The sequence below is a fragment of the Triplophysa dalaica genome, chromosome 10 (assembly GCF_015846415.1).
Source record: "Triplophysa dalaica isolate WHDGS20190420 chromosome 10, ASM1584641v1, whole genome shotgun sequence".
In the NCBI taxonomy this organism is placed as follows: Eukaryota; Metazoa; Chordata; class Actinopteri; order Cypriniformes; family Nemacheilidae; genus Triplophysa; species Triplophysa dalaica.
In genome coordinates, this window is record NC_079551.1 from 13573023 (window position 1) to 13644225 (window position 71203).

The window sequence follows — 71203 nt, forward strand, 5'->3', positions numbered from 1 at the left end:
GCTCCGGCCTCTGGCGGACGGCGGCAACCCCCCCGCTCCCACTTGGACGAAAGCCACCCCACCTCGACCCAGGGGCGCGGCAGCAAAGGTCGCCGTTCCACCGAAGTTTTGACGGTGGCCGCACTGTGCACTTCCGTTTCCCCAGAGCCACCGCTTCGGGCAGCCACTGGCGGACGCCCTTCGTCCGCGCTGCCCGAACTCTACGGCACCGCGAGGCCACTCGGCGGCGAGGAATCTCCGACAGCATGTCTCTCCTTCCTCCCGGGTTTCGGCACCAATGTAACAAGATTCAAGTATGGAAGGAAGGAGTCGGGAACCGGCAAACATTTAAACATTTAATAAAGTAATATAACAGCCGGCGGCCCCTCACGGACGACCGCCGGCGAACAAAACATAATATAAATACAAACATAACATAAGTTCGGGCCCGGTCCTCTCTCTTCGACGGTCCGGTCGCTCGTTCCTTTTATGCTCCCATCTCCTACGTAATTCGAGCCCGGTGTGCGCACAGCTGGCGCTTATTCACAATTACTCACCGGACTCGAACCACGGTCTCGCCCCGCCTACTCTACTACAACGGCAAGTTTTATCTACAAAGTAATATTAAAAATAAACACTTTATTTGAAATCAAATGAATATTCCAATTTTAACTAACACTTAACCTAAATATAACTTAATGATACTTTTTATTTAAATTAAAATGTAAAATTATCTTTCAAATGATGGCATGCAAATAACTGAATTGTTTGAGGAATAAATGTGAATTTATTTTGGTTTATTTTCATATTAAATTTGAATTGTGTTAACAGTGTGTTTTGTAAACAAGATAAATGTAATGGTAGTAACTCTGGTTGTGTTTTGTTATCCTGTAAAGTAAGTGAAGGCCTACGTTTCCATATTAGCAAATAAAATGCTTTTTAAATGAAGTTGTAGAAACTGAAACTTTGTTGAAGAAACCACATGCTGTTTTCTCAGTCCAGTCAAAGCTCTGCGGATGTGTTGTCATTGAGGTCAGTGAATTGTGGTTTATTCTGCTCGCTGGGTGTAAAGCTAATGCAAAAGCGGGTATCTGTAAGAGGTGTTACATTTGCCCACAAATTAACTTTGTAATGAGTAAACACATGTGTGAAAGATCACAGAGAAGCTCAAATGAATTCATTTGACAGAAATAAAGAGTTTCTGATCAAATAAAAGCAAGCACGCAAGTTGAGCATAAGCGTGATTTAGTTTATTTTCATTAATATGAAACAAATTGTGTGATATTGACTGTGTGTGATAGAGATCATCTCGGCATATGGACAAATCTGTGAAAAATTTACCACTGAGCAACAGGAAAGCTCAATATGCTCAAACACGCAACATATGACATGATTCAGTTTGTGTTTCCCCTGTTAGTTTGTATTGCATTTCCTGTTCCTATTTCATGTTGTAGTCTTTTGTAGTTCTTTTGTTCATTGGTTCTTGTTAAATATTTCTCCCTTGTGTTTCTTGTTATTTTATTAGTTCTCAGTGTATTTAAACCCCAGTGTGTTCCCAGTGTTTGCTTTGGACTTGTTACTTCCGTGTTTCTTTTAGTGATGGTGAAATGAGGCTTTCCAAAAAACTGTATCAAAATGGTTCTCATTACCGCCCTCTTGTGGTAAACGGGTGGCATATGGATTTGTGTCACTTAACCTCAATAAAAACAAAGATGTGTCAGTGTAGGCCTAGGCTGTATATACTGTAGGAATAGCTGATATGACTAAATAAAAAAATAAAAAAATGGGACAAAACACCATTTTTATAAATGTGCTTCGATCTTCATGTAGTTATTAAAATAAACTTTTGTCTTAGTCCTGTTAGTTCGTAAGCGAGGCTCATGTAGACATACATGACAAAATTAAAATAAAAGTTTTGTGACGAGATTGTGAACTGGGGACTTTTATTTTGGTAACAATCTAAAGATTTCTATTAAGGAACAGGATGTGTTCAACAGTGAACACTGTTGGCTGTTTCTTATATATATATATATATACCGGTACATTGTTTTTCACTGAGAGATGCTTTAATACAAACTTCGAAGCCTCTAGTTTCATCACTAGTTTCTTTCTTCTTTTATAACTTACTACTTTGTATAATAAAAGTTAACTGCATGTGGATCCGCTGGCTCACCTGCCTTTTCGTTACATTCAGAGGGCTGCATATACACAACATTTATTCTTCATATTTCTAAACTTTATTAGTAACACAGAATATAAATGTGGCTAAATAAACTGATGCTTTTAAAAACACAATCAAAGATCTGAACTGTAGATGTGTTATTAATTTAAACTATAATTGCATGAGATATTCTTTTATAAGGTAAAAAAACATATAGTATACTATTGTAAATTTTAAGCACATTTACAAACAGCAGATTAACTGAAGCTTCAAGGTATTTGATTCAGAAGTGTGTAAAATTCAGTCAAGAAGTGAAAACACCATAGGGCCCTATGGCTTGTCGAAAACAAGACTTTTGTGGTGAAACAATGACATTTGTTCTGATTGTGTAAATGTTGGTCATTTTTTCTTTCAGTACATGCATGTTCTGCTTTGCTGGTATGGTTAAGATCTGAAACAAATGAATGTGGTTAATTCTGCTCTGCTTGCCCGAGACGTTGTGTGTTTTATGTATCTTAGTGTTGTGTGTGGAAAATGTGGTATCATCTCATATACACGAAGGAAGTTCCTAATGAGAACAAAAGCGTGTGAGAGATTATAGTAAAGCTCAGAAAAGAGATTATGATAAAAAACTATACGTGTTTATCAGGATGATTTTCTCTATTCTGTTCCTGTTTGTGTTGCATGGTAAGTAAAGAAATTATTTTTATTTAAAAAAAAAAAATGTGTAAACAGTATTTAATATAACAGTAGGATTTAGTATTGAAGTTTTGCACGCTTTTTTAAAAGATAATTGGCCATAAAGGAAGCTGTTGTTTTTAAGTGTGCTATATTATTTTATCCAGTTTAAGCCTATTTTTACTGGTAGAAAATGTATTGTCTGTCTTATAATTTTTTTATACATTTTATATTTTTTAATATTCGTATTAAACATTTTAACCGTCAGATATTAAATATTTGTTTTTCACTTGATTTGTAATTACAGTAAATTAGTTTAATTTTGGATTGACCTCAGTTTTGTATTTTTGTGTATCTGTTTTTCAGGTGTGTTTGGTGTTGATCCAGATGAAGTGATGTCAGTGTCAGTGATGGAGGGAGATTCTGTCATTTTACACACTGATCTTACTGAAATACAGAGACACGATTACATAGTGTGGATGTTTGGACCTCAAGGGAGTCGTATAGCTGAGATGTATAAGAATCGCATTGATTTATATGACAGTAATGACACACTTCGAGACAGACTGAATCTGGACAGTAAGACTGAATCTTTTTCCATCACAGACATCAGAATCACAGACTCTGGACTTTACAAACTACAGATCATGAGTGACAAAGGAACTTCATACAAGAGATATAATGTTACTGTCTTTGGTGAGTTTAACATCACTCACACTGTTTATTCTGATGTATGCGTTTTACAAGGTATAAGATTATTTTCATTCAAATATAATCACACATATACACATATATTTTCATTCACCATTTTTTTAAACAAAACATTGTTTTAAAGGACATAAATTGTGTTATATAATGTCTGATTATATTTGTTAGGTCATATGTGTTAACACCACCCTCTTTTTTATGGTCACAGACACTAAATCTGTTTATATCATCACACGCAACATTCTGATTTACAACATCTGTCACAGATTGTTATAATTTGTGTTAACAGTCATACTGTAAAAAATATTTCTGTTTTCTTTGCATATTTTTCATGTAAATACGGTCAAAACCGTATAAAATTATGAGAAAATGGGAAATTATGTAATTTTCTGCTGCTAAAATCAGCAGATTCTGTAGCCATCTTTAAGAATCAGCTGAAAACACATCTCTGACTTCTATCTCTTTTCTACTCTTTCTTAAAAAAAGTACACAGCTCTGTATACTGTGGTAGGCTTTATGAGTCCTGTTTTATTGCACTTATGCTTTTTGTTGTCCTTATGATGTTCCAATGCTTCACCTCATTTGTAAGTTGAACGCGTATGCTAAATGACTTAATGTAATGTAAATGTAATTTTACAGGAAACAAATATTTTAAGGTTAATTTCTGGCGCTCCAGCTCCATATTTTTTCTTACAGTTTATTTTTGAAAGTACCCTCAAAAAAGTTACAATTATGCACATTTACAAGAAAACAGGGAAAACATGTCTTTTACAGGAAAAAAAGTGTTATTTTGCAGGGAATAGGTGTTATCTTACAGTTTATTTCTGGCACCCACAGGATATTTTTATAAAATAAATTCTTATAATATTTAGTAGTGTATGCAAATGCATGTGAAAAATGCTTTATACCATTGTATACAGAGTGGTGAAGACATGAGAAGTGTAGATTTTTCCACACTAAAAAGTTAAACTAAACTATCCATTATTACATTATTACTATCCATTAACTATCCATTGTTTTCCAGCTCGTATGCCTGTTCCTGTCATCATCAGAAACAAAACCACCACAAACCACACTCAACAGCTCAACATCACTGAGATCTGTGAGTCATGCTCAATATGTTGATGTATGTTACTGCAGTGACTTTTATTTTGGTTCATTTGTGTAACAGTGTTGTATTTCTTCTCAGACTCTCCCTGTTGTAGTTTAACTGAAACTGTGATCCGATTGGTCATCTCTGCTGTGGTGGGCGTGGCTGCTCTGACTCTACTGCTTTATGAACTTAAGCTGTTTATAAATTAAACAGGAGGAGAAGAGGACACCAGGGGGCGATAGTGGATTAAAAAACCTTCTTACACCATGCAGACAAAGCTTTTTCAATGCTTTATATGTTGTTGTGTAATTTGTAACTCACAGAAATACAAATAAAGTTGAATGTCATAAGAAAGATCTGATAACATGAAGATTATATTTACGCTATAAATTCGGTCTCACGGTGAGCTTCACATCTACAGCTGCATTGAATCTCATTATGATGCTGAAGAGCTTCTGACCTGCACTCTTAAAAATGTGCTTCACAGGCTTCTTTGATTCCATAGAAGATCCTTTTGGTCCATAAAGAACCTTTAACAACTGAAGAACCTTTCTGTTTCATAAAAGGTTCTTTGCGGCGAAGAAAAGGTGCTTCAGATTATAAAAAGGTGAGAAGGAGATTGTTCCTTGTGAACCTTTGACTGAATGATTCTTTGTTGAACCAAAAATGGTTCTTCTTTTGCATTGCTGTGAAGAAGCTTTGAAGCTTTTTTTTTTTTAAGACTGTGAGGTCAGATGTTCACCTAGTTGTTTGCAGTGCTTTTAAAAGAAGAGAACATCGTCTGTGATTTAAAGCCTTTGTCTAATCTAAATGTACAGGAGTGAATCACATTGAGAGGAACATTATCTACCATGAGATCACTTTAACATGTCTATCTGTTGTACGTAGTCAACAGCAGATGCTTTTAACCAGTACTGGAACAATGGCCTATAAAAATCCTTGTTTAAGAGCTTTGCTGAGGATCACAGTTATAAATCATGATGGTTTAAGAACTGACATTGAAAAGTTTGACAGAAGTAGTTTCTGTCTATTTGAAGTGTGTTTGTGAATGTGTGTTTATGTGAACGCACACACTTCTGTGCAATATGGGAAATTTCTTCTCAAAACCACAAATTAACCTTTTGAAGAGAACACAAGTGTGGGAAAGATGAACACAAACATTGATGATCTTGATAAACCCTTTTTCTATAGATGTGCATATAAGTTTCCGAATTATTTTCTTTCATGTGGGATCTTTGTTCCTCCTGTCTAGTGAGTTATGAATACATTTCATTTACTGGTTGGACTGAATGGAATTGTGAAATTGATGATTCATGAGTGTTTGGTGTTGATGGAGATGAAGTGAAGTCAGTGTCAGTGATGGAGGGACATCTGTTACTCTACACACTGAGGTCAATGATATAAAGGGAGAGATACAGACAACGCAGACGCTTTATTTCTTGATAGCTGTTCGTGTAGGGCAATTCCATGAAAATGTCAACCTAACCACAATTTGTTTTAACTTAAGTAACATCACAGATTTTAACGTTTGATGGTTTAAATACCCATGTGAGATCTCTCTTCAAATTTATAAAGCATTTGTTTAATTTTTAGTGCCTGACTCTTCATCGTCAGGTTAGTGCCATTTTCAGGATTGTCACATCCATAACGTTACATATTGCTCCTAAAGGGACACATGAAAATGAATATAAAGTAACCATTTTATGTTCTATAAAGAAGCATCCCTTCTCCATTCATTGGGTATTATTGCTTCAAGATTGTACATTTTATTTTACAGAAATCCTAAAAAGTCTGTCGTCTCCCAAAAAACGTGTCCTTTTTTTGTCACATGTTTATTTCCCTTTTTACATTTTTTTTTCACAGACTGACATTTTTTGATGTTTAGACTCATTAAAATATAAACAGATCAATATATTTGTAACAAATTCATCCTGTGAGCATTTTCTTATGTGAACCCTGTTTCAAGAGCTTTGTTGATGGGTTCATTACCTATGCATGACGTTTCTCTTCTTGTGTTGCTTTCAGAAATCAGATCATTGCTCATCTGCATATTTTAATAAAAACTGCCTTGTGTTATCAAACAGACAAAGGCAAATGAAGCCTAGATCTGCTTTGCATCACTTTCACATGGTGTAAGGTTGAAATGGCTCAGTGTGCCGGTCACTTTATAATATTTGTACATTTGGCGTATGCTTTTATCGCTTTGATCTCTCTTCAAATTTGTAAATCATTTGTTTTATTTTTACTTCATGACTTTTCATACAGATGGACAATCACAATGGATCTCTCATGATCACAAACATCAAAACGAAACACTCTGGACTTTATAAAATTTTTATCAGGGACAGGATCTTTTACACCAGTTTTAATGTTTTCTGTCTATGGTGAGTGTTTTGTTCAGGAAATAAAGCTTAGAATCGGGGTGATTGTGAAATTAATGTTTTCCAGCTCGTCTGTCTGTTCCTGTCATCTTCAAAAACTCTTCTCAATGTTCTTCATCCTTAGAAATATCTTCAGTGTCAAAATGTGTGTTGTTGTTTTCAGTGATGAATGTGACACATTCATGATAAGAGACATTATAAGAACATGCAAGAATACAAAGAGATCATCCATGGACTTAATTGAAACAAAACGATCCGATTGGTCATCTCTGCTGTGGGCGTGACTGCTCTGACTGAATTGCTTTAGGATCTTATGACACCAGGGGGCAGTAGTGTTCAGAAACTGTAAACACACAGCATAGACTTTAAGCTTTTCCAGTTCTTTTATATGTTGTTGTGTAATTTTTCTGACACTTAATATGACAAATAAAGTTGAAAAGCTTTTTGGATATGTTATTATTGAGAAAGATCTGATAACTTGAAGATGATGTTTAAGCAATAGTGTGAATGAAGTCTTTCTCATGGTGACATCATGATGCTGAAGAGCTTCTGATCTGAGGTCAGGTGTTCACCTGGTTGCTGTTTCTTATGTGGTGCTGGTAAAAGAACAGCAGATCATCTATAATTTATAGCTTCTTAAGTCAAAGTGGAAGTGCACATTGAGAGGAACATTATTCACCCTGAACCAACTTTATCATGAGCATCTGTTGTAAACACCCATTAACAGGTGCTTTGAACACAAGTGATTAATAGTTACAGCAAAATGCCCAGGAGAAACCCTGTTTCAAGAGCTTCCTTTCAAGGTTCATTACTGATGCATGACGTTTCTCTCCTTGTGTGGCTTTCAGAACTGAGATCATTGCTCCTCTGCATATTTTAATAAAAACCTTGTCGAGACAAGTGTCACCAGCTTGTTCCGCTTCAGATGGACTTTGTGCCTGTGCCCTTTATCTTTATTTATGTCATTTGAATATGCACTATAGTAAATGTGGAAAAACTGATGTTTCGTTTGCTGTCAATTAAACAAAGGTTGCACGGATGCTGTTCAATGGTCTGTTGAAACCCATTATGTTAGTAGCCTGCAGCTGTTGCTGAGAGACTGAAGAAAACGTCAACATAAGCAGTGATGTGTAACATCTCACGGGTGCTTTTACTTTATTACAATATACCAGTTACCATAGTTATACTGACGGTAAACAAAGTTGGGGAAATTGAAGTGGGTGCTAAAATTTAATGAACCATGGGAGGTTAAAAGTATATTCTGTAAACCAGAGCTCACTTTCTTGCCACATCAAAGCTGTTTTACATTTTTTCGTTTCACTTTCTATTCTTTTCACAGCAGATTGAAAGGGCTTTATATTTGTAGAAACAAAAGGTGAATAAATAAATAAAAGTGTTATTTTGAGGTGAGCTTTGTACGGGATGTGGTTTGTATAGACAAAAGACATATGGATTAAAGACAAAGGAAGGATGTTAAAGGGATAGCCTACTTCACCCAAAAAGGAAAATGTCGTCATCATTTACTCACCTTCGAGTTGTTCCAAATCTATATACATTTCTTTGATCTAATGAACACAGAGAAAGATATTTGGAAGAATGCTTATAACCAGACAGATTTTTCCCACCGTTGATTACCATAGAAGGATAAAATACAATGGTAGTCAAAATTGCCCCAGATTGGTTTACTGTCCTACATTCTACAAAATGTCTTTTCTGTTCAACAGGGAAAAACATTATAAAGTATTTTTTTCTACTATAGTAGTCAATGGGTGGCAAGATCTGTTCGGTTATAAGCATACTTCCAAATATCTTTCTCTGTGATTATCAGATTTAAAAAAAATAGACAGATTTGGAGCAACTCGACGGTGAGTAAATGATGAAAGTATTTACATTTTTGGGTGAACTATCCCTTTAAGGTGCGTCAAAAAACTAAAGCATTTATCGGTTTATTTTTTTAAATTGTGTTTCCAAGAAGTTGGGTTTTACATAGTTATAAGATGTTCTAAAAAGTGGGTGTGTCAACATGATTTGTTTGATTCAGCCGTAAACCCTGATACTGTCACGGTTTGGGGGAGGTAGAACCCAATTGCAGGCAGACACAGGACGAAACGAGATGGTAGGGGTTAACAGGGATTTTATTAAACAATAAACAAGACTAAACAAACAGGCAAAACAAAAACCCACGATGGGGGAAAACCATACAGGGAAATATATACTTAACAATAAACAAGGACACTGACTTACTAAACTAAAACTAAGAAACTAACACTTGAAACAAACACTAAACTGACACTTACTATACAGGGGAACAGGAACAAGGTAACAAGACTTTATGGACAAACTCTGAAGGGCAGGAACATCAACAGGTAAGACGTAAAGGAACAACTTACAATGCACGAGCAACGAGACAAAGAAACATGAGGACTCTTTATAGGGAAGGTAATTAACACTAACTAGGAAACAGGAGGGTAGGGCAATGACGCGACTTGAGGAGAGTATGGAAGACCGCAAGGGTCAAAAATATCTCTCCTCACATGAAACAGAGGATTCTGTATGATTCCACCTCTAAACCAAGAAATACCTGACAAGGAGAGGTGGAACCATGACAGATACGTCATTTTTCTGACCATTACTGCGCAGACACCAGTTGATGTCAGGGCCCATATCTGGGATATTTTAGCATCATTGTTCTACAGTAGAAGTGAATCATGTCATGTTTTTTCTTTTTTTTACAGTTACAGTGGGGACTTTGGCCTGGGAGAAGTTGGAGATGGCGGAAAAAACACCAGGTGCATTCCCTGATGACCTGTTGCGATAAACTTACGATAAATAACACTTTGTTTCTGCTGATGTAGCAAAATTGAAAACCTGATGATAATTTTTCAGTTTTCGTTTACTGTAAGCATACTGTAACCTAGTATACTTAAGGTCTGAAGTTATCGCCACTTTCTGTGGAAAGGCCCGTCCAAGAGGCCATATGACTGACAGGTAAAGCAACCAATCACGTTTTGTAGAGGGGTGGAAATGTCCCCGCAGTAACAGACCGATATTGTACATTTACGAACGTGTGATGAACTTCGCATACTTTTAAGAATTGAGCGTTTAGTTGATTGTGATGAATTCTTATATCAACCGTTGTTTACAAAACAGCTTACTTCTTAGATCAGAAGGCTTTGTTGTTAACAGGCGGACCTTTGAAGAACGCCACACACATGTCCAACAGAAATCATGTGAAATTCAACCAATCAGATAACGACTTCGAACGTATTGAAGTGTTTCCAGAAAAGTGTTTCATATGCATCAGACGTTCAGCCAGAGGAACATGGACGTGATGTTTGAGGCTGAGACTAACTGTAACCATGTTTTGTGCTCCCATTCCTCCAGATCACAAAGGCCTTACCAGCAGCGATATTTTGGAAAAACAGGTTATCACCACGAGCATGCAATTCAAAAGCAGAAAAAATGGCAAGACACTTGATTTCAATTTCAATTCACATGCAGAAAAGTTCATTGATTTCAATTTCATTTCCTTTATTTCTTATTTTTGTTTTGCATTAGTGCAGACCTCCCCAAGACCTCTTATGTTAGTGTTTTTAACCCACAGATGGAACATAGATGGAGATATGCACTGAGGCCCACACATACATCCTCCTAATGAGACGTGCTGTGGTTTTATTTATTTAGGTCAGTTTAGCGCGTAGAGCGTGTTCTATTGATGTGGTAAAAGTCAGCTTCTATTGTTGAATATGTTTCATAATTGTGCAGAAGATGTTATGCATTCACTGTGTTCAGTATGTGGGTGAAGATATGACTGTTTCCTTAGAGCTGAACCACACGGCCTACATCGGTTAAAATAACATTAGTGTAATCTACAGATGTAAACATCACAACATTCAGTGAATAATGCACACTTTAAGATCACCAATAGTGAGCGACTGACTTAACAAACAATGCGTTTTGTCATGTCGAGTCTTTATGTTTTTATATTCTTTCTATATTAGAAATAGCACGCTTACGTATCTGTTTATTTCTGACCTAAATAAACAGCAGGATGTTTTGTTGATAACCATAAGCAGACTTAAATACTTCCAAGAAATCTTTACTTGGTCTCATTAAATCGTTTAGTCTTGTGAATTTAATGCGCTCTTGTTTTTCTCGTTTTCTCAGGTCATGCTTGTTTGGGCTGTTTGTTTTTAAGGTCATACTCTCGTGTATTTATGTACCTCGTGTTTATAAAACTAGGTTTTCCCACAAATGAGAACTGAGATTCAATTTACAAAGTTAAAAGAATGAACGCTTCACTGTGTATTCAGAGACAGTGCAGACATTCATTTTGTTCGAGAACGATGAGGTTTCTTTATAAAGATAAAGGCCGTGAGAATATCATTCAGACGATTGCAGCTGTGGTCACCATTGTATGAAATAGAACAGAGTAGTATAAAGATAAACTGTGATCCGACAAACATGAGTTTCAACATGAGATTAAATTTGCCTTTGTTTTGCTTTTCGATTCCTTAAATGACAGTTTCTCACAGGAATTTCTTTATAAACATGTTTGGGTTCAGACAGGATTTTGTCTAGACGGTCTAATAAGAGGCCTTTCAGCATCTATTTATAGCACTGGTAAGAAGCACTTGCAGTTTCATTTTTATTTATATTCTTCTTAAATGTTACATATATATTTGAATCTTAAAGATATTTGTGATTTGGTTATAGATGTTTTGTTGTTTGTATTTTGTTCAAGTGTTTGTTTAGGGTAACTAAATTTAAACAGGAAGTTCTGCCTGTGTGTTTCAACTGTGTGTGTTAATTCAATAACTTTGTGGCTGTAAAGTAATCATATGATACCAGACACTTGTATTCATCGGATATTAAAAAATGATTTGCTTATTTGTGGGGTGGAATGGATGGGAATGGGAATACAAGCACAAATGCAAATGATGGGGTTGAACACAATAAGACAAGGTCGAAAATTCTGTAATGATAATTCTTTACATTTCTAAAATCGAAATCTAATAATAAAATGAGGATACAAGGAGAGTCTCTCTCTCTCTCTCTCTCTCTCTCTCTCTCTCTATTCAAAGGAGCTTTATTGGCATGATAAAATAAAATTTACATTGCCAAAGCACAAGATTAAATGTAAACATGCACAAATATAGATTAAGATAAAAAATAAAATAGAATAAAATTAAAAGTCTATAAGTAAAAATATATATATATATACATCTCAATATAAACAGAAAAAGAGTTTTATTCAAAGTTCTCAATGAGGGTGATAGTGTCAGTTTGTGTGTGTTGTCCTGTCAGTGTTGTGTTGTGTTGTGCTGGTTGTTCTTTGGTCGTGGCAGGACTTGACATATCTTGCAGCCAGGTTTGAGCTCTCTCTCTCTCTCTCTCTCTCTCTCTCTCTGGCTCTCTCTCTCTCTCTCTCTCTCTCTCTCTCTCTCTCTCTCTCTCTCTCTCTGGCTCTCTCTCTCTCTCTCTCTCTCTCTCTCTCTGGCTCTCTCTCTATCTCTCACTCGCTCTCTCACTCACTCATCTCTCTCTCACACACACACACAGACACACAAACACAATGAACTAAATTGAAATCTCTTGGCGTTGCGTTGACGTTCATTCCCCACGAAATCAGGAATTATTGTTTATTTCTTTACAGGATTATATATCGCTGCATGACTGTCTGTCTAACACGACGCAAACTATTTTATTTATTTATTTGCCTTTCTTTGTGTTGATTTTTCACGAACTGTGTTTCTCAGTCGCTTCTCTTTTCGGCTGTTTTCGGTTTTCGATCTTACTGTAAGTTGAAGTGAGAACTACTGATTTCGTTTTGTTTTAAGATGTTTTGAATCTTTTCAGTTTTGTTCGTCACCCCAAAAACCAGAAACACCATGTGGCGCAGAATTGTTCTTATAGACGTTTTGAAAATATGATGTATAAACCCGGTTTTTTCGCTCTGTGCTTCTGGCTTGCACTTGGTAAGTAGTTTATTTTAATAAAAAATATTTACAAAATGATTTGCTCCTTGTTGAAATAATGATATGTGTTAGTTTGTGCTGAAACGTACTCTGACTGAGAGTTTGAATGGCTGTGCGCTTTGATTTTCGGAATCGGATGTATTTATAAAGTATAAGAAGAGCATATAAAAAATATTCTAGTATGAAGTATGTTTTCGTTCCTCAGCTGGAACAGCGTGAAACTGGTATAGCTATTCATTAAATGTGTAGCTTGAAGGCACTGTAAAACACTTTTGATAAAAACAATGCCTTAATGTAGATGAATGTGATGGGAAAAAAGCGCCACGTTTTACAATAAACCGGGAACACACCCGGGACGTGCGGTTTATTGTCAAAATTCCGCGCAGATCAACAATAACTGAACTGCTGAATAAGAAATAACGTTACTGTTACTAAAATAACACGTGCCTTCTACCCAATCGTATATTTGTATATATTAGTTTACCTGTACATACCTGTACATTTATGTATAGATCTGCTAGTAAGTAAGTAAAGATGTGTCAGCTTTTACCTTTTTTGTGTTTCAGGTGTGTTTGGTGTTGATGCAGATGAAGTGACGTCAGTGTCAGTGATGGAGGGAGATTCTGTCACTCTTCACACTAATCTAACTCACATACAGACAGATGTACAGATACTCTGGACTTTTAAACTAAACACTCGTTTGGCTGAAATCATTAAAAGGGAACAGATGAACATTTTTTTTGTTAGTGAGGATGTGATATTCAGAGATCATCTACAGATGAACAATCAGACTGGATCTCTAACCATCACAAACATCAAAACTGAACACACTGGACTTTATCAACTACAGATCATCAGTGACAAGATCTCATACACAAGTTTTACTGTTATTGTCCATGGTGAGCAATGTACAATTATTGAAAATGTTCATCTATAGGTTTCTGTAAGTAACGTGTCTTTTCCCATCTGTCATGTCATCCAGCTCGTCTGGCTGTTCCTGTCATCATCAGAGATTCTTCTCAATGTTTTTCATCATCAGAAAGATCTTCAGTGTCAAAATGTGTGTTGTTGTGTTCAGTGATGAATGTGACACATGTGAGTCTCTCCTGGTACAAAGGAAACAGTTTATTGTCCAGCATCAGTGTGTCTGATCTCAACATCAGACTCTCTCTACCTCTGGAGTTGGAATATCAAGACAACAACACATACAGATGTGTGGTGTCCAATCCGGTCAGCAACCAGACTCAACATCTAGACATCAATGAACTCTGTGAGTCATGTTCAGGTAAGAGATTAGTTAAATGAGTGTCTGGTTGGTCAAACTCATCTTTAATGTCTGTTTCCTTGGTTGAAGTCAAACATTGATAAGTTTAATTTTTAAATATGTTCATTACAGCACACATTCAGAATCCATATTTGGTGGGAATCACAGTTTTTCTGGTAATGCTGGTTGTGGCGACTGCAGCTGTGAGTGTAATGTGGTTTCTCTACAACAGGAAAACTAGACACAGAGGTAAGTATTAAGTGTTTTTAATTGTATTAACTTAGTCTTTTGTGCAAGAAAGTGTGGAGTGAAAACTGTGATTATTATTGAAAACAGTTCAGACTCGTGATGAAGAAGAGATTCATTATGCAGAAACAACATTTAGTGCACGCCATATTGAGATTCCGGTAAGAGATTGTGTTGCTGTGTGCATCTGTATATTGCTATTTGAGACCCTGTGGTTTCTGTCAAAGCTTTAGTACATACAAGAAAAAAATGTGCTGCTTGCGCTCCTTTTGTAAGTGCATGATGCTGCATCAGGCGTCAAGCTATCTTAAGATATGTTGATGCTTGCTTAGCGCTTGTGCTGTAGGCTAAATAAATACCTTAGTGAGTTGTGACTACACTCGAACCACACAGATATAACAGAATTTGTGAACTTGTAAAATCTCCGAGAAGAAACAGAATGCAAATTCTGCCAACTAGTTAACCAAAGTTAAAAGAATGAATCGAATTAAATAGAAATTTTGTACAAAATGACACGATTTGTCTGTCTTGTCTCTAGGCTTTTGTTATTTAGTCTGGCTTTAGTCCAAGTGTGTAATGTCTGTGCAGCTCTACAAAGGCAAAACATTTTAACAACGAACACAGTTTGTATTTTTCACGCACTGATTTATAGCAAAGCTAACCCAAACCAATGTAATTACTCGGCATTGAGAGGTAACTTGTTTTAGTCTCATGTGTCTTGTCTCATGTGTCTTGTGTCATGTGTTTTTACAGAAAGCTGATGAACACACAGTGTACTCAAGTGTTTTTTGAGTTGACGTCATCCTCATATCATCTTCATTATGAACCAGACATTTATGTTGATATAACACATATTCAGTCAAAATATAATTAATCCAAAAATTCAATTTTTTACATTATTGTACGTTGTTATGTTTGTATTTATTTATTTCGTAATTAATGTAAACTGTAATTCATGTTTTTTTATAAATAAATGATCCACAAATATAAAATATTGGGATTTTGGAGTTTGATAGCTTCTTCGGCCATTTTACTGTTGTTTTCACGATCTATTGACTTTTTAGTGGTCTTTGTAAAGTAAAGTAAAAAATAATTGGATGACACAAAGGAGAATAAGTAAGAAATATTTTGTTTGGACTTTAAAATTTAAAAAGATGTAAAATATGACTAAACAAGCACTGAGATTAAAATTAAGATTTTTCATAGTGTACGCCTTTACAATTGTCACATTCACCAGCTGGAGTGCCCTCTTAAATCCACTAGAGGGCACTCCCCTCATTCCCCGAACTGTCATTGCACACTACATCTCCCATAACCCTTTGCTGGACTCATTATGTTGAACATCCTCACCTGTTACTTTAAACATGTCACTTCTGTCTACATAAGCCTGCTCTGTTCTTTCATCGTTGCCAAGTCTTGCTTTTTTGTTACATTGCATTTCTAAGCATTCTCAGCTATTGGAGTACTTGTGTTTGACCTTGGATTGTATATTGTTTGTGAATCTCTACTGCCTGCTCTGACCGTTGTATTATTAAAGCTGCATTTAGGTCTTCAACCCTTGAAGTATTAGAGCAATGCGTAACAGTAGTATAGTAACACCTTAATTTTTTTAGCGATTGGATTTTTTGATTCCTGGTTGATGTGGATGTATTTAGATCAAATTCTCATGTATTAATACTCTTCTCAGTTATCTTAAGAATACAGACTACTATAAATTGCAATGCCTAGTCTCCCTTAAAAAACTAAGTTAAATATATTATGCTGTACATGCACACATGGCTTATATTTCAAAATGCCTGTGTTCATGGCCATTCTACCTTGGGAATGACTAGCTGGGATAAGGTCTAGCACATGGACATACATAAGTTTGGTGTTTTCAAAGATCAAAATATGTAAATAGAAGACAATGTTGAACTTATTGAAAACATAAACCTTTATTTGTCTACTACAAACTGTAAAAACTAATTGTGCTATGTAGGACTTAAAGTGGTTCTTTGGCTCGTGATCATAGTGGTACCTCTTTTATCCCTATATAGCACCAATAATTTGAAAACCGAAAGAGGTTCTATAAAAAGTAGGTACAATATGTGCTATATATATCACTTAAATTGGTTCCCCTATGATTACGAGCCAGATTAGTACTTTTAGTGTTTCATAGCACCATTTGTTCATGCCGATAATGTTATTAACTCGTTTTAAGTGTAATCTGAACATGATCTTAAGGCTCACAGGTAGCTAGCATGTCTTCTTACTGTAAAGTAAGCAAATCAAATTAATTAATACAAAATATATTAAAATAAATAAATAATTTAGAAAATAAAAGTGGTGAATTAAGTTACCATGTACTATACGCTTACATATACGTACAGGACTTTTTTTATCTGATAAGTAATGGGAAAAGGAGAAGAACACGTTTGGCAGGTGGAATTGAACTTCTATAACTTCACCAGGCAGTGGTCGCACCACTATTCCAAAAGTGGTGGGGCAAATTTTGATCCTGAAATATGTAATAAAATTGCAGGATGTGCACATGCAAAGTAGATGAAGCGACCTTGAAAAAGGTGATTTTATTGCGATTTAAGCTTAGCAAACCCAAGTTATGGTACAGTTCATGTCAGGTTTAATTATTGTTGGACTGTTTAATTGTGATTTTTGCCAGCGATTTAAAAAATCCTTTTTAAATCCTTTTTGATGTATTCATACCCATCTAATACGAGCCCTGTGCCCGTATGATGGGTCCCAAGGATGTCGTGTAGATGGAAAAAGCAGCGGTCCATGCACTGATCCCTGAGGGACTTCATTGATCTTATGGTGAGAAGTGCACAGCAAGCTGAAGAAAGGAAAAGCAGATCATCAGTTATTTATTGCTCCTAAATTCACAGTCACAGGGGAAGTGCAGATTGAGAGGAAAATTATTCACCATGAGCAAACTTTATCAGGTGCTTTCGTTGAAAACACCCATTAGCAGGTCCTTTGAACGTAAGCGATTTATAATTAGCCTACAGCAAAAAGCCCAGCAAGACGTCTTGTGTTATCAAACAGACAAAGGCAAATGAACCTTAGATCTGCTTTGCATCATTTACGCATTTTTTAATTTGGCAGATGCTTTTATCTTACAGACCATTTCAATCAAACTCATGACCTTTGCATTGACCTTAGGCCCCAGTTACACTGCAGCTCTTGATACGCAATTCTGATTTGTTGCCTATATCTGATTTTTTCGACCGTCCATTTACATGTACTTTCAATTGTGACACAAGTCCGATTTACTTGTTTACACTTGCCAAACGATTTGAAACATTGCGCATGCGATTGTTTTTTGGCGGATGAGGACAAAGAAAGCCATCATATGCTTTGATTGTATCCTCCTCGACCATTGAGAGGAATATCTGGGTGCGAGAGAGATCTCAGGACTGGTCAAACGTCATAAAACTGCGGACAAGTACCAAATTGTCACCATTTTAATTAGGTACATACCACAGAAAATCCGATCTCCCTTTTAAACATGACTGTCACATTGACATCAACCTTATCCGATTTATTTCCAAATATGAATGAGGCCTGAAACTGATCTCGAAATCCGAATGCATTCGTTTTTTTTTCCTGTTTACACTATGGTGGGTCATATCTGATATGTGTCACATTGGAGGAAAAAATTTGGTCACATTTAAATCGCAGTGTAAACGGGGCCCCTAGAGTTGTTTGTGCAATGCTTTGCTTTCACTACACTCTAAAAATATTGGGTTCTTTCAACCCATCATTGGTTAAAAAACACACAAACCCAACATTTGCGTAAAATTACCTTGAGAATGTTTAAATTTGACCCAATAATCGGTTGAAACGAGCCAGCATAGGTTAATTCATATCACAACAGTTAGGTTTGTCCATTCTTGACCCAACGACTGGTTCAAAGAACCCAACATTTGTTAGAGTGTAGGAACATGTGTATAAAGGCTATCAGATCATTTTAAAAATGTTTTTTTTTATTCAGTATCATAGCAAACTTGTATTAAGTACAACTTTTCTCTTTGATATTGTTGTCGTTGAGAGGAAAAACCATGCAAACCACGAAAAATTCCCTTCAGGAATGTTCTCAAACAGTTGTCAAAACGGAACCTAAAAACAAACACTCATTGCTGATATGTTGTATATGAAACAAAGGCTAAAAAAAACGTTGTCCGTTACAGTTGTCACCTGTTAGTTCAGCTTCAGATGGTCATGGTGTGTGTGCGCTTAATCTTTTGTTATGTCAGTTGAATATGCAGTATGTGAAAAAACTGATGTTTGGTTTGTTGTCAAGTGAGAAAGGTTGCACGGATGCTGTTCAGTGGTCTGTTGAACCCCATTATGTTCGTAAACAGCAGCTGATTTAGTTGCTGAGAGATTGAAGAAAATGTAAACATTAGCAGTGATGTGTGACATCTCAAAGGGACTTTTTTTTAATAAACCAAACCATGCTACCAAAGTATAAATTGGTGTGCTGTAGGTAAAAAAAGAGTTGGGGAAATTCAAGTGGGTGCTTAAATATAGTAAACCCTGCGAGGATAAAAGTAAATTCTGTCAACCAGAGCTCACCTGTCAAGTTTCAGTGAGACAACGACAGAGGTCTCAGGTGCAGACAGCGGGTAAGGTAACAAAGAATCTTTAATAAAAGAACAAAACAGCAAACAAAAACCCACAATGGGGAAAAACAGGGCACGACAGAAATAATAAATGAAAGGTACACAGGAACTAGACTAACTATACTTAAACTGACAAATACTTAATACAATACTTGACAAGATGGCAATAGACTAACATAAAACTACACTTACTTTGACTAAGACTAGTGGAAATCTCAAAGGTTCGAATAGGACACCGACATGGAACAAAACGAACTAGCACATGACAGCAGAAACGAGGGCATATACTGTATATACGGGAATCAAAAACAGGATAATTAAGGGAACAGGTGTAGGGGATGAAACACTGATGGGAAGGTAACAAGGAAACGAGATGGCGGGAAACGAAGACGCAGACCGGAGAGAGAGTGTCAAAAACCGATAGGTTCACCATCTCTCCCTCCACACAAAACCTAAGGCTATGCCATGACTCCGCCCCAAGACAAAGAATAGACATATTTACCTATTTTTGCGTTCCACTTTATTTTCCTTTCACAGCAGATTGAAAGTGATTTTGAATCAATAAAAGTGTTATTCTTAGGTGAGCTTTGTATAGGATGTGGTTTGTATTGATAGAACACATATGGATTAAAGACAAAGGGTGAATGTTAAAGTGCATCTGTTGGGTTTACAAACTAAAGCATTGTTTTGTTTGTATTTGGGCATCGTTATAATTAACTTAATTTGACATTTACTCTCATCAGAGGCAAAACAATTGAATTACACATGTTCTGAAGAGTGGGTGGGTCGATAGAGTTGGAAATAGAGGCGAAAACACCATTTACCCTGATGGCCTGTTGATGTGAAAATGCCTTTTCCCCCTTCAACCGTTTCATGAAAACTGATCTTTGGGCATCAGAAAGGACACTTGGGCAAATGGGCAGGGCACTCTTATCCCCTCCACCCCCTATGCACGTTCCTGTAAAAGCGTCTTTGATAACAAGCATAGATCACGCTGTTGCATTAGTCAGAGAACTTGATCAACTTCATCAAACCCAATTTCCAGGTGCTTTATATTGTCAATCTGAGAAAGTACAAAAAGTCAACAATAACCCCCTTCGGGAAAATTTGGAAAAACAGGTTATTTCCACGAGCATGCATCCAATTTACATGCAGAAAAGTTCATTGATTTCAATTTTATTTTATTTATTTGTTATTTTTGTAATGCATCGATGCAGAACTCCCAAAGACCTCTTGTTCTTGTGTTGTAAACCCACTGATGGAACATAGATGCAGATATGCACTGTGACCCACGTACATGCTCTGAATAAGATATGCTGTGGTCGTCTTGATCATGTAGGTCAGTTCAGTGCACAGAGCGTGTTGTATTTGATGTGGTGTAGGACGCTTCTAAAGTTGAAGATGTGTTATAAGCAGAAGGTGTTATGTGTTATGCATAGGCTGTGTTCCGTATGTGGGTGAAGATGGTTACTTGATAGAGCTGAACCTACGTCTTGGCGGCCTACACGGATACATTAACATTAGTTTCTGTTCTTTCTATATTTGAAATGGCACGCTAGCATCTTATGCATTTGTTTATTTCTCACGTAAATAAACTGCAGGATGATTTGATGAAAACCATTAGCAGCCTTAAATACTTCCAAGAAATCTTTAATTGGTCTCATTACATTTTCCAGACATAGCAACTTACATTGCATTATCATATACATTTATACATACTGTATGTGGGATCCCTTGGGATCGAACCCGCAACCTTGAATTGTTCACACAATGCTCTTACCACTGAGCTACAGGAAAGCTATATATATTAATTTAATGTTCTCTTGTTTTTCTTGTTTTCTCATGCCAGGCTTCTTAGGGCTGTTTGTTTTTAGGGTCATGCTCTTTAAGGTCATGCTCTTGTGTATATCTGTAATTCGTGTTTTGAACCTCTTGGATTTCCCACAAATGAGAACTGAGATTCGATTGACAAAGTTACATGGAATAAACACTTCAGGATACAGTAAGAGACAGCCCCCACATACAGTCTTTCAGAGAATGAGGAGGTTTCTTTGTAAAGATAATGCAGTGAAAAAATCATTCACAGTCTGGGAGATGTGGTCACTACGAAAAAGAACATATTAGACAACTATAAAGGGATTTCACAAAGAACATGTTTGGGTTCAGACAATATTTTGTCTAGAGGCTCTAATCAGGGTCCTTCCTGCACAGATTTTTAGACCACTACGCAGGATGTAAACACTGGCGCAGAAGCACTTGCGATTTCATCTTTATTTTTATTAATTAAACCAACATATATAATTAAATCTTAAACATATTCTCTTATAAACGTTCCGTTGTTTGTATTTTTTTTTAAATGTTAAAACTGAAACAGGAAGTTCTTCAGGACCATCGCTGGATTAGTGTTGCTTGCGTTTTCCAAAGTGGTCTTAAGGTATCTTTATGACCACATATTTGGGTCCTGGAAGTTTTTAAAGTTTATAACATGTTGGAGCAGGTGACAGTCAGAGGTTTAGAATGATCAGGGACTTTCAGACAAACAGTCATGCACATGTTGTGCGTTAACAACAAATGATCTAATCATGACTAATAAAGTCTGGTGAGATATCACATAGTGAACCCATGATGAAGAGTCTGATTTGTTTCCCTGTGAATATGTCTATTATTTTTATGACCATATTTGTACTGTAAAAATAAAGGGTTGTTTGTTACAGTCTGTGTATGTCAGCCCTGCGTGTTTATTCATCTGTGCTGTAAAGAATTATAACCAGTTTTTCACTAGAAACAGAGATGTCTTGTGTGCTTTTGAATAAAAGCAAGCCTGTGTATGGTTCTGAATGAATGTGAATACAATACAAATGATGAACAGTCATATTTTTTAGGAGGAAGGCAATAAATGCAAGGCAGAAGATTCTCTAATGGGCTTCAACATATAAATTGTTTTTTCCCCCAAAAATACAACAGATGTAATGATACATTTAATCGAAACTCTATAAAATGAAGTCAGAATGAGAAAATTTCACCCCACCCAAACCCAAACCGAAAACACTCCGCAGTGTTTTCAGAGTGTCGAGGAACTGAAATAACTTCGCGTCAATGTTTTTCTCTCTCCCACGAAAACAGTAATTATTGTATGTTTCTATACGGGATTATATATATCCACACGCTGCAATTTTATTAATGAATTTATTTAACTTATTTTGAGTGCATTTTTCTTTGTGTTGATCTTTCTATCTCGGACTGTTATTTTTTCTATCGCTTCTGTTCTCGTCTATTTTGGATTTTCGATCTTGGAGAAGTGAAAACTAATGCCAGCCAGATATAGGTCCACACCATGAGCAACAGAAGCTTTTTGGATGACTTTTTGAAGATATGACATATATTGGTTTTATTCGCTCTGCGCTTATGGCTTGCACGTGGTAAGTGTTTTGTGTTATTAAAATGAATTAGGAAAACGATTAACTCTTGTGTAAATCATATGATAGGCTATATATATATACATATAGGCTATATATACCGTGTTTTATTTTTACTGAAGCCGACAAAAAGTCTAAATAGAGCTTCCGATCAATTGTTTATTATGAATGACGTTCATAATGCAAAGTATTGCGTAAACACCACGCATGCTGATTGAATGCACAGTTTTAGGCACAATAGATAACTTTTGGAAAATGGATAAGACCGGAAAGGAGCTATTTTTGAAATAAAGCGGTAAGAAACCGCCTTTTAAAACCGTATAACCGGGTCAAAGTGCGAAAAAACCCTCTACAGGCTGCGCGGGCATATCCCGTATCTACCCGCGTCCCACTGAAACATCATCACCCAACGATCAACGGAACTGCCAAAGAGATAATACTAGTAAAATAATGTGTTTTTTCTCACCTGATTTTATTTAAAGTATGGTGAAGTCGGCTAAAATGTGACACGTTTTGGTAAATGACTTAGAAAAGCTACCATAAAATAAACCACACATGAGAAAATATCATGGGTCTCATATGATGTTTCATAATTTCTCACTTTGTGTTTCAGTTGATGCAGATGTAGTGAAGTCAGTGTCAGTGATGGAGGGAGACTATGTCACTCTTCACACTGATCTTGCTAAAAACCAGACAGACATTACAATAACATGGAGTTTTGGACTTGAAGCGACTCGTATAGCTGATATCTTAAAAAGGGATCAAATGAACCATTTCTTTGTTAGTAAGGATGGGATATTCAGAGATCATCTACAGTTGGACAATCAGACTGGATCTCTCACCATCACAAACATCAGAACTGAACACACTGGACTTTATAAACTATTTATTAGCAGGGACAAGGTCTCATTTTTTGTTTTTAATGTTACTGTACATGGTGAGTAATGCTTAATTATATAAAAATGAACATCTAGTTGTCTGTAGGTAAAGTATTTATATCTGTCATATTTTCCAGCTCGTCTGTCTGTTCCTGTCATCATCAGAAACTCTTCTCAATGTTCTTCATCATCAAAAAGATCTTCAAAATGTGTGTTGTTGTGTTCAGTGATGAATGTGACACATGTGAGTCTCTCCTGGTACAAAGGAAACAGTTTATTGTCCATCATCAGTGTGTCTGATCTCAACATCAGACTCTCTCTGCCTCTGGAGGTGGAATATCAGGATACAAACACATACAGATGTGTCATCAACCATACCATCACAAACCAAACTCAACATCTGGACATCAACAATGTCTGTAAATCATGTTCAGGTAACAGCAGTAAAATGAGTTATTGGTTTTTAATGGCTGTTCCCTTCATTATACAATATCATGCTTGAACTCACACATACATTTCTGAATTTGTTCATCACAGCACTCATGATGAAGCCACACTGGGTGGGAATCACAGTTTTTATTGTAATGCTGGTTATGACGACTGCAGCTCTGGGTGTAATGTGGTTTCTCTACTACAGGAAAACTAGACACAGAGGCAAGTATTATATGTTTTTAATTGTATTAGTTTCTTATTAGAGTCTTTCATGTGGTGTGAAAACTGATTATTATTGTAAACAGTTCAGACTCATGATGAGGAAGAGCTTCATTATGCAGATACAACATTTAGTGCACGCCATAATGAGATTTCGGTAAGAGTTTGTGTTGCTGTGTGCGTCTGTATCTTGCTATTTGTGCCCCTTTGGTTTCTGTCAAAGATTTGGTCTGTACAAGCAAAAAAAGTGTTTTTTGTGCTACTTTTGTAAGTGGTGATCCATCAGGCGTCAAGCTGTCTTAAAAATCTCTGGATGCTTGCGATACATTTGTGCTGTATAGGGCTAAATAAATACCTCAGACAGCTGCGACTGAACTCAAACCACACACACACATATAACCGAATTTGTGACTGAATACAAGTAAATTTGTACGAAGTGATATGCTTTGTTTGTTTTGTCTCTTGGCTTATGTCTAAGTATGTAATGTCTGTACAGCTCTACAAAGGCAAAACATTGTAACAACGAACACAATTTTTATTTTCACACACTGACTCATAGCAAAGCTAACCCAAACCAAAGTAATGCCTCTGCAATGACAGTGAACTTGTTTTTTCCTCATGTATCTTGTGTCATGTGTTTTTACAGAAAGCTGATGAACACACGGTGTATTCAAGTGTTGCTCTGAGTTGACGTCCTCCTCATATCATCTGTGCGTCTTCATTATGAACCACACATTTATGTTATACATATTTATGTTATGATATTTAAATTGTACATTTTTGTATGTTATGCTGTTGTATTAATTTATTTTGTAATTACTTTAAATGGTAATGTCGGTTTTCTATGAATGAATGATCCACAAATATTTTATTGTTCCATACCCCACATGGACAACATGTGACGGTTTTATGGGATTTTGGAGTTGGATAGCTTCTTCCGCCACATTTAACTTTCTTTTAATCTAGATCTTTTGACTTTTTAGTGGTTTTCGTAAAGTAAAGTAAATGGTTTTTGATGACACAAGTGAAAAAATATATATATATATTTATATTTTTCCATTTAGTAAGATTTGTTTTACTTGAAGCAATGTTGCAATACTGTTGTTAACCTCTAGGTGGCAGTATAACCAAACGAATTAGTGTGCATGAACCTGGGGTAGAAAGAGGACAGGTGATATATAAAAAAAAACAGTGAACATAAAGGTAAGTAGTTTGAGGGGATTTGTAAGGAATAGAAGTTCATTAAAATAAGACAGGATATAGGTTGTTCATACAATATAAACAATACGTTGTGGCCTCAGTGAGATTATCTAACTGCATTTTGAATGCATTGTATTTGGATGCACCAGCTTGAATCCAGAGGGACTCTTTGTGGAAGCTGTTTGATGCTTTCTGTTTATTCCTGGTTTTAATAAATGTTAAATGAAACGTGAAGATTTACGAGTGCAAAAACTGCAATAAGTTAGTCTGCAAGACAATATGCAAAACGATTTTAATGTTTCATTTGACATTTATAATCAATATCAAGAGCAACAAACACATTTCTGCCTAAGTCAGCCTTTAACTTTTTTTCTCATTTGTGATGTATTAACTTTAAATTACATTTAATTTAAATGACATTAATCTTACGACATTAGGTTATATTGGTGTTATTATGGCACATTTGAGCAGCATTAAACAGTCTTTGTATTAAACCATGTCATGCTGCAGCTTAAAGATGACTTTTGTTAATGTTGAGCACATTTACTGTCTATAGTTTGCTATTATTCATATTGGTTGAAATAATTGATTTAATATACATATTTAAAATAGAAGACAATGCAAATGTATAGAAGAATGTTCATTTCATTTGTAAATTTTGGAAAAGTTTATTTCTGACCCTGGTAGTAGTAACCCCTTCATTTTTTAGCATTTGGATTTAACGATTCCCGGTTGATGGTGAGGTATGTAAGATAGATCAAGATTTCATATTCTAATTTTGCTCTTATATTATTATACTGGTTATCGTTGCAGTAATGTCTTGATCAGGGCAAGTTCTGCTATATGTACATTGTGCATATGTGCTGTTCATCTGGCTTGTTTGGGGGGAAATTTATTTTGATTTTTGATAACTAATTTGAAAATATATAAAACTATTTATCTTATTTAGATGGATTTGTCTGTCTTTTATCAGATATTGCTATCGTTATGTGTTTTATTTGTGCTGGGCAAATGTAAACAATAGGTCAACTAGCCAAACTTGACAGAATTGGAGTGGGGCCAAGTTTGCGTGGCTCCTCCCTCAGCCGATGTCATCTGAACTTTTGAAAAACTTGAGATCAGAGCCCGCGAAACAAACAACAGTGTTGAAGAACTGAATCTCTTCGTCGCTAATTTTCTTTACGAAAATCAGGAATATTATTCTGTGCTTTTATGGTAGCCCTATTGCATAGACTGATCCACAGTCTGTCGAAGACATTTATTTTTCCATCTTTCTTTTTGAGGATCTTTCTCGGACTGTTTTTTTCGTCAGTTGCTTCTCTTTTTGATCTTTAGTTTAAAGAAGTGAAAACTAATGGCATGCTTTCGTTTCATGATGTTCTGAAGCTTTGTGAAGTGACCCTCAAAACAACCAGACAGCCTAAGTTACCATGTGCAGCATAAACGTTTTGAAAATATGATTTATAAATCGGTTTTATGCGCTTTGTGCTTATGGCTTGCACGTGGTAAGTAGATTATTTTTATTCAAAGTAATTCACATAACAATTAACTCTTGTTGAACTTGAAATAATAGTCTGACTGTTACTTTTTTGTAATGAAGCTTCGTCGGACTGAGATTTTAAATAGCTGTGAATGCGCTTTGACTTTCGGCTGTAAAAAGTATAAAAATGTTTGGGGTAAATAATTGAGTATAGTCTGCAAAATATGTTCAGTTTGCACAGCTGCATTAAAAATGATGAATGGACAGGTGAGGACAGGTGACGGATCGTATCGCCAGATTTGAAAATAAACCGGGAACAGACCTTGGTCCCACCTCGCATCGCCTTTGTCCGCTTATTTTGTTGAAGTGCAAATACACGCGAGACGCGCCGACCCCCAAACGATAACGCAACTGCTGACAAAGATACTTAAATAACACGTGCCTTCTACACAATCGCACATGCGTCTATATTAGTTTACCTATAAATATGTGTCTATTTATTTATTGGTGTGTTAGTGAGTGAGTAAAGATGTGTCAGCTTTTAACTTTTTTGTTCTTCAGGTGTGTTTGGTGCTGATGCAGATGAAGTGAAGTCAGTGTCAGTGATGGAGGGAGATTCTGTCACTCTACACACTGATCTCACTCACATACAGACAGATATACAGATACTCTGGACTTTTAAACTAAACACTCGTTTGGCTGAAATCATTAAAAGGGAACAGATGAACATTTTTTTTGTTAGTAAGGATGTGATATTCAGAGATCATCTACAGATGAACAATCAGACTGGATCTCTAACCATCACAAACATCAAAACTGAACACTCTGGACTTTATCAACTACAGATCATCAGTGACAAGATCTCATTCACAAGTTTTACTGTTATTGTCCATGGTGAGCAATGTAGCCTGTTCCTGTCATCATGATATACTCTCATGTCATTTATAGTTCTAACATGTTTGATCTGTTAAAAGTTTATCGTTTATGAAATCAGATACTTTTATGTTTCAGGTGTGTTTGGTGTTGGTTCAGATGAAGTGAAGTCAGTGTCAGTGATGGAGGCAGATAATGTCACTCTACACACTGATCTTACTAACATACAGACAGATGATCAGATACTGTGGCAGTGTGTTAATCGAGGGACTCGTATAGCGCAAATATATAAGAAACATATGGACATGTTTGACAGTAAAGTGTTATTTGGAGACAGACTGAAACTGGACAGTCAGACTGGATCTCTCACCATCACAAAAATCAGAATCACAGACACTGGACTCTATAAACTACAGATCATCAGTGACACAGGAAATTCATACAAGAGATTCAATGTAACTGTCAGTGTCTATTGTGAGTAAACCGATGTGTTTAACTGGTTATTCATTATTCAGTAAGGAATGAAACAACACATTGTTGACCAGGGCAAATGGGAACTGGAGGGAAGGATGGGGGTCATAGTACATGGAGTGAATTTTAAAGGGGAATGGAGTGGAGTCTATATCTTGGAGCTTCAGATCTTGGTGGTTCAGTGGTTCTTCAACGGTTCTTTGGGATGATTGTGGTGCTAGCACCAAGATTTGGTTCTAGATATAGCACTTAAAGTGGTTCCCCTATGATTAAGAGTCAAGAACCACTTTTGGTGCTATATAGCTCCATTTTGAGTGTAAATATAATGGGATTTTCTGCACCTGCGGTTTGTAAAAGTTAAGTGCCCCCATCTAGAGTTCTCCCAGTGTATCCTTTCTATTTACACCAAACCCTTTGACTGGATTGCTTGGAGGCTTAGCAGTTATTACCAGTTATTACCACTTTGCTTACATAATGAACAACAGTTGCCTTTGCTAGTGTTATAAATTATTCTAGGGCACCTAGAATATTTTGCTTGTACATACCTTCATGTTACATAATCTTTACAGATTTCCTTATCAATAATTCATTATTCATGTCAAACATTTTAATTGTATTCCAAATATCCAGCTCGTCTGCCTGTTCCTGTCATCTCCAGAGACTCTTCTCAATGTTCTTCACCATCAGAAAGATCTTCAGTGTCAAAATGTGTGTTGTTGTGTTCAGTGATGAATGTGACACATGTGAGTCTCTCCTGGTACAAAGGAAACAGTTTATTGTCCAGCATCAGTGTGTCTGATCTCAACATCAGACTCTCTATACCTCTGGAGGTGGAATATCAGGATACAAACACATACAGATGTGTCATCAACAATCCCATCACAAACCACACACAACATCTAGACATCAACAATGTCTATGAGGCATGTTCAGGTAACAGCAGTAAAATGAGTTATTGGTGTTTAATGGCTGTTCCCTTCATTATACAATGTCGTGCTTGAACTCAAACATTTCTAAGTTACATTTCTGAATGTGTTCATCACAGGACTCATGATGAAGCAACACTGGGTGGGAATCACAGTATTTATTGTAATGCTGGTTATGGCGACTGCAGCTTTGGGTGTATTGTGGTTTCTCTACTACAGGAAAACTAGACATGTGGGCAAGTATAATGTGTTTTCAACTGTATTAGTTTCTTATTAGAGTCTTTCATGTGGTGTAAAACCTGTGATTTTTATTGAAAACAGTTCAGACTCATGATGAGGCAGATACAACATTAAGTGCACGCCAAAATGAGATTTCGGTAAGAGTTTGTGTTGCTGTGTGCGTCTGTATCTTGCTGTTTGTGCCCCTTTGGTTTCTGTCAAAGATTTGTTTTTTACAAGTAAAAAAAAAGTTTTTTGTGCTACTTTTGTAAGTGGTGATCCATCAGGCGTCAAGCTGTCTTAAAAATCTCAGCATGCTTGCGATACGTTTGTGCTGTATAGGGCGAAATAAATACCACAGACAGCTGCGAATTTGTGAACTTGGAATAGCTCTGGAAGTAACAAAGTGCAAATTCTGCCACCAAATTGTAGGAGTTAAAAGACTGAATACAAGTAAATTTGTACAAAGTGACATGCTTCGTTTGTTCTGTCTCTTGGCTTTAGTATGAATGTGTAATGTCTGTACAGCTCTACAAAGGCAAAACATTGTAACAACAAACACAATTTATGTTTTTCACACACTGACTCCTAGCAAAGCTAACCCAAACCAAAGTGGACTTGTTTTTTTCCTCATGTATCTTGTGTCATGTGTTTCTACAGAAAGTTGATGAACACACAGTGTATTCAAGTGTTGCTCTGAGTTGACGTCCTCCTCATATCATCTGTGCGTCTTCATTATGAACCAGACATTTATGTTGTACATATTTATGTTATGATATTTATGTTGTACATTTTTGTATGTTATGATGTTTGTATTTATTTATTTTGTAATTAATATATACTGTAATGTTGGATTTCTATAAATAACTGATCCACAAATATTTTATTGTGTCATACCCCACATGCACAACATGTGACGGTTTTATGGGATTTTGGAGTTGGATAGCTTCTTCCGCCACATTTAACTTTCTTTTAATCTAGATCTTTTGACTTTTTAGTGGTCTTCGTAAAGTAATGTAAATGGTTTTTGATGACACAAGTGAAAAATATATATATATTTTGATTGGACTTTAAAATGTAAAAAATATAAAATAAGACAAAACAAGCACTGAGATTACTTTATTTTTAAGATAAAGACATTTCTTAGTGTTTAGTAATATTAAAGTGAATAATATAAATCTTAAGGATGCCAACCTATCAAATTTACATTTACATTACATTTAGGCATTTGGCAGACGCTTTTATCCAAAGCGACTAATTTTTATCCTATACATTTTACATAGGTATTTGTAATACCCTGGGATCGAACCCACAGCACAATGCTCTTACCACTGAGCTACAGGAATACCCCTTTCAAATAATTGAATGGATATTTAAATTGTATTACAACATGTTTATGTAAACTTTTGGTCCTGTTGTACAAATGCGGTAAACAATCATTTCAAATGAATAGTTACAAACATGAATTTTAGACAATTTTTTATATTTATCCATTTAGTGAGATTTGTTTTATTTTGAGCAATGTTGCAATACTGTTGTTAACCTCTAGGTGGTATAGTGTATAGTATAACCAAACGAATTAGTGTGGGGTAGAAAGAGGACAGGTGATATAGAAAAAAAACAGTGAACATAAAGTTATGGAGTTTGAGTATTTGTAAGGAATAGAAGTTCATAAGACATGATATATGGAGTTCATACAATATAAACAATACATCGGTGGCCTAAGTGAGATTAACTAACTGCATTTTGAATGAATTGTATTTGGATGCACCAGCTTGAATCCAGAGGGACTCTTTGTGGAAGCTGTTTGATGCTTTCTGTTTATTCCTGGATTCAATAAATGTTAAATGAAACGTGAAGATTTACGAGTGCAAAAACTGCAATAAGTTAGTCTGCAAGACAATATGCAAAACGATTTTAATGTTTCAGTTGACATTTATAATCAATATCAAGAGCAACAAACACATTTCTGCCTAAATCAGCCTTTAACTTTTTTTCTCATTTGTGATGTATTAACTTTAAATTACATTTCATTTAAATGACATTAATCTTACAACATTAGGTTATATTGGTGTTATTATGGCACATTTGAGCAACATTAAACAGTCTTTGTATTAAACCATGTCATGCTGCAGCTTAAAGATGACTTTTGTTAATGTTGAACACATTTACTGTCTATAGTTTGCTGTTATTCATATTGGTTGAAATAATTGATTTAATATACATATTTAAAATAGAAGACAATGCAAATGTATAGAAGAATGTTCATTTCATTTGTAAATTTTGGAAAAGTTTATTTCTGACCCTGGTAGTAGTAACCCCTTCATTTTTTAGCATTTGGATTTAACGATTCCCGGTTGATGGTGAGGTATGTAAGATAGATCAAGATTTCATATTCTAATTTTGCTCTTATATTATTATACTGGTTATCGTTGCAGTAATGTCTTGATCAGGGCAAGTTCTGCTATATGTACATTGTGCATATGTGCTGTTCATCTGGCTTGTTTGGGGGGAATTTATTTTGATTTTTGATAAATAATTTGAAAATATATAAAACTTATTTAGATGGATTTGTCTGTCTTTTATCAGATATTGCTATCGTTATGTGTTTTATTTGTGCTGGGCAAATGTAAACAATAGGTCAACTAGCCAAACTTGACAGAATTGGAGTGGGGCCAAGTTTGCGTGGCTCCTCCCTCAGCCGATGTCATCTGAACTTTTGAAAAACTTGAGATCAGAGCCCGCAAAACAAACAACAGTGTTGAAGAACTGAATATCTTCGTCGCTAATTTTCTTTACGAAAATCAGGAATATTATTATGTGCTTTTATAGTAGACCTATTGCATAGACTGATCCACAGTCTGTCGAAGACATTTATTTTTCCATCTTTCTTTTTGAGGATCTTTCTCGGACTGTTTTTTTCTTCAGTTGCTTCTCTTTTTGATCTTTAGTTTAAAGAAGTGAAAACTAATGGCATGCTTTCGTTTCATGATGTTCTGAAGCTTTGTGAAGTGACCCTCAAAACAACCAGACAGCCTAAGTTACCATGTGCAGCATAAACGTTTTGAAAATATGATTTATAAATCGGTTTTATGCGCTTTGTGCTTATGGCTTGCACGTGGTAAGTAGATTATTTTTATTCAAAGTAATTCACATAACAATTAACTCTTGTTGAACTTGAAATAATAGTCTGACTGTTACTTTTTTGTAATGAAGCTTCGTCGGACTGAGATTTTAAATAGCTGTGAATGCGCTTTGACTTTTAGCTGTAAAAAGTATAAAAATGTTTGGGGTAAATAATTGAGTATAGTCTGCAAAATATGTTCAGTTTGCACAGCTGCATTAAAAATGATGAATGGACAGGTGAGGACAGGTGACGGATCGTATCGCCAGATTTGAAAATAAACCGGGAACAGACCTTGGTCCCACCTCGCATCGCCTTTGTCCGCTTATTTTGTTGAAGTGCAAATACACGCGAGACGCGCCGACCCCCAAACGATAACGCAACTGCTGACAAAGATACTTAAATAACACGTGCCTTCTACACAATCGCACATGCGTCTATATTAGTTTACCTATAAATATGTGTCTATTTATTTATTGGTGTGTTAGTGAGTGAGTAAAGATGTGTCAGCTTTTAACTTTTTTGTTCTTCAGGTGTGTTTGGTGCTGATGCAGATGAAGTGAAGTCAGTGTCAGTGATGGAGGGAGATTCTGTCACTCTACACACTGATCTCACTCACATACAGACAGATATACAGATACTCTGGACTTTTAAACTAAACACTCGTTTGGCTGAAATCATTAAAAGGGAACAGATGAACATTTTTTTTGTTAGTAAGGATGTGATATTCAGAGATCATCTACAGATGAACAATCAGACTGGATCTCTAACCATCACAAACATCAAAACTGAACACTCTGGACTTTATCAACTACAGATCATCAGTGACAAGATCTCATTCACAAGTTTTACTGTTATTGTCCATGGTGAGCAATGTAGCCTGTTCCTGTCATCATGATATACTCTCATGTCATTTATAGTTCTAACATGTTTGATCTGTTAAAAGTTTATCGTTTATGAAATCAGATACTTTTATGTTTCAGGTGTGTTTGGTGTTGGTTCAGATGAAGTGAAGTCAGTGTCAGTGATGGAGGCAGATAATGTCACTCTACACACTGATCTTACTAACATACAGACAGATGATCAGATACTGTGGCAGTGTGTTAATCGAGGGACTCGTATAGCGCAAATATATAAGAAACATATGGACATGTTTGACAGTAAAGTGTTATTTGGAGACAGACTGAAACTGGACAGTCAGACTGGATCTCTCACCATCACAAAAATCAGAATCACAGACACTGGACTTTATAAACTACAGATCATCAGTGACACAGGAAATTCATACAAGAGATTCAATGTAACTGTCAGTGTCTATTGTGAGTAAACCGATGTGTTTAACTGGTTATTCATTATTCAGTAAGGAATGAAACAACACATTGTTGACCAGGGCAAATGGGAACTGGAGGGAAGGATGGGGGTCATAGTACATGGAGTGAATTTTAAAGGGGAATGGAGTGGAGTCTATATCTTGGAGCTTCAGATCTTGGTGGTTCAGTGGTTCTTCAACGGTTCTTTGGGATGATTGTGGTGCTAGCACCAAGATTTGGTTCTAGATATAGCACTTAAAGTGGTTCCCCTATGATTAAGAGTCAAGAACCACTTTTGGTGCTATATAGCTCCATTTTGAGTGTAAATATAATGGGATTTTCTGCACCTGCGGTTTGTAAAAGTTAAGTGCCCCCATCTAGAGTTCTCCCAGTGTATCCTTTCTATTTACACCAAACCCTTTGACTGGATTGCTTGGAGGCTTAGCAGTTATTACCAGTTATTACCACTTTGCTTACATAATGAACAACAGTTGCCTTTGCTAGTGTTATAAATTATTCTAGGGCACCTAGAATATTTTGCTTGTACATACCTTCATGTTACATAATCTTTACAGATTTCCTTATCAATAATTCATTATTCATGTCAAACATTTTAATTGTATTCCAAATATCCAGCTCGTCTGCCTGTTCCTGTCATCTCCAGAGACTCTTCTCAATGTTCTTCACCATCAGAAAGATCTTCAGTGTCAAAATGTGTGTTGTTGTGTTCAGTGATGAATGTGACACATGTGAGTCTCTCATGGTACAAAGGAAACAGTTTATTGTCCATCATCAGTGTGTCTGATCTCAACATCAGACTCTCTATACCTCTGGAGGTGGAATATCAGGATACAAACACATACAGATGTGTCATCAACAATCCCATCACAAACCACACACAACATCTAGACATCAACAATGTCTATGAGGCATGTTCAGGTAACAGCAGTAAAATGAGTTATTGGTGTTTAATGGCTGTTCCCTTCATTATACAATGTCGTGCTTGAACTCAAACATTTCTAAGTTACATTTCTGAATGTGTTCATCACAGGACTCATGATGAAGCAACACTGGGTGGGAATCACAGTATTTATTGTAATGCTGGTTATGGCGACTGCAGCTTTGGGTGTATTGTGGTTTCTCTACTACAGGAAAACTAGACATGTGGGCAAGTATAATGTGTTTTCAACTGTATTAGTTTCTTATTAGAGTCTTTCATGTGGTGTAAAACCTGTGATTTTTATTGAAAACAGTTCAGACTCATGATGAGGCAGATACAACATTAAGTGCACGCCAAAATGAGATTTCGGTAAGAGTTTGTGTTGCTGCGTCTGTATCTTGCTGTTTGTGCCCCTTTGGTTTCTGTCAAAGATTTGTTTTTTACAAGTAAAAAAAAAGTTTTTTGTGCTACTTTTGTAAGTGGTGATCCATCAGGCGTCAAGCTGTCTTAAAAATCTCAGCATGCTTGCGATACGTTTGTGCTGTATAGGGCGAAATAAATACCACAGACAGCTGCGAATTTGTGAACTTGGAATAGCTCTGGAAGTAACAAAGTGCAAATTCTGCCACCAAATTGTAGGAGTTAAAAGACTGAATACAAGTAAATTTGTACAAAGTGACATGCTTCGTTTGTTCTGTCTCTTGGCTTTAGTATGAATGTGTAATGTCTGTACAGCTCTACAAAGGCAAAACATTGTAACAACGAACACAATTTATGTTTTTCACACACTGACTCCTAGCAAAGCTAACCCAAACCAAAGTGGACTTGTTTTTTTCTCATGTATCTTGTGTCATGTGTTTCTACAGAAAGTTGATGAACACACAGTGTATTCAAGTGTTGCTCTGAGTTGACGTCCTCCTCATATCATCTGTGCGTCTTCATTATGAACCAGACATTTATGTTGTACATATTTATGTTATGATATTTATGTTGTACATTTTTGTATGTTATGATGTTTGTATTTATTTATTTTGTAATTAATATATACTGTAATGTTGGATTTCTATAAATAACTGATCCACAAATATTTTATTGTGTCATACCCCACATGCACAACATGTGACGGTTTTATGGGATTTTGGAGTTGGATAGCTTCTTTGGCCACATTTTTTTTTTTAATCTGGATCTATTGACTTTTTAGTGGTCTTCGTAAAGTAATGTAAATGGTTTTTGATGACACAAGTGAAAAAATATATATATATTTTGATTGGACTTTAAAATGTAAAAAATATAAAATAAGACAAAACAAGCACTGAGATTACTTTATTTTTAAGATAAAGACATTTCTTAGTGTTTAGTAATATTAAAGTGAATAATATAAATCTTAAGGATGCCAACCTATCAAATTTACATTTACATTACATTTAGGCATTTGGCAGACGCTTTTATCCAAAGCGACTAATTTTTATCCTATACATTTTACATAGGTATTTGTAATACCCTGGGATCGAACCCACAGCACAATGCTCTTACCACTGAGCTACAGGAATACCCCTTTCAAATAATTGAATGGATATTTAAATTGTATTACAACATGTTTATGTAAACTTTTGGTCCTGTTGTACAAATGCGGTAAACAATCATTTCAAATGAATAGTTACAAACATGAATTTTAGACAATTTTTTATATTTATCCATTTAGTGAGATTTGTTTTATTTTGAGCAATGTTGCAATACTGTTGTTAACCTCTAGGTGGTATAGTGTATAGTATAACCAAACGAATTAGTGTGGGGTAGAAAGAGGACAGGTGATATAGAAAAAAAACAGTGAACATAAAGTTATGGAGTTTGAGTATTTGTAAGGAATAGAAGTTCATAAGACATGATATATGGAGTTCATACAATATAAACAATACATCGGTGGCCTAAGTGAGATTAACTAACTGCATTTTGAATGAATTGTATTTGGATGCACCAGCTTGAATCCAGAGGGACTCTTTGTGGAAGCTGTTTGATGCTTTCTGTTTATTCCTGGTTTCAATAAATGTTAAATGAAACGTGAAGATTTACGAGTGCAAAAACTGCAATAAGTTAGTCTGCAGTCTGCTAAACAATATGCAAAACGATTGTAATGTTTCATTTGACATTTATAATCAATATCAAGAGCAACAAACACATTTCTGCCTAAATCAGCCTTTAACTTTTTTTCTCATTTGTGATGTATTAACTTTAAATTACATTTCATTTAAATGACATTAATCTTACAACATTAGGTTATATTGGTGTTATTATGGCACATTTGAGCAACATTAAACAGTCTTTGTATTAAACCATGTCATGCTGCAGCTTAAAGATGACTTTTGTTAATGTTGAGCACATTTACTGTCTATAGTTTGCTATTATTCATATTGGTTGAAATAATTGATTTAATATACATATTTAAAATAGAAGACAATGCAAATGTATAGAAGAATGTTCATTTCATTTGTAAATTTTGGAAAAGTTTATTTCTGACCCTGGTAGTAGTAACCCCTTCATTTTTTAGCATTTGGATTTAACGATTCCCGGTTGATGGTGAGGTATGTAAGATAGATCAAGATTTCATATTCTAATTTTGCTCTTATATTATTATACTGGTTATCGTTGCAGTAATGTCTTGATCAGGGCAAGTTCTGCTATATGTACATTGTGCATATGTGATGTTCATCTGGCTTGTTTGGGGGGAAATTTATTTTGATTTTTGATAAATAATAAAAAATATAAATATAAAACTATATTATTTAGATGGATTTGTCTGTCTTTTATCAGATATTGCTATCGTTATGTGTTTTATTTGTGCTGGGCAAATGTAAACAATAGGTCAACTAGCCAAACTTGACAGAATTGGAGTGGGGCCAAGTTTGCGTGGCTCCTCCCTCAGCCGATGTCATCTGAACTTTTGAAAAACTTGAGATCAGAGCCCGCGAAACAAACAACAGTGTTGAAGAACTGAATCTCTTCGTCGCTAATTTTCTTTACGAAAATCAGGAATATTATTATGTGCTTTTATAGTAGACCTATTGCATAGACTGATCCACAGTCTGTCGAAGACATTTATTTTTCCATCTTTCTTTTTGATGATCTTTCTCGGACTGTTTTTTCTTCAGTTGCTTCTCTTTTTGATCTTTAGATTAAAGAAGTGAAAACTAATGGCATGCTTTCGTTTCATGATGTTCTGAAGCTTTCTGAAGTGACCCTTAAAACAACCAGACAGCCTAAGTTACACCATGTGCAGCATAAACGTTTTGAAAATATGATTTATAAATCGGTTTTATGCGCTTTGTGCTTATGGCTTGCACGTGGTAAGTAGATTATTTTTATTCAAAGTTATTCACATAACAATTAACTTTTGTTGAACTTGAAATAATAGTCTGACTGTTACTTTTTTGTAATGAAGCTTCGTCGGACTGAGAGTTTAGCTGTGAATGCGCTTTGACTTTTAGCTGAATAAAGTATAAAAAAGTTTGGGGTAAATAATTGAGAAGTCTGCAAAATATGTTCATTTGCACAGCTGCATTAAAAATGAATGCATGAAAATGAATGCATGAAGATGAATGCATGAAGATGAATGGACAGGTGAGGTCAGATGACGGATTTGAAAATAATCCGGTAACACACCTTGGACCCGCCTCGCCTTTGTGCGTTTATACTGATGAAAGTGCAAAGTACACTCGAGACGCGCAGACCCCCAAACGATAACTCAACTGCTGAAGAAGATACTGTTACTAATGTAACACGTGCCTTCTACACAATCGCACATGCGTCTATATTAGTTTACCTATAAATATGTGTCTATTTATTTATTGGTGTGTTAGTGAGTGAGTAAAGATGTGTCAGCTTTTACCTTTTTTGTTCTTCAGGTGTGTTTGGTGTTGGTGCAGATGAAGTGAAGTCAGTCTCAGTGATGGAGGGAGATTCTGTCACTCTACACACTGATCTCACTCACATACAGACAGATATACAGATACTCTGGACTTTTAAACTAAACACTCGTTTGGCCGAAATCATTAAAAGGGAACAGATGAACACTTTGTCCGTTAGTAAGGATGTGATATTCAGAGATCATCTACAGATGAACAATCAGACTGGATCTCTCACCATCACAGACATCAAAACTGAACACACTGGACTTTATCAACTACAGATCATCAGTGACAAGATCTCATTCACAAGTTTTACTGTTATTGTCCATGGTGAGCAATGTACAATTATTGAAAATGTACATCTATAGGTTTCTGTAAGTAAACTGTCTATTTCCCTCATATTTTAGCTCGTCTTCCTGTTCCTGTCATCATCAGAAACTCTTCTCAATGTTCCTCATCATCAGAAAGATCTTCAGTGTCAAAATGTGTGTTGTTGTGTTCAGTGATGAATGTGACACATGTGAGTCTCTCCTGGTACAAAGGAAACAGTTTATTGTCCAGCATCAGTGTGTCTGATCTCAACATCAGACTCTCGCTACCTCTGGAGGTGGAATATCAGGATACAAACACATACAGATGTGTGGTGTCCAATCCGGTCAGCAACCAGACTCAACATCTTTACATCAATGTTTTCTGTAGGTCATGTTCAGGTAAGACAGTAGTAAAATGAATTCCCGGTTCGTCAAAATCATGCTTAATGCCCATTTTCTTTATCATACAATGTCTTGGTTGAATCAAACATTGCTAAGTTTATTATATATATATATTTTTTTACAGCACACATGCAGAATCCACATTTGGTGGGAATCTCGTTTTTTCTGGTAATGGTGGTTCTGGTGACTGCAGCTGTGGGAGTAATGTGGTTTCTTTGCAGGAAATCTAGACACATGACAGATGTGGGCAAGTATTATGTGTTTTCTATTGAATTAACTAAATCATCTGTGCAAGAGCGTGAAGTGAAAACTGTGATTTATATTGAAAACAGTTCAGACTCCTGATGAGGAAGAGATTCATTATGCAGATACAACTTGTAATGCACGCCATAATGAGACTTCAGTAAGAGATTGTGTTGCTGTGTGTTGGTATCTTGCTATGTATAAAAAGAATTGCAGTTTGCGCTACTTTTGTAAGTGTTGATCCATCAGGCGTCAAACTGTAATTAGGTGTCAAGCTGTCACATCAGGTGTCAGACTGTCTTAAAAATCTGTAGATGCCTGTGGTGCATTTGTGCTGTATAGGGCTAAAAAACACCCCAGTCAACTGCAGCAAATCAAACCACACACAAACACACATATATATAATTTGTTAACTTGAAAAAGTTCATGAAACAAAAGGCAAGCGTGGTAAACGTTAAAAGACTGAATTGAAATACAAAATGACCTGCTCTATCCATCTCGTTTCTTTGCTTTAGTCTGGATGTCCAGTGTCTGTACAGCATTACAAAGGCAAACACTATAAAATGTGTTAACAAAGAACACAGTTTATATTTTTCACACACTAATTCATAGCAAAGCTAATCCAAACCAATGCAATGAGTCTGAACTTGTTTTTTCTCATGTGTTTTATCTTGTGTGTTTTTACAGAAAGCAGATGACAACACCGTGTACTCAAATGTTACTCAAGAGTCGACATCATCCTCGTATCATCTGTGTGTCTTCAATATGAACCAGATATTTCTGTTGATATAACACATATTCAGTCACAATAGAAATAATCCCAAAATACATTGCTTCAGAAAGTATTATGAAGATAAATGACACTGGAATTCTTTAGAAATTGTTTTCATTGGTACTAGATCTCCATATTAGTATTATACTGTGTCTGTGACATTTTGCTAGTGAATCTGTTCGCATTTCACAGAAAATGTAAGTAAATCTTCATACAATAGATTCTAGATCACATGACTTTTATTACTGGAGACATGCAGTGAATAAGACTATGTTTTTTTATATGGACCATGTTTTAGTACCCTCATTGTGTGGGTGAAAATGCCCTTACATGCACATGTGAACCGCCTGACTGCTTCACTTCAGTGGAAAGAATATTGTTGTGAGAATGTTTCACAGAACTAGGTAGCAGATAATGTTCCTCTTTTTATTATCATTGTACAGGTAGAAGAGTTTGTTTGGTTTGTTTAGTGACAACCACAGAATAATGACCATATTGCACAATGGCAAGTTTGTGGACATTTTATAGGTATAAGGATTGGATGGTTTTTCATTACTCCAATACTTCCTTCTGCTTTAAGTTTTGTAAGGCCTGCCATGTCAGAAACTTGGACCATTTATGCCAAAAACTAAAGTTTATCCATGTGAGAGCGAAACACAGGTAGCCACAAGGTGGCTTTCCAGGAGAGATCTTCAATTGACTCTGTAAACTATTGGGATTAACAGCAGCACCACTCGTAGCATTACAGAGTTAAACTGATGAGGTAAAGTGATGTAACCGAGCACAAACAAGCATTTCCTGCTCTGAGAAAAATAACTTGTAGAATTTATTTGATTAAATCCTCTTAACAATTTGCATGATTTTTTTTGCGCTTTACATTAATTCTGTATGCATTATGGTTCTTTTACTACTTTTGGTTTAGTTTTTTATTGTCTTGGATGTTTTTTTGCTAAATATGTGATTTTCGTTTCTATTCTATGCAGTTTCGATACTTGCTTAGTATTTTTTTCCTAACAGAATGTTGTTGAAACAGATCACAGTAGTGACATGACATGAATAAAATGAATTGTTTTTATAACTTCGACTGATTGTGAGTTAATTGAACAGAGTAGGACACATTTATTATTGTTCAGCTGTTTGTATAATGTACTTACTAAGATTAATGTAATTTTTGCCTTATAATACAGTTACTGTTATGACATCAACGCCATATACCTCCAAAGAAACTAATAATATTTACCATCTAGATTGTATTTTGCCTAAACCTGATGATTACTTGCAGATGTCAGGGCTCACATTCAGGGCTGGATGTGTTCCTGGAAGGACATTAGAAGAAAATTAATATCTCATCTTTTAAAGGGTTTAGATGCACAAGCAACTTTTGGTTGTGCATGCAACGTTTATGGTTTTCATATACTGTGTGTGTAACATATCTATAGGCCTACATATTCGAATAATAATATTACTTTTATTGTTGTTTACTTATCACTGTAAGATATTTATTTTTAAATGTATTTATTTTTTACCAGGACCCCAGCTTTTTCTTCAGCAGGGTGAGCACTCAATTTTTTTTTTTCACAAAACAAAGATGGAACTTGCCGCAGTTCTTTCATTCATTAATCTCCCGAAATGACTTAAAAACACTCACTATTTGGTCAGAAGACCTCTTTGTGGTATGTTCTTACTCAAAATCCTAAAATACTAAATTAAAACCCAGGCAGTTTTTGTAATCAATTAAATTTCTTTGAATTGATTACTTTTCTTTTTATAACAAACTTTTAAAGGCATGTAATATCTAACAAATATGATAATAAATACGATAACTACGGTTTCAAACAAAAGTGTGTTCAGCTTTTAGGTTTTTTATCTTCAGCTGGATTTCTAGCGACGGGGTATACTGATCTTTTATACCTTGTATAGTGTCCATGAACTATCTTAACCCAACCACAATCCTTTCCGAAAAGTAAACTCATGCATGGACTTGACTTCCACGGGTAGCCACACCCATACATTATCAATCTTGAAACCAGTCCATAATATTTGATACACTGGTTAAGAAATAAGCAAAAATAACAGACAAGTAGGCAAAGTAATTGCACATTATTGACATTATATAACATCAGATCAGGTCAGATATCACTGTTTTACTCATGAATGTGTCATTTTCTGAGTTAGTTGAGTTTGTGTTGAAAGAGTTGATGAAGGTTCTTATTGGTCTTATAGGCTGTTTCTCATTGTTCTTACAGAAATATTTTCCATAAAGTTAATATGCCATGTGAGCTGAGGAGACACCACAGTTTGAAAATGAAAATGATACTCAGGAAAAGTTTTATTACAGCATGTTTTCCATGTTTATTTGCAATTTAATTTGTGATTGAACATTATTGGAATTTATAACTTTTTCTTTACTTTTTCTTCAGCAAGTATGCGGCTTAAACTATATGCAACCAATCAAAACATAGAGGGAAAGTATAATAGACAGAATAAGACTTAAAAAGTCTTCCCAAAACTTTAAAGGAGCCAAATTCAGTCTTTGATTGTTTGCAATTTAGTTTTGGCAATATTAGCACCTTTGTACAAACTGAAATGACAGTTTACATTACATTAAGGCAATATTCAAAAAGTACCAGATTGTAAAAAGATGAGATAAAGAAATACATTTCAGTATTGAATATTTGACACTCAAAGATAAAACATGAGGGCGCTCTTGTGTTACAGTAGGGAAGCATTAAGTAAATCATGCTTTATTAAAAGACATTAGGCAAGAGTGTATTTATCAGTTGAATAGTTTAGGAATAGCAGTTGTTTTAGTGCTTGAAGAATTTATTTAAAGCAAAACCACTGTGGTAGCTTCTGTTTTGATAATCTTTTACAAAAGCAGATCTTTGTTCTTGATGTTTTTTATGTGGTTTATGTATAACACAGTCGTTTAAAGACTGTGATTGGTTGGTTGACCAAGAAGGTAAAAAGAGCGCTTTTAAGTATATAGTCATTAGTTTGAAATTGCACATGTCTTTTTTCCCCGTTGGGCTAATAACATATTGGGCCGGGAACGTTCGCTTGGTTCTAACAAATAGGCAGAATTAGCGAGTAGATTGCAACGCAATGATACGTCTTCACTACTCTGATATTGTCAGTATACAGGGTATCGAACGAGCAGACCAATGTATAAAAGCGTGTCTATTATTGGATGCATGTGATCAGTTTGCAATCAAAAAGTTTTTGCAATACATTAGAATTTCATTTCATACATAAAATTTGAATCAATGAAAAACATTAAGTGAATTTGTGCGCCGTTTGTTTTTCTTTGTGCTCACAGCTCGCAAGTTTGGACAAGTAGCGGATTTCCTCCATGAAGCTACTTTCATTTTCTGGATAAAACTTGTAGAGTCAGTTCTTCCTAAAATTTATGTAGGCTATATGAAAATAATAATGTTACAAAGAAGTGATGGTCGATTTAGTCCCATTTCGGATTTGATCTAATAAACGAGCACACTTTACAGACAATGTGGTGTTTGATGAAAACAGACCTCCTGACGAACTGTTGAGTTTTGTTACACTGTTGTAGTTAGCGCTGGGTTCGGGAAAAATAAACGAGAGATGGATCATCTTTAGCATATTTTTTTTTTGTTGCTGACACATCATTCTCACGGTCAGACAGCCATCAGTAAGAGTACCGTAAAACTACTGGAACAAACATAATAACTCAAACGCGTTTTCTATGGCTTAAACCTTTGTGCCCCCTTGTGGTATACACATATACAAAAAAAGACAAGTAGAGCATTACATAAATATCCAACTGAGGACATAATGAACATATTTTAACACGAACATTCATCATGGTTCATAAACCTGGTTTCCTTTGTCTGTGCCTTTGTTTTGCTTGTGGTAAGTAGTGGTGTTTATATGATTTGCATTATTCTGATGAATGATGTGAAATATATTTTTTTATCTCAAGCTGTAGCTGTGGAATAAACGGAGTAATGTATAGCATCGGGGTTCATTCTCACACAGCACAACTGCCTGTTAGACTTATTTACAGTAGGCCTACATGATCTCTGTGTACACTGTAAAACTTTGCTTTAATTTCGCAGCAGGTTTGCCATTAACTTACTGTAGGTTTAATGCACAATTTTGTTTTAAGCATAAACTTTCTTAGTTTATATATTTTTTTTATTCATAAAACAAGACTAAATATATTGGGTCACTTTTCCTGTTATGTAAATGTATAATAATTTAGGAAGTTTTAAATATTTTTGCAGAAATCAAGAGAAAAATGCTTAGGAAGAATGTCCTTTTCTGCAGTGTTGATGTGCTATTGCCACTTCTTCTTGCTCGTTTTAAAACTCAAAAGTCAAAGTGGTTTAATTATTGATCGAAGTAATAGAAAACAGTAGTCTATTAATTGGAAAGCTAAATCAACCTAAAGTGTTGCGTGGATTTTGGAAAAAGTCGTACGTTTCATTGCAAGTTGCAACTTCTGATTCTGTCTCGTTGCGAACATTAACGTTTATAGTATGTCCATATAAACCGCCCAAGCGAACGTTCTTCCGCCCGAATATGTTAGCGGCCCACCGGGATTTGTCGCGGTAAGCCAGATGGCCAGTCCACCCCTGGTGGCCTTGTGTTCAGAAGTGTGGCTGCACTGCTGACATTTTGACCAACTGTTTACCTGAATGGGACTTTAACTATAGCCATACAGTGTATGGCTAATATTATAAAAATGTCTTCTTGTGGTATTTGATGGGGAAATGGCATTCCAGCGTCTGATGTTTCTACGAAATCCGGAGCTAAGACCAGTCAAATTCGGCAAAATGTTTTCTCTTTGTTTATCACAATGTTTATTGTGTGATCGCTTATAAAATGTATTTATAAGAAAAAGCCTAAGAAAAAGCTGTTGAGTTATGCGTCAAAACATTGGTAGAACAAGAACAATAAGAACTATGCAAGATAACAATAGTGGAGCTTGAAAAGGATATGTAAAAGCATAAATAACATGAAGTTTGATTTCTGACAGTTTTTTATTTATTAAATGGGTGGGTTTGGTGTTCCTCATGTGTGTTTGGTGGTGATGCAGATGAAGTGAAGTCAGTGTCAGTGAAGGATGGAGATTCTGTCATTCTACATAATCTTACTATCATACAGACAGATGATTTGATTCAGTGGCAGATTGTCAATCGAGCAACTCATATAGCTGAAATATATAAGCAAAGCATTGATATGTTTGACAGTAATGAGTTATTCTGAGACAGCCTGAAGTTGGACAGTCAGACTGGATCTCTCAACATCACAAACATCAGAATCACAGACTCTGGACTTCATCAGCAGTGACGGAGGATGATTATACAAGATATTCAGTATTACTGTGTATGGTGAGTTTAATTTTATTCTCATGCAGTTTGTTATACTGATTTTTTTAAGCAAGACAGCATGGCCTTTGTTAAATACCTCTCTTTAATGATCACAGACAGTGAATCTGTAGGTATTATTACAAAGAATGTTTTTATTTTTCAACTCATCTGCCTGTTCCTGTCATCATCAGAAACTCTTCTCAATGTTCTTCAGAAAGATCTTCAGTGTCAAAATGTGTGTTGTTGTGTTCAGTGATGAATGTGACACATGTGAGTCTCTCCTGGTACAAAGGAAACAGTTTATTGTCCAGCATCAGTGTGTCTGATCTCAACATCAGACTCTCTCTACCTCTGGAGGTGGAATATCAGGATACAAACACATACAGATGTGTGGTCAACAACACCATCTCAAACCACACACAACATCTAGACATCAATGATGTCTGTCAAACATGTTCAGGTGCTGTAATGAAAGTCAAACACTGGGAGAGATTTAAGTAATAAAAAGACAATAATGACAGTTTCATCTTTGGGCTTTACAGATCACCAGCCTTCACATGTCATAGTGCTGATAGCTGTCGCTGTGATATTGCCGGTGGTCATAAGTGTAACTCTATTCTGGCGCTTCGAAAAGTGTAAAAAAATCACCAAGAGACGGCAAGTATTTTAATGCAAAAATATTAACTATAAAAAGAATACAAACCAATGTGAACATTTCTTATGTTAAACATGTGATTATATTTTTTTAACAGATCAGACTCTGGAGGAAGAGGTACTTTACACAGAACCAAACGTCTCTACACAATTGTTTCATATCGTGGTAAGATAATTTAACATTATTATCTGTTTCTTCTATGTATTGTTTGTTTGAACTATTATATTGAATGATATTGAACACGGTCACCCACTGTTTGGTTTAAAAGGGACAATCTGTTTGATAAACATAACCAGAAAATGTATATTCACATGTTTATACTTAAAACAACACAGAATTTAGAGTTGAAACAACCCAGTACAGACACAGGCTTTAAAAAAACCCAACCTTTTATTTTTGGAATGATGCTTCACTGGTTGAGCATCAAAGAAAATACAAAACCATGTCAAATCAAATGTACAGTCTATTGTGCTTGTACTATTTATGCTTTAGTTTATTATTGTCTGGCATTGTGTTTTGCTAAATGTGTGAAATTCCTTTCTTTTTTATTCAGTCTTCACTTTAATCTTTGTTCAGTAACTTTTTTTTTTTTTTAACAGAATGTTGTTGAAGCAGAACGCTGAATACAATTATTTATATTTATGTACATTTGGCTGGTTTTGAAAATTTCTAAAATGTTGCTTGCGTTGTATTTGCAACAATGAATAATACGCATGTATCCAACTATGTTCATTTTAATTCATTAATATACAATAGTTTATTGTGAACTATAATATTTGTTCTTGAGATTTTAATAGTAAGTGTTAAATTGTGCTGCAACGTCAGAACCAACTGCAGTGCCGCACATCACCACCAGAGGTCTGTTTCCTTGAACTAAGAAGGGGAACTCCATTTAACTTTATCTTAATCATTATTTAAGTATTTAGTAATTGGATATATTTTTGTGCAATTTTGATTGTTGTGCACTAACAGACTCAACTCAAGCACTATGTATGTTAATGATGAGGGATTCAAAGACAAACTACAGATGGACAGTCTGACCGGATCTCTCACCATCACAAACATCAGCGTGAAAAACACTGGACCTTAATTGGAAGGCACAAAAAAACATGATTTTGGAAGAAAAAAAAAACAGAGTTATCTCGTTTTGGAACCAAACTCATATATTGTCCAGTTGAAAGAGTGGATGATTAGTTGGGATGGTCCTCATAGTTATTAATGAAAGTTTTTGTAAGACAGAAGATATTATAAGCTGAATATCTCACTTTATAACTTCTGTTGATCTTACCTTCTTCATTTTGTAGTATTTATGTTTCCTTCTGTTATTTTATCTTCTGTGATGATCTTCGGGGTGGTCTTTAAGATGTCTTATATGCATTATGTGAAAATGAGACTTGGAATAAGTTTAGGTTTTTACTTTCGGGTCGAACATTGTTTGAAGCAATCGAATACGCTAAATATTCAGCACTTTATTCAGCATATGGGGCTTCAGGGGTTTAGGCCTATGTGTGACTGAGGGATGGAATGAGACTTTTTTTAAAACCTGCCAAAACATTTCTCTACTTACTATCTTTATTTCCTCAAGTAGAGGGGGCATTTCAAGTCTTTCTGTTAATGCACTTTTAGTTTTGTCAATATCAGCACTTTAGAACTTAAAATGAACTTGCATAAAACACTAAAAAAATCAGAAGAACATTAAAGAAATTCAATAGAAGAATATTTCTGCTGTCCGTTGTCACTTACTTTCACTTTATTACACTGCACGAATCGCGACATATATTCTCTGATAACAACTGCTCAAAACTAAAATCACACGTAACCCAGATGCTGAAATTATCAGAAAGGAACCTTTTAATATTAAATCCAAAATTACACATAATTATGTCTTTTTATAACATGAATGAAAATATGTTTATAAATTAAACCAAATCGCGTGCTGATGGCATTTGAACATCGTGTCTTAAAACGCGGAATTTCTCTGCGGAGGGTCTGCATTCATAAACAAATTGTTTATAAAATATTTTAAAACAATATTTAATGGTCCTTACCTTCCTTATGAGGCAAATAAGCGGGATAATGTACATGTAGCCGGTTGTTGTCGCAGGAATAAACCCCCTTCAGTGTGATTATTTATTAACATTTAACCTATTAAATGTTCCTCACAGGTAATTATGTTCCTGCATGTGTAAAAATCTATCAGCAGAGGGCGCGCTTTACTTTCTCATGTCTTCCGACTCGAGTGGAAAATGAAATAATTCAAAATATATTAACATAACTATATATGGGCTATATATGCATAGATGAAGGGACAAACAGGTTATAAAACACAGGTGAAAACAATACATGATAACGAGACAAAGCATGTTGGGAACTGGAGTCCTCAAAAAACACAGACAGAGCACAGAGTGGAATGGCGCCCTCAGGTGGCGAATAGAGGTGCCAGGGAGCGACAGTAAAATGTACATTGAATATGCACATTTTTCATTATATTATACTGTTTCTATAGAAATCTGTAGGCTGTATTGTATCTTCATGTAAGGTCTAGGACTGTAAATTCCACTTGCATTAATGATTTTATAGATGCAATATCATGCACTTTTTCAGAGGTGGTTATTGGCCTTTAACTGTTAACTATTAACCTTAAGTAATATTTTTGTATTAAACAAATGCTCTATAATCTATTGTTTCATATATTCTTAATCTCTATATTCATATAGAAGGTTTTTAGCATAAAATGGGGTTTGTTCATTTTAAAGATCTGCAAATAGTTTTACAGTATACAGGTGAGGGGCTTCCTATTGCTTTTACACAAACATCCTTTGTTTGGTTGTTACAACTTAAACTATATCTTGCAAAATCAAACAGTTTGGAAGTAATGCGTTTTGTTCAGAATTCTAGGAGCCATATTTTAGTTTTAGCAAAATTAAACTTTTTAAAGCTTTCAGATTGTAAAAATAATAAAAAAATAAAATAGAGGAATATTTCTGTGTATTGAAAATATGCCACTCACTTGGTTCAATTATATGTTGTGACTTGCTTGTTAAGATTTTATTATAAATATGTCACCAGAGGGCGCTCTTGACAAATGTGTCACAGGAGTGGAGCATCTTCGGTGCCCTTTTTGAGCCTAATCATGAAAACGCACTGTTGGCTTTAAAATTGCTGTAATTTATGAATTCTTTGGAATACAGACCTAGAGTTGGTTTTGCTTACAGGAGAGAATTCGCCGATTATTGCTGAAAAAAGAAATCACTCGTAATTTTGTGTTTATTACAATAAACAAAAAAAATATTTGTTTTTCTTATTTAAAAAAATTAAAAATATAGTTACAAAAATTAAAGATCAGCCCCATATTTTAAAAAGTCAAAGTCCCAAGGATCATCGATTGTTGTATCAAGTTTGGTCTTGAAACACTACGTTTTGAGGGTTTATTTTTAGCTGATCTACCAACAGAATCCACTAGGTGGCCCCTTGGGCTTTCATTGGATTTAACACTAAATCTGAAATTTGACCACAGATGCTTTTTTCACTTTTTTACTTTACCAATTAACAGACACAATGGACAAATACAAAAGCATAGGAACATGTAAACAAAACAATAAATCTGTATGAAACTATATTTTTGATGCACACTCATTTATGAATCAATTATGATTTATCTAACAATTACTCTTCCTACATACATTATTCTAGTGGTTGAAGGATTTATTTAAAGTAAAACCCTGCTGTGTCTTTGACAATCGTTTACAAAAGTAAATCTTTGTTCTTGATGTTTTTTAGGTGGTTTGATTTACACAGAGCAGGTGAGAACTTTTACTCATCACCCTTCATCTCACCGAAAACTGCAGAGCTCAGGAGGTGAAACGTTTCATTGAAAGCTTTTGGGCCCTGAACAATTGCTCAATATCATAAATAAAAAGCTCTGCAGGCCATAAAAGTCTATCCACAGCCAAATGGTGCCATCGAATATAAATGATCAGGGGCTGAATATTGACATGAGTGTTATGACTGTCGCATGCTATCACAAAGAGTTCAGCTTACATCCTCTTTCTCTAGGATACTGACGAAAGATAAAATGTGTTCTCAGCTGATGTTTGTTTCAGGGTTTGTGTTAGAGACACACATCTAATGCAGGTTCCATCATCACATGCACGCTTAAAAAAGTCCTTAAAAGATTCTTTATCCGTCTTTATGGTTCCTAAAACCCTTTTACATCCACATGACGATTCTGTTGAACAAAAGGTTTATTGCAGTCAGAAAAGTTTCTTCAGGCAACTGTGAATGTGAAATGTGAACTGATGATGTGAAAAGCTCTGTGTGGCTGAGTCGGGAGATTCACAGGATGTGGTCTTTAAACACATTATAGGAGAAATGAGGTTATAAATAACTGACAACTGATGTCAGAAGCTCTATTTAGCTAGAAGACTGCAGATCTGAATTCTTTAATTTAAACAGCCTGCCATGTAGAAATATTAAAATACAATTGATTTAACGATTTTATGCGGGTTAGGGTTAGTCACACGACACATCACAATGGTGAAGTGAAGCCTGCTTAACAAAAGATGGTTATTGTCATTACAAAAAGGAGGAAGCATCCGTAAACTTATCCGTATGAGTCCTGATGACCTGATTACGTTTTATACGTCAGCCTCTGTTTGGACTCACTGGTGACTCCTTTAAAGTAAAATGTTTAATTTGTGAATGACATAGTTTCTGATGTTCTCTCACAGTAATATCCGGTCTACAAATCATCAGCTATTGACAAGAGGAGCAAACATACATCACTACAAATGTGCAGCTTAATATCGCACACAAAAACATTTTTGGTAGATTAAATGAACCGTTTGTCAGGAAACTTATTTAGCAGGTCTTCATGCACCTTGACCCACTCTGGCTCAGTGTGCATGTCAGCGTTTGATGTCTGGTGCTCTTGTTTTTGGCCAGTATGGTATCTAGCACAACTTCAAGCAGTGGTCTTGTTGTATTTGGTTGAAAACAGCATCAGGTGTATTACTGGATACATGCAGTAAACGTGTCTGTGGTTTTTATTTCGTACACAGTGTGTTTCTACAGCGAGAGGAGGAAAGTTCATTTTCTCACAAGCTCATGTGAACCCTCTGACCCCCTCGCATCAGTGGAAACAAATGTTGTGAGAATGATATAAGACTTTAATGTAGTGATGTTTCCAAACTGGAGCTTAATAGGTTGTGTAAATAAGGAGGGAAAAGGATTCTTATCTTCATACGAGATTCATTGATTCACCTTCTCATTACATTTTATAACAAAGTTAAAAGCTCCTTGTTGCCCTGTGTACGGAAAAAAACTTGAATGGCTTTTTTCAACCTCTTGTTCTTGTGACTGTTTTTGTGGAGGGAATGGAGTCGTTTACACAAAGAACAAACACAAGCTCACAAAACTGGTCCTTGTGTCCTTAACCAAACTTAAGTTTCAAGATCTCTATCTCCATCTCCATACAACTTCACACAGCTTGGTGTCAGTGGATTTAAATAAAGAATCATAGACTCAACTGTAAAAATGTCCAAATGGCTAACATTAACCTACACAATAAAACTAATCAGTAATTCACTGAAAGGTTAACAAATGGAAACAGCTCTATCATACAGGAAGTCTCACCCACAATTGACATTTAGCCACAGAATTACTGACCGTATGGACCAGTTTCACATATCAATGGCAGGTTAGTTTTGTTTAGAACAACAGCTGTACTATATGCCAAAAAATTAAAGTTTATCCATGTGAAAATAAAAACAGGTGATGGTTTGCACATACAGAATGAGCTAAATATTTTTACTGAAAAGGAAACCGACATCCAGAACCTATAGATGTAAAACGGAGGTGCTATTTTATTCTCTGCAACAAACCACAGCCAGTCACCATTCAGGTCTCAGACAAATAAAGGTTTGTCTGACCAGACATGCAGTGCAGGTGCATTGGGTTAGATGTAAAGCAATGGTCACAATGGTCACTCGCGTCTATAAGAAAATCCTTATCCAGGCACGTTAAACCATCAAATTTATGTCGAACAAGAAACCTTCTTTACCTGTTTAAATTTATTTCCTAAGAATTAACTTAAGTTAACTTCCCTTAAGAGAATTTCCAACCATCATTTATTATTAATCCACAGGTGCAGTTGAAAGGTAAATAATAGATAGATACTCTACTGCAACACTGCACACATATGCTGAAAACAAACATGACTTTACAATATAAAAGAAAATACTGACTATATACTATTAAGTTCAGCTGTTGGATTTTTTTATGAATATCTACTTCCGTTAAAACCGCAGCATTCTAACATTAGCTGGTATTTAGATGGAAAGTTTATTCCACTTTTTTAAGAGAAGGAGGAGTTAAACTGAGAACGAAAACTGATGTTTGAGAGCAGACGTGTATTACCTGTCTGTGAGCCGTCACTGCATGTTGTTGGATTACTTCTCTCTGTTGGATGTATTTTATTTGTGAGAATATGTAGCAGAACAGAAAACAGTCTTTTAAAGTGGATTATCTGGTTGACAGCCTTCAAGAGTCTTTTATTTTCTCTCCGGCTTTGTTTTTGTGCTATGTGGAGTTATTGTCAGAAGAGTATTTTGAGTTTTTTCTGCCTGCATCAATTGCTAATGGAAGGTATGTAATGTATTTTCCTTAAGGAATATGAAGATTTTATTTTAGGTTTTTTGATGTAAAGTGGAAACTGCATTCTTTCATTGAACTTCAAATGCAATCAAGACTTCTTGAGCTGGTCTACAGCATCTTTACAGTCAATAACCTCCTGTTTGGTCTCTAGCTGTTTTTTATTTATTATATGGGTGGGTTTTCTGTTTCAGGTGTGTTTGGTGTTGATGCAGATGAAGTGAAGTGAAGTCAGTGTCAGTGGAGGAGGGAGAATCTGTTACTCTATACAGTGATGTTACTGACATACAGAGAGATGATCACATAGTTTGGATGTTTGGACCTCAAGAGACTTGTATTGCTGAAATTTATAAGAAAATCACTGAAATGTATGAAAGTAATGAAATATTTAGAGACAGACTGAAACTGAACACTCAAACAGGATCTCTCACTATCACAAATATCAGAATCACAGACTCTGGACTTTATAAACTACTGATCTTCACAAATAGAGGAACTTCATATAAGAGATTCAATTTTACCGTCTACGGTGAATTTTCTTTATGCAGCCTTATACCTACAACTAACAGATGTAATAATTCCTAAACATATAATAATATTTTGTTTCATATTTTAGCTCGTCTTCCTGTTCCTGTCATCATCAAAAACTCTTCTCAATGTTCTTCATCATCAGAAAGATCTTCAGTGTCAAAATGTGTGTTGTTGTGTTCAGTGATGAATGTGACATATGTGAGTCTCTCCTGGTACAAAGGAAACAGTTTATTGTCCAGCATCAGTGTGTTTGATCTCAACATCAGACTCTCTCTACCTCTGGAGGTGGAATATCACGATACAAACACGTACAGATGTGTGGTCAACAATCCCATCACAAACCACACACAACACCTCAACTTCAATGATGTCTGTCAAACGTGTTCAGGTGCTGTAATGAAAGTCAAACACTGGGAGAGATTTAAGTAATAAAAAGACAATAATGACAGTTTCATCTTTGTGCTTTACAGATCTCCTGCCTTCACATGTCATAGTGCTGATAGCTGTTGCTGTGATATTGCCGGTGGTCATAGGTCTAATTCTATTCTGGCGCTTCCAAAAGTGTAAAAAATCACCAAGAGACGGCAAGTATTTAAATGCAAAAATATTAACTATAAATAGAATACAAACCAATGTGAACATTTTAATGTTAAATATGTGATTATAATTTTTTTAACAAATCAGGCTCTGGAGAAAGAGGTACATTACCAGGAACCAAATGTCTCTTCACAACCGTTTCATATTGTGGTAAGATAATTTATCATTATTATCTGTTTCTTCTATGTATTGTTTGGCTGAATTATTATATTGAATTATATTGAACACAGTCACGCAGCATTGGGTTTAAAAGGGACAACCTGTTTGATAAATGTAACCAGAAAATTTATATTTATAAGTTTATATTTTATAATTTAGAGTTGAAACAACCCAGTACAGACCCAGGCTTTAAAACAACCCAATCTTTTATTTTTGGAATGATGCTTGACTGGTTGAGCTTCAATGAAAATACAAAACCATGTCAAATCAAATGTACAGTCTATTGTGCTTGTACTATTTTTGCTTTAGTTTATTATTGTCTGGCATCGTGTCTTGCTAAATGTGTGAAATTCCTTTCTATTTTATTCAGTCTTCACTTTAATCTTTGTTCAGTAACATTTTTTTTTCTTTTTTTTTACAGAGTGTTGTTGGAGCAGAACGCACAGAATACTCTCGTGTAGTGACGTGATATGAATAAAAGTATTTATTTTTATTTAACTTTGGCTGCATGTGATTTCATTAAATAGAGCATTTTTGTTATTGTTCAGCTGTTTGTAATGACATATTTACATTATCTAAGATTACATGGCATATGACACAGATCATTTTTATGACGTCAAAGCATACGTGTCACTCACTTGCTTCAATTTGGTTGATTTTATAAAGTATATATAGCAAAAGTGGGCTATGATGACACACTTGAAACTGTTTTATTCTGAGCTGAGTAAGTAAAATAAGTCAAACTTGCATTGCAGCATGTGTGTTTGGGTGTTGGCTTTAATTGTTTTTTTTATCAGTATTTCTCCTTTTGTGGAGTTATTATCAGCAGTCATCTTCCTGGTAAAACCTGTTCCCACCTTCTGCGCTGTATCTCTGCTGGAAGAGATAAGAGAGGTAAGGTTCAAAGGTCAAAATCTAGCCTTTGAGTTTAGGCTTTATAGTGAAATAATTTATAGGCCTTTTTTACTCAATATTTCCTCATTCATATGTTGCATGTTTTGGTTTAATTTTGTGTGCTATTTAGTGCTTAGAAAATACTTTTTAAGTTTAATGTGGTGCAAACTTTGCACTTTAAATCACTTTAATTGCACTTTAAATCAGTGAGTTTACTGTAAATGGAAAATTACAGTTCCTACCCTATACATTATACTCTTTATTATATTCATTTAAGTATTATACATTAAATAATGCTTAAGCTAGAAGATTCTTCCTGTAATTCTCAAGACACTATAATATTAAAGACTAGACATAAAAAAGGTGTTTACGAGTTTACATGACCACAATAGAACTCGTTCAAGGCTTTATTAAAGTCTCTGTCTCATAACACTGTATATATTTTCAAGGGCTGAACTTGCAGAAATTGTTTGAACATTTTAGCAACGTCACAGAACATGTTCTTACATGCAGTAGCATACAGAGCTTGTCATGCGTGATACCAAAGTAAAAATCTAACCCGCCACCATCATCACTAAGGATAATTGAGCTCTTCTGCCCTCTGCTGTCTGCTGTGATGTACTGCCGTGTAAAGTCACAAAACATATAAACAGAAGAGTAAATCTGGCCAGTTGGCAATAATGCGTGTTTTTCTGTGTCTTTGGTGTTAAAAATTGCCCATGCGTGTATTAGACACGTAAAATATATATTCGTACAGAAATTTCATATTTTACATTTTTTTGTGTCTATTTTGAAAGATCTAAAATCATGCTCGCATTGTATTTGTAACAATGAATAATACGCATGTATCCAACTATGTTAATTTTAATTCATTAATATACAATAGTTTAACGTGAAGCAATATTGGTTCTTGAGATTTTAATAATAAGTGTTAAATTGTGCTGCAACGTCAGAAGCAACTGCAGTGCCGCACATCACCACAAGAGGTCTGTTTCCTTCAACTAACACCTTGTAACTTTATCGTACTAATTAAAAATGATTTACGTTTATTTTTTAAGCCAATAATAGGTTATACAATATACAATACTTAAATAATTAAAAAAGAATATTATGAATACAACCATCAGCAGCACAAATGCACTTACGTTCATGAATGGTGCTTTACTGGTACATAGAAAACAGAAGCACCTTAAAGATCTGTTGCTGTTTCTACTTGATGGTAAATTAAGATTTTGACTGGTTTGACTGGTAAAAAAATAAAAATGTTAATAATAAATAGTTTTGATTTATAATCGTGAATTATTCAGTGTTGTTCATTTTGTTGTGTATTTAATTTCAGCTGCGGATGTTCCGAATTGTCATCTAATGGCTAAAATACCTTTTGCTCAGATTTTCAGTCTGTGCCAGTCTGCAGATTTTATCAGTTAGTGTGTTTCTATGTGAAACTTTCATAAAGTTTGCAAGTTATGACTAGTTAAAAAAATCTGTTCCGATTTTAAAATACTTGTAGCATACCACTGGTAGACGCCAGGGGGATGCATTTAGAGCAAATGTAAATGCAAATGAGATGATGCTTAATAGAAGTATTTAGTAATTGGATATATTTTTGTGAAATTTTGATTGTTGTGCACTGAAATTATACATAGCAGACTCAACTCAAGCCCTATGTATGTTAATGATGAGGGATTCAAAGACAAACTACAGATGGACAGTCTGACCGGATCTCTCACCATCACAATCATCAGCGTGAAAAACGCTGGACCTTAATTGAAAGGCACAAAAAAACATGATTTAAAAAAATAAAACAGAGTTATCTCGTTTTGGAACCAAACTCATATATTGTCCAGTTGAAAGAGTGTTGGATTAGTTTTGTAAGATGGTCGTCGTATTAATGAAAGTTTTTGTAAGACAGAAGATTTTAAGCGTAATATCTCACTTTATAACTTCTGTTGAATTTATCTTCATGTAGTATTTATGATTCCTTCTGTTATTATATCTCCTGACATGCCACCTGAGCTGAGGAGACGCCATATTTATTTTTTAAGATGTCTTATATGCAGTATGTGAAAATGAGACTTGGAATAAGTTTAGGTTTTTGTACTTTCTGGTCGAACATTGTTGGAAGCAATCGAATACGCTAAATATTCAGCACTTTATTCAGCATGTGTGATTTTTTGTCGGGGCTTACAGCAGGGTTACCATTATTTTCCTGTTATTTTAACAGTTAATTCCTGTTAATGTTTTTTTACAGTGCACTCCCCATAATGTTTTTCTACAGGAATATACAGTGAATCACAGAAAAAACAGGAAACAACCGGCAATATTGTTACCATTATTTTCCTGTTCAATCACCATTTATTTTGTTTCCATTAAATATTGTTAATTAGAGTTAGCATAGTAACGTGTACTGATTCTTATAGACATATTCTAGCTTGAGTTAATGCAAGACAAGGCATAATCCTTCAGATAACACTTAAGTGAAAGAAAACTAATAGTTCCGTGTTGAAATTAACTTTTTTTATTGTAATAGAAACACTGAAAGGTAAATACTTACAAATGTAGGCACACATGGATCAGACCAATCACAGAAATATACTGTATATCATGTTCATTGCCGACATGTGTGGTCCCTGGACGGAAAATAACAACTGCGTCTGTCTTACACTAGCAAAGACACTTTTGTTTGGCTTTGCGCTGTGTTGGTGCAAGATAGGGCCCTTAACCTCAAAATTTAATGTTCCTTGAACTGCTAAAATTCAGTTAAAAAGACTCAAAGGATATACACTGTGACTCCTGGTCACATAAAAATGTTACACATAGGCTCAGATTAATCACAAACAAATCTCATTTTCTCATGTTCATGGCTTAAAAAGTAACAAATACATTTTTAAACCAAAATACATTTTCCATTATAACAAAATACTGAACTTCATATACATGTAGTGTTACCTAAACCACTAAAATTCAACATGTATGAAATACATTCGAACCAATAGTTAACACTTAATGGAACTCTTCATCAATAAAGAGCAATAAACAATAAAAACACTTTCACTGCTTAGACCACGAACCATTTTCTCAAAGCACACAATGAGGATCCTTTGCAAAGTCTTGGGTCTGTATATGAGAGAGAAAGAGATATGATTTCCATAATTTCAAATTTTTAATCCAAAATTATATCACATGGCTTGACCTAACAAAAGCTAACTTTAGAAACAGAGCACAAAACAGACAGAATAAAATAAAATAATAGAAAGTGTGATGAGTACAATTCATTGAAAGAACATAAAAGAAATGGTAAAAAAAAGCACGGAAGAGGAGTTCAGCATTCTAACTTTGAAGCCATCTGAGTCATTGCTGTTTGAACATATGTGTAATATATACATCTTACTCGCCATTTTCAAATGAAATCCCACTGAAAGTCCATTAACTTGCGCAAGAGGCTGGTGACATGTGAATTGACAGTTCTTCTTTTTTTTCCCCTTTGCAGCCTTTGTCCCTTTTTCTGGGTTTATACCCACAAAGCGTCTGAAAAATTATACACTGGTTAAAAATCTAGTAATTCACACAGAGTAACAGCACAACAAAGACAACAAATGTACATTAACTATCCTCAACATGCACCATCTTCTTGCCTCTGCGAATATTTTAAGTTGCACTAAAACTTTCTAAATCAAAGTTAATTGCTAAATCCCATCACCAGACCTGTGGAAACCATGCTTGAGCCACATGTGTTCATGGCCATTCTACCATGAGAATGACATAGCTGGGATTAGGTCTAGCACAAGGACATAAATAAGTTTGGTGTTTTTTAAAGATCAAAATATGTAAATAGAAGACAAAGTTGAACTTATTGAAAACATAAACCTTTATTTGTCCACTGCAAATTGTAAAAACTAATTGTGCTATGAAGGACTAAAAGTGGTTCTTTGGCTCGTGATCATAGTGGTACCTCTTTTATCCCTATATAGCACCAATAATTTGAAAACCGTAAGAGGTTCTATAAAAAGTAGGTACACTTGGTGCTATATATATCGCTTAAAGTGGTTCCCCTATGATTACGAGCCAGATTATTACTTTTAGTGTTTCATAGCACCATTTGTTTATGCCGATAATGTTATTAACTCGTATTAAGTGTAATCTGAACATGATCTTAATGCTCACAGGTGGGTGGCATGTCTTCAAAGGCAAATGAACCTTAGATCTGCTTTGCATCATTTACACATTTTTGAATTTGGCAGATGCTTTTATCTTACAGAGCATTTCAATCAAACTAATGACCTTTGCATTGACCTTAGGCCCCGGTTACACTGCAGCTCTTGATGCTCAATTCTGATTTGTTGCCTATATCTGATTTTTTCGACCGTCCATTTACATGTACTTTCAATTTTGACACAAGTCTCGATTTACGTGTTTACACTTGCCAAACGATTTGAAACATTGCGCATGCGATTGGTTTTTTGGCGGATGAGGAGGAAAAAAGCCATCATATGCTTTGATTGTATCCTCCTCGACCATTGAGAGGAATATCTGGGTGCGAGAGAGATCTCAGGACTGGTCTTACATCATAAAACTGCGGACAAGTACCAAATTGTCACCATTTTAATTATGTACATACCGCAATGCCTCAGAAAATCCGATCTCCCTTTTAAACATGACTGTCACATTGACATCAACCTATCCGATTTATTTCCAAATATGAATGAGGCCTGAAACTGATCTCGAAATATCCGAATGCATTTGTTTTTTTCCTGTTTACACTATGGTGGGTCATATCTGATCTGTGTCACATTGGAGGAAAAAATTTGGTCACATTTAACTCGCAGTTTAAACAGGGCCTTAGAGTTGTTTGTGCAATGCTTTGCTTTCACTACACTCTAAAAATATTGGGTTCTTTCAACCCATCATTGGGTAAAAAACACACAAACCCAACATTTGCGTAAAATTACCTTGAGAATGTTTAAATTTGACCCAATAATCGGTTGAAACGAGCCAGCATAGGTTAATTCATATCACAACAGTTAGGTTTGTCCATTCTTGACCCAACGATGGGTTCAAAGAACCCAACATTTGTTAGAGTGTACGAACATGTGTATAAAGGCCATCAGATCATTTTAAAAATGTTTTTTTTTATTCAGTATCATAGCAAACTTGTATTAAGTACAACTTTTCTCTTTGATATTATTGTCGTTGAGAGGAAAAACCATGCAAACCACGAAAAATTCCCTACAGGAATGTTCTCAAACAGTTGTCAAAACGGAACCTAAAAACAAACACTCATTGCTGATATGTTGTATATGAAACAAAGGATAAAAAAAACGTTGTCCGTTACAGGTGTCACCTGTTAGTTCAGCTTCAGATGGTCATGGTGTGTGTGCGCTTAATCTTTTGTTATGTCAGTTGAATATGCAGTATGTGAAAAAACTGATGTTTGGTTTGTTGTCAAGTGAGAAAGGTTGCACAGATGCTGTTCAGTGGTCTGTTGAACCCCATTATGTTCGTAAACAGCAGCTGATTTAGTTGCTGAGAGATTGAAGAAAATGTAAACATTAGCAGTGATGTGTGGCATCTCAAAGGGACTTTTTTTTAATAAACCAAACCATGCTACCAAAGTATAAATTGGTGTGCTGTAGGTAAAAAAAAGAGTTGGGGAAATTCAAGTGGGTGCTTAAATATAGTAAACCCTGGGAGGATAAAAGTAAATTCTGTCAACCAGAGCTCACCTGGCAAGTTTCAGTGAGACAACGACAGAGGTCTCAGGTGCAGACAGCGGGTAAGGTTACAAAGAATCTTTAATAAAAGAACAAAACAGCAAACAAAAACCCACAATGGGGAAAAACAGGGCACGACAGAAATAATAAATGAAAGGTACACAGGAACTAGACTAACTATACTTAAACTGACAAATACTTAATACAACACTTGACAAGATGGCAATAGACTAACATAAAACTACACTTACTTTGACTAAGACTAGTGGAAATCTCAAAGGTTCGAATAGGACACCGACAACAGGACATGGAACAAAACGAACTAGCACAGGACAGCAGAAACGAGGGCATATATACGGGAATCAAAAACAGGATAATTAAAGAAACAAGTGTAGGGGATGAAACACTGATGGGAAGGTAACAAGGAAACGAGATGGCGGGAAACGAAGACGCAGACCGGAGAGAGAGTGTCAAAAACCGATAGGTTCACCATCTCTCCCTCCACACAAAACCTAAGGCTATGCCATGACTCCGCCCCAAGACAAAGAATAGACATGACATTTACCTATTTTTGCGTTCCACTTTATTTTCCTTTCACAGCAGATTGAAAGTGATTTTGAATCAATAAAAGTGTTATTCTTAGGTGAGCTTTGTACAGGATGTGGTTTGTATTGATAGAACACATATGGATTAAAGACAAAGGGTGAATGTTAAAGTGCATCTGTTGGGTTTACAAACTAAAGCATTGTTTTGTTTGTATTTGGGCATCGTTATAATTAACTTAATTTGACATTTACTCTCATCAGAGGCAAAACAATTGAATTACACATGTTCTGAAGAGTGGGTGGGTCGATAGAGTTGGAAATAGAGGCGAAAACACCATTTACCCTGATGGCCTGTTGATGTGAAAATGCCTTTCCCCCTTCAACCGTTTCATGAAAACTGATCTTTGGGCATCAGAAAGGACACTTGGGCAAATGGGCAGGGCACTCTTATCCCCTCCACCCCCTATGCACGTTCCTGTAAAAGCGTCTTTGATAACAAGCATAGATCACGCTGTTGCATTAGTCAGAGAACTTGATCAACTTCATCAAACCCAATTTCCAGGTGCTTTATATTGTCAATCTGAGAAAGTACAAAAAGTCAACAATAACCCCCTTCGGGAGAATTTGGAAAAACAGGTTATTTCCACGAGCATGCATCCAATTTACATGCAGAAAAGTTCATTGATTTCAATTTTATTTTATTTATTTGTTATTTTTGTAATGCATCGATGCAGAACTCCCAAAGACCTCTTGTTCTTGTGTTGTAAACCCACTGATGGAACATAGATGCAGATATGCACTGTGACCCACGTACATGCTCTGAATAAGATATGCTGTGGTCGTCTTGATCATGTAGGTCAGTTCAGTGCACAGAGCGTGTTGTATTTGATGTGGTGTAGGACGCTTCTAAAGTTGAAGATGTGTTATAAGCAGAAGGTGTTATGTGTTATGCATAGGCTGTGTTCAGTATGTGGGTGAAGATATGTCAGTTTACTTGATAGAGCTGAACCTACGTCTTGGCGGCCTACACGGATACATTAACATTAGTTTCTGTTCTTTCTATATTTGAAATGGCACGCTAGCATCTTATGCATTTGTTTATTTCTCACGTAAATAAACTGCAGGATGATTTGATGAAAACCATTAGCAGCCTTAAATACTTCCAAGAAATCTTTAATTGGTCTCATTACATTTTCCAGACATAGCAACTTACATTGCATTATCATATACATTTCTACATACTGTATGTGGGATCCCTTGGGATCGAACCCGCAACCTTGAATTGTTCACACAATGCTCTTACCACTGAGCTACAGGAAAGCTATATATATTAATTTAATGTTCTCTTGTTTTTCTTGTTTTCTCATGCCAGGCTTCTTAGGGCTGTTTGTTTTTAGGGTCATGCTCTTTAAGGTCATGCTCTTGTGTATATCTGTAATTCGTGTTTTGAACCTCAATGAGAACCGTGTTTTGAACCTTTCCCACAAATGAGAACTGAGATTCGATTGACAAAGTTACATGGAATAAACACTTCAGGATACAGTAAGAGACAGCCCCCACATACAGTCTTTCAGAGAATGAGTAGGTTTCTTTGTAAAGATAATGCAGTGAAAAAATCATTCACAGTCTGGGAGATGTGGTCACTACGAAAAAGAACATATTAGACAACTATAAAGGGATTTCACAAAGAACATGTTTGGGTTCAGACAATATTTTGTCTAGAGGCTCTAATCAGGGTCCTTCCTGCACAGATTTTTAGACCACTACGCAGGATGTAAACACTGGCGCAGAAGCACTTGCGATTTCATCTTTATTTTTATTAATTAAACCAACATATATAATTAAATCTTAAACATATTCTCTTATAAACGTTCCGTTGTTTGTATTTTTTTTTAAATGTTAAAACTGAAACAGGAAGTTCTTTAGGACCATCGCTGGATTAGTGTTGCTTGCGTTTTCCAAAGTGGTCTTAAGGTATCTTTATGACCACATATTTGGGTCCTGGAAGTTTTTAAAGTTTATAACATGTTGGAGCAGGTGACAGTCAGAGGTTTAGAATGATCAGGGACTTTCAGACAAACAGTCATGCACATGATGTGCGTTAACAACAAATGATCTAATCATGACTAATAAAGTCTGGTGAGATATCACATAGTGAACCCATGATGAAGAGTCTGATTTGTTTCCCTGTGAATATGTCTATTATTTTTATGACCATATTTGTACTGTAAAAATAAAGGGTTGTTTGTTACAGTCTGTGTATGTCAGCCCTGCGTGTTTATTCATCTGTGCTGTAAAGAATTATAACCAGTTTTTCACTAGAAACAGAGATGTCTTGTGTGCTTTTGAATAAAAGCAAGCCTGTGTATGGTTCTGAATGAATGTGAATACAATACAAATGATGAATAGTCATATTTTTTAGGAGGAAGGCAATGAATGCAAGGCAGAAGATTCTCTAATGGGCTTCAACATATAAATTGTTTTTTCCCCCAAAAATACAACAGATGTAATGATACATTTAATCGAAACTCTATAAAATGAAGTCAGAATGAGAAAATTTCCCCCCACCCAAACCCAAACCGAAAACACTCCGCAGTGTTTTCAGAGTGTCGAGGAACTGAAATAACTTCGCGTCAATGTTTTTCTCTCTCCCACGAAAACAGTAATTATTGTATGTTTCTATACGGGATTATATATATCCACACGCTGCAATTTTATTAATGAATTTATTTAACTTATTTTGAGTGCATTTTTCTTTGTGTTGATCTTTCTATCTCGGACTGTTATTTTTTCTATCGCTTCTGTTCTCGTCTATTTTGGATTTTCGATCTTGGAGAAGTGAAAACTAATGCCAGCCAGATAGGTCCACACCATGAGCAACAGAAGCTTTTTGGATGACTATTTGAAAATATGACATATATATTGGTTTTATTCGCTCTGCGCTTATGGCTTGCACGTGGTAAGTGTTTTGTGTTATTAAAATGAATTAGGAAAACGATTAACTCTTGTGTAAATCATATGATAGGCTATATATATACATATAGGCTATACCGTGTTTTATTTTTACTGAAGCCGACAAAAAGTCTAAATAGAGCTTCCGATCAATTGTTTATTATGAATGACGTTCATAATGCAAAGTATTGCGTAAACACCACGCATGCTGATTGAATGCACAGTTTTAGGCACAATAGATAACTTTTAGAAAATGGATAAGACCGGAAAGGAGCTATTTTTGAAATAAAGCGGTAAGTGGAACCGCCTTTTAAAACCGTATAACCGGGTCAAAGTGCGAAAAAACCCTCTACAGGCTGCGCGGGCATATCCCGTATCTACCCGCGTCCCACTGAAACATCATCACCCAACGATCAACGGAACTGCCAAAGAGATAATACTAGTAAAATAATGTGTTTTTTCTCACCTGATTTTATTTAAAGTATGGTGAAGTCGGCTAAAATGTGACACGTTTTGGTAAATGACTTAGAAAAGCTACCATAAAATAAACCACACATGAGAAAATATAATGGGTCTCATATGATGTTTCATAATTTCTCACTTTGTGTTTCAGTTGATGCAGATGTAGTGAAGTCAGTGTCAGTGATGGAGGGAGACTATGTCACTCTTCACACTGATCTTGCTAAAAACCAGACAGACATTACAATAACATGGAGTTTTGGACTTGAAGCGACTCGTATAGCTGATATCTTAAAAAGGGATCAAATGAACCATTTCTTTGTTAGTAAGGATGGGATATTCAGAGATCATCTACAGTTGGACAATCAGACTGGATCTCTCACCATCACAAACATCAGAACTGAACACACTGGACTTTATAAACTATTTATTAGCAGGGACAAGGTCTCATTTTTTGTTTTTAATGTTACTGTACATGGTGAGTAATGCTTAATTATATAAAAATGAACATCTAGTTGTCTGTAGGTAAAGTATTTATATCTGTCATATTTTCCAGCTCGTCTGTCTGTTCCTGTCATCATCAGAAACTCTTCTCAATGTTCTTCATCATCAGAAAGATCTTCAGTGTCAAAATGTGTGTTGTTGTGTTCAGTGATGAATGTGACACATGTGAGTCTCTCCTGGTACAAAGGAAACAGTTTATTGTCCATCATCAGTGTGTCTGATCTCAACATCAGACTCTCTCTACCTCTGGAGGTGGAATATCAGGATACAAACACATACAGATGTGTCATCAACCATACCATCACAAACCAAACTCAACATCTGGACATCAACAATGTCTGTAAATCATGTTCAGGTAACAGCAGTAAAATGAGTTATTGGTGTTTAATGGCCGTTCCCTTCATTATACAATATCATGCTTGAACTCACACATACATTTCTGAATTTGTTCATCGCAGCACTCATGATGAAGCCACACTGGGTGGGAATCACAGTTTTTATTGTAATGCTGGTTATGACGACTGCAGCTCTGGGTGTAATGTGGTTTCTCTACTACAGGAAAACTAGACACAGAGGCAAGTATTATATGTTTTTAATTGTATTAGTTTCTTATTAGAGTCTTTCATGTGGTGTGAAAACCTATTATTATTGTAAACAGTTCAGACTCATGATGAGGAAGAGATTCATTATGCAGATACAACATTTAGTGCACGCCATAATGAGATTTCGGTAAGAGTTTGTGTTGCTGTGTGCGTCTGTATCTTGCTATTTGTGCCCCTTTGGTTTCTGTCAAAGATTTGGTCTCTACAAGCAAAAAAAGTGTTTTATGTGCTACTTTTGTAAGTGGTGATCCATCAGGCGTCAAGCTGTCTAAAAAATCTCTGGATGCTTGCGATACATTTGTGCTGTATAGGGCTAAATAAATACCTCAGACAGCTGCGACTGAACTCAAACCACACACACACACACACACATATAACCGAATTTGTGACTGAATACAAGTAAATTTGTACGAAGTGAAATGCTTTGTTTGTTTTGTCTCTTGGCTTATGTCTAAGTATGTAATGTCTGTACAGCTCTACAAAGGCAAAACATTGTAACAACGAACACAATTTTTATTTTCACACACTGACTCATAGCAAAGCTAACCCAAACCAAAGTAATGCCTCTGCAATGACAGTGAACTTGTTTTTTTTCTCATGTATCTTGTGTCATGTGTTTTTACAGAAAGCTGATGAACACACGGTGTATTCAAGTGTTGCTCTGAGTTGACGTCCTCCTCATATCATCTGTGCGTCTTCATTATGAACCACACATTTATGTTGTACATATTTATGTTATGATATTTAAATTGTACATTTTTGTATGTTATGCTGTTGTATTAATTTATTTTGTAATTACTTTAAATGGTAATGTTGGTTTTCAATGAATGAATGATCCACAAATATTTTATTGTTTCATACCCCACATGGACAACATGTGACGGTTTTATGGGATTTTGGAGTTGGATATCTTCTTCGGCCACATTTAACTTTCTTTTAATCTAGATCTTTTGACTTTTTAGTGGTTTTCGTAAAGTAAAGTAAATGGTTTTTGATGACACAAGTGAAAAAATATATGTATATATATTTATATTTTTCCATTTAGTAAGATTTGTTTTACTTGGAGCAATGTTGCAATACTGTTGTTAACCTCTAGGTGGCAGTATAACCAAACGAATTCGTGTGCATGAACCTGGGGTAGAAAGAGGACAGGTGATATATAAAAAAAACAGTGAACATAAAGGTAAGTAGTTTGAGTATTTGTAAGGAATAGAAGTTCATTAAAATAAGACAGGATATAGGTTGTTCATACAATATAAACAATACGTTGTGGCCTCAGTGAGATTATCTAGCTGCATTTTGAATGAATTGTATTTGGATGCACCACCTTGAATCCAGAGGGACTCTTTGTGGAAGCTGTTTGATGCTTTCTGTTTATTCCTGGTTTTAATAAATGTTAAATGAAACGTGAAGATTTACGAGTGCAAAAACTGCAATAAGTTAGTCTGCAAGACAATATGCAAAACGATTTTAATGTTTCATTTGACATTTATAATCAATATCAAGAGCAACAAACACATTTCTGCCTAAATCAGCCTTTAACTTTTTTTCTCATTTGTGATGTATTAACTTTAAATTACATTTAATTTAAATGACATTAATCTTACAACATTAGGTTATATTGGTGTTATTATGGCACATTTGAGCAACATTAAACAGTCTTTGTATTAAACCATGTCATGCTGCAGCTTAAAGATGACTTTTGTTAATGTTGAGCACATTTACTGTCTATAGTTTGCTATTATTCATATTGGTTGAAATAATTGATTTAATATACATATTTAAAATAGAAGACAATGCAAATGTATAGAAGAATGTTCATTTCATTGTAAATTTTGGAAAAGTATATTTCTGACCCTGGTGGTAGTAACCCCTTCATTTTTTAGCATTTGGATTTAACGATTCCCGGTTGATGGTGAGGTATGTAAGATAGATCAAGATTTCATATTCTAATTTTGCTCTTATATTATTATACTGGTTATCGTTGCAGTAATGTCATGATCAGGGCAAGTTCTGCTATATGTACATTGTGCATATGTGATGTTCATCTGGCTTGTTTGGGGGGAATTTATTTTGATTTTTGATAAATAATTTGAAAATATATAAAACTATTTATCTTATTTAGATGGATTTGTCTGTCTTTTATCAGATATTGCTATTGTTATGTGTTTTATTTGTGCTGGGCAAATGTAAACAATAGGTCAACCAGCCAAACTTGACAGAATTGGAGTGGGGCCAAGTTTGCGTGGCTCCTCCCTCAGCCGATGTCATCTGAACTTTTGAAAAACTTGAGATCAGAGCCCGCGAAACAAACAACAGTGTTGAAGAACTGAATCTCTTCGTCGCTAATTTTCTTTACGAAAATCAGGAATATTATTATGTGCTTTTATAGTAGACCTATTGCATAGACTGATCCACAGTCTGTCGAAGACATTTATTTTTCCATCTTTCTTTTTGATGATCTTTCTCGGACTGTTTTTTCTTCAGTTGCTTCTCTTTTCGATCTTTAGATTAAAGAAGTGAAAACTAATGGCATGCTTTCGTTTCATGATGTTCTGAAGCTTTCTGAAGTGACCCTTAAAACAACCAGACAGCCTAAGTTACCATGTGCAGCATAAACGTTTTGAAAATATGATTTATAAATCGGTTTTATGCGCTTTGTGCTTATGGCTTGCACGTGGTAAGTAGATTATTTTTATTCAAAGTAATTCACATAACAATTAACTCTTGTTGAACTAGTAATAATAATCTGACTGTTACTTTTTTGTAATGAAGCTTCGTCGGACTGAGAGTTTAGCTGTGAATGCGCTTTGACTTTTAGCTGTAAAAAGTATAAAAAAGTTTGGGGTAAATAATTGAGAAGTCTGCAAAATATGTTCATTTGCACAGCTGCATTAAAAATGAATGCATGAAAATGAATGCATGAAGATGAATGGACAGGTGAGGTCAGGTGAAGGATTTGAAAATAATCCGGTAACACACCTTGGACCCGCCTCGCCTTTGTGCGTTTATTCTGATGAAAGTGCAAAGTACACTCGAGACGCGCAGACCCCCAAACGATAACTCAACTGCTGAAGAAGATACTGTTACTAATGTAACACGTGCCTTCTACACAATCGCACATGCGTCTATATTAGTTTACCTATAAATATGTGTCTATTTATTTATTGGTGTGTTAGTGAGTGAGTAAAGATGTGTCAGCTTTTACCTTTTTTGTTCTGCAGGTGTGTTTGGTGTTGGTGCAGATGAAGTGAAGTCAGTGTCAGTGATGGAGGGAGATTCTGTCACTCTACACACTGATCTCACTCACATACAGACAGATATACAGATACTCTGGACTTTTAAACTAAACACTCGTTTGGCCGAAATCATTAAAAGGGAACAGATGAACACTTTGTCCGTTAGTAAGGATGTGATATTCAGAGATCATCTACAGATGAACAATCAGACTGGATCTCTCACCATCACAGACATCAAAACTGAACACACTGGACTTTATCAACTACAGATCATCAGTGACAAGATCTCATTCACAAGTTTTACTGTTATTGTCCATGGTGAGCAATGTACAATTATTGAAAATGTACATCTAAAGGTTTCTGTAAGTAAACTGTCTATTTCCCTCATATTTTAGCTCGTCTTCCTGTTCCTGTCATCATCAGAAACTCTTCACAATGTTCGTCATCATCAGAAAGATCTTCAGTGTCAAAATGTGTGTTGTTGTGTTCAGTGATGAATGTGACACATGTGAGTCTCTCCTGGTACAAAGGAAACAGTTTATTGTCCAGCATCAGTGTGTCTGATCTCAACATCAGACTCTCTCTACCTCTGGAGGTGGAATATCAGGATACAAACACATACAGATGTGTGGTGTCCAATCCAGTCAGCAACCAGACTCAACATCTAGACATCACTCATGTCTGTCAGTCATGTTCAGGTAACAGCAGTAAAATGAGTTATTGGTGTTTAATGGCTGTTCCCTTCATTATACAATATCATGCCTGAACTCAAACATACATTTCTGAATTTGTTCATCACAGCACTCACAATGATGCCACACTGGGTGGGAATCACAGTTTTTTTTGTATTGCTGGTTATGGCGACTGCAGCTGTGGGTGTTTTGTGGTTTCTCTACTACAGGAAAACTTGACTTGGGCAAGTATTATATGTTTTTAATTCTATTAGTTTGTTATCAGAGTCTTTCATGTGGTGTGAAAACTGTGATTATTATTGAAAACACTTCAGACTCATGATGAGGAAGAGATTCATTATGCAGATACAACTTGTAATGCACGCCATAATGAGATTTCGGTAAGAGTTTGTGTTGCTGTGTGTGTCTGTATCTTGCTATTTGTGCCCCTTTGGTTTCTGTCAAAGATTTGGTCTGTACAAACAAAAAAAATTTGTAAGTGGTGATCCATCAGGCGTCAAGCTGTCTTAAAAATCACTGCATGCTTGCGATCCATTTGTGCTGTATAGGGCTAAATAAATACCTCAGACAGCTGCGACTGAACTTAAACCACACACACACACACACACACACATAACCGAATTTGTGACTGAATACAAGTAAATTTGTAAATTTGTGAAAGTGACATTTTCGTCTCTTGGCTTTAGTCTGAATGTGTAATGTCTGTACAGGTCTACAAAGGCAAAACATTGTAACAACGAACACAATTTTTATTTTCACACACTGATTCGTAGCAAAGCTAACCCAAACCAAAGTAATGACTCTGCAATTACAGTGAACTTGTTTTTTTCTCATGTGTCTTATCTCGTGTGTTTTTACAGAAAGTTGATGACCACACCGTGTACGTGTACTCAAGTGTTGCTTTGAGTTGACATCATCCTCATATCATCTTCATTATGAACCAGACATTTATGTTGATATAACACATATTCAGTCATAATAGAAATAATCCCAAAATACATTTCTTCAGAAAGTATTATGAAGATAAATGACACTGGAATTCTTTAGAAATTGTTTTCATTGGTACTAGATCTCCATATTAGTATTATACTGTGTCTGTGACATTGTGCTAGTGCATCTGTTCGCATTTCACAGAAAATGTAAGTGAATCTTCATACAATAGATTTTAGATCACATGACTTATATTACTGGAGACATGCATAAGACTATGTTTTTTTCTATGGACCATGTGTTTCTACCCTCATTGTGTGGGTGAAAATGCCCTTACATGCACATGTGAACCGCCTGACTGCTTCACAGTGGAAAGAATATTGTTGTGAGAATGTTTCACAGAACTAGGTAGCAGATAATGTTCCCCTTTTTATTGTCATTGTACAGGTAGAAGACTTTGTGGTCTGTTTAGTGACAACCACAGAATAAGGACCATATTCCAC

At 35.5% G+C, this 71203-nt stretch overlaps 6 protein-coding genes and 1 pseudogene across 11 annotated transcripts; all 7 read left to right on the forward strand.

Moving 5' to 3' along the window:
- The first annotated feature begins 12482 nt into the window (after positions 1 to 12482).
- On the forward strand, positions 12483 to 15220 carry LOC130429540 (uncharacterized). Its single transcript, XM_056758170.1, has 5 exons — positions 12483 to 12978; positions 13545 to 13877; positions 13961 to 14263; positions 14375 to 14491; positions 14579 to 15220. The coding sequence occupies exons 1-5, from the start codon at positions 12930 to 12932 to the stop codon at positions 14719 to 14721; spliced, it is 945 nt and encodes a 314-aa protein (XP_056614148.1). The 5' UTR covers positions 12483 to 12929; the 3' UTR covers positions 14722 to 15220.
- A 6783-nt stretch (positions 15221 to 22003) lies between these two features.
- Positions 22004 to 26203, forward strand: LOC130429543 (uncharacterized). Of its 2 annotated transcripts, XM_056758176.1 has the most exons (7): positions 22004 to 22241; positions 22407 to 22529; positions 23140 to 23463; positions 23542 to 23838; positions 23942 to 24058; positions 24142 to 24212; positions 24702 to 26203. In XM_056758176.1, the coding sequence occupies exons 3-7, from the start codon at positions 23172 to 23174 to the stop codon at positions 24744 to 24746; spliced, it is 822 nt and encodes a 273-aa protein (XP_056614154.1). In that variant the 5' UTR covers positions 22004 to 22241; positions 22407 to 22529; positions 23140 to 23171; the 3' UTR covers positions 24747 to 26203. The 2 variants fall into 2 exon arrangements, with proteins under 2 accessions (XP_056614154.1, XP_056614153.1); XM_056758175.1 differs by having other exon boundaries at positions 22004 to 22529.
- A 468-nt stretch (positions 26204 to 26671) lies between these two features.
- LOC130429536 (uncharacterized) lies at positions 26672 to 30298 on the forward strand. Of its 3 annotated transcripts, none has more exons than XM_056758161.1 (7): positions 26672 to 26760; positions 27297 to 27629; positions 27747 to 28082; positions 28710 to 29012; positions 29125 to 29241; positions 29327 to 29382; positions 29885 to 30298. In XM_056758161.1, the coding sequence occupies exons 1-7, from the start codon at positions 26712 to 26714 to the stop codon at positions 29927 to 29929; spliced, it is 1239 nt and encodes a 412-aa protein (XP_056614139.1). In that variant the 5' UTR covers positions 26672 to 26711; the 3' UTR covers positions 29930 to 30298. The 3 variants fall into 3 exon arrangements, with proteins under 3 accessions (XP_056614139.1, XP_056614140.1, XP_056614138.1); XM_056758162.1 differs by having other exon boundaries at positions 29125 to 29237; XM_056758160.1 differs by lacking the exon at positions 29885 to 30298 and having other exon boundaries at positions 29327 to 29686.
- Positions 30299 to 32256: 1958 nt separating this feature from the next.
- On the forward strand, positions 32257 to 35638 carry LOC130429537 (uncharacterized). Of its 3 annotated transcripts, none has more exons than XM_056758165.1 (7): positions 32257 to 32345; positions 32882 to 33214; positions 33332 to 33667; positions 34295 to 34597; positions 34710 to 34826; positions 34912 to 34967; positions 35465 to 35638. In XM_056758165.1, exons 1-7 carry the CDS (start codon positions 32297 to 32299, stop codon positions 35507 to 35509), a joined length of 1239 nt encoding a protein of 412 aa, XP_056614143.1. In that variant the 5' UTR covers positions 32257 to 32296; the 3' UTR covers positions 35510 to 35638. The 3 variants fall into 3 exon arrangements, with proteins under 3 accessions (XP_056614143.1, XP_056614144.1, XP_056614141.1); XM_056758166.1 differs by having other exon boundaries at positions 34710 to 34822; positions 35465 to 35571; XM_056758163.1 differs by lacking the exon at positions 35465 to 35638 and having other exon boundaries at positions 34912 to 35267.
- A 1963-nt stretch (positions 35639 to 37601) lies between these two features.
- On the forward strand, positions 37602 to 47324 carry LOC130430632 (natural killer cell receptor 2B4-like). The gene is made up of 7 exons (XM_056759791.1): positions 37602 to 37939; positions 38498 to 38830; positions 38908 to 39210; positions 39338 to 39460; positions 39546 to 39616; positions 40144 to 40208; positions 47207 to 47324. Exons 1-7 carry the CDS (start codon positions 37792 to 37794, stop codon positions 47322 to 47324), a joined length of 1161 nt encoding a protein of 386 aa, XP_056615769.1. The 5' UTR covers positions 37602 to 37791.
- A 5548-nt stretch (positions 47325 to 52872) lies between these two features.
- LOC130430633 (V-set and immunoglobulin domain-containing protein 1-like) lies at positions 52873 to 54670 on the forward strand (annotated as a pseudogene).
- Positions 54671 to 63925: 9255 nt separating this feature from the next.
- On the forward strand, positions 63926 to 70010 carry LOC130430634 (uncharacterized). The gene is made up of 8 exons (XM_056759792.1): positions 63926 to 64281; positions 64888 to 65211; positions 65290 to 65592; positions 65696 to 65812; positions 65896 to 65966; positions 69069 to 69396; positions 69474 to 69776; positions 69880 to 70010. Exons 1-8 carry the CDS (start codon positions 64233 to 64235, stop codon positions 69987 to 69989), a joined length of 1605 nt encoding a protein of 534 aa, XP_056615770.1. The 5' UTR covers positions 63926 to 64232; the 3' UTR covers positions 69990 to 70010.
- Positions 70011 to 71203: the final 1193 nt, after the last annotated feature.

Excerpts from the sequence above, each read along its gene's own strand:
- LOC130430632 (XM_056759791.1), top strand. The coding sequence starts at position 37,792 with ATGCTTTCGTTTCATGATGTTCTGAAGCTTTCTGAAGTGACCCTTAAA. Across the intron at positions 38,831-38,907 it reads TTTTACTGTTATTGTCCATG|CTCGTCTTCCTGTTCCTGTC; the intron begins GTGAGCAATGTA and ends CTCATATTTTAG. Across the intron at positions 39,617-40,143 it reads CACGCCATAATGAGACTTCA|AAAGCAGATGACAACACCGT; the intron begins GTAAGAGATTGT and ends GTGTTTTTACAG.
- LOC130430634 (XM_056759792.1), top strand. The coding sequence starts at position 64,233 with ATGACATATATATTGGTTTTATTCGCTCTGCGCTTATGGCTTGCACGT. Across the intron at positions 65,813-65,895 it reads CAGGAAAACTAGACACAGAG|TTCAGACTCATGATGAGGAA; the intron begins GCAAGTATTATA and ends TATTGTAAACAG. Across the intron at positions 69,777-69,879 it reads TGTCTGTCAGTCATGTTCAG|CACTCACAATGATGCCACAC; the intron begins GTAACAGCAGTA and ends TGTTCATCACAG.
- LOC130429537 (XM_056758163.1), top strand. The coding sequence starts at position 32,297 with ATGATTTATAAATCGGTTTTATGCGCTTTGTGCTTATGGCTTGCACGT. Across the intron at positions 32,346-32,881 it reads GTGCTTATGGCTTGCACGTG|GTGTGTTTGGTGCTGATGCA; the intron begins GTAAGTAGATTA and ends TTTGTTCTTCAG. Across the intron at positions 33,668-34,294 it reads TGTAACTGTCAGTGTCTATT|CTCGTCTGCCTGTTCCTGTC; the intron begins GTGAGTAAACCG and ends CCAAATATCCAG.
- LOC130429540 (XM_056758170.1), top strand. The coding sequence starts at position 12,930 with ATGATGTATAAACCCGGTTTTTTCGCTCTGTGCTTCTGGCTTGCACTT. Across the intron at positions 12,979-13,544 it reads GTGCTTCTGGCTTGCACTTG|GTGTGTTTGGTGTTGATGCA; the intron begins GTAAGTAGTTTA and ends TTTGTGTTTCAG. Across the intron at positions 14,492-14,578 it reads CAGGAAAACTAGACACAGAG|TTCAGACTCGTGATGAAGAA; the intron begins GTAAGTATTAAG and ends TATTGAAAACAG.
- LOC130429543 (XM_056758175.1), top strand. The coding sequence starts at position 23,172 with ATGGAGGGAGACTATGTCACTCTTCACACTGATCTTGCTAAAAACCAG. Across the intron at positions 23,839-23,941 it reads TGTCTGTAAATCATGTTCAG|CACTCATGATGAAGCCACAC; the intron begins GTAACAGCAGTA and ends TGTTCATCACAG. Across the intron at positions 24,213-24,701 it reads CACGCCATAATGAGATTTCG|AAAGCTGATGAACACACGGT; the intron begins GTAAGAGTTTGT and ends GTGTTTTTACAG.
- LOC130429536 (XM_056758160.1), top strand. The coding sequence starts at position 26,712 with ATGATTTATAAATCGGTTTTATGCGCTTTGTGCTTATGGCTTGCACGT. Across the intron at positions 26,761-27,296 it reads GTGCTTATGGCTTGCACGTG|GTGTGTTTGGTGCTGATGCA; the intron begins GTAAGTAGATTA and ends TTTGTTCTTCAG. Across the intron at positions 29,013-29,124 it reads TGTCTATGAGGCATGTTCAG|GACTCATGATGAAGCAACAC; the intron begins GTAACAGCAGTA and ends TGTTCATCACAG.